At 55.7% G+C, this 69,722-nt stretch overlaps 2 protein-coding genes across 5 annotated transcripts in view; one reads left to right on the top strand and one right to left on the bottom strand.

The window, feature by feature from the left end:
* Positions 1-20,295: 20,295 nt before the first annotated feature.
* Positions 20,296-53,645, bottom strand: FAM120B (family with sequence similarity 120 member B). Of its 4 annotated transcripts, XM_080666081.1 has the most exons (13): positions 52,767-52,824; positions 52,274-52,362; positions 50,093-50,306; positions 43,760-45,120; positions 41,241-41,421; positions 36,533-36,631; positions 35,330-35,502; positions 33,071-33,163; positions 29,748-29,954; positions 28,440-28,548; positions 26,758-26,850; positions 23,945-23,993; positions 20,296-21,055 (listed from the first exon to the last, which is right to left on the bottom strand). In XM_080666081.1, exons 4-13 carry the CDS (start codon positions 45,098-45,100, stop codon positions 21,043-21,045), a joined length of 2,358 nt encoding a protein of 785 aa, XP_080522207.1. In that variant the 5' UTR covers positions 45,101-45,120; positions 50,093-50,306; positions 52,274-52,362; positions 52,767-52,824; the 3' UTR covers positions 20,296-21,042. The 4 variants fall into 4 exon arrangements, with proteins under 4 accessions (XP_080522207.1, XP_080522209.1, XP_080522208.1 ...); XM_080666083.1 differs by lacking the exons at positions 50,093-50,306; positions 52,274-52,362 and adding an exon at positions 53,560-53,630 and having other exon boundaries at positions 52,767-52,878; XM_080666082.1 differs by lacking the exon at positions 52,274-52,362 and having other exon boundaries at positions 52,767-53,010.
* A 13,867-nt stretch (positions 53,646-67,512) lies between these two features.
* Positions 67,513-69,722, top strand: part of DLL1 (delta like canonical Notch ligand 1) — a 7,645-nt gene continuing 5,435 nt past the window's right edge. The window contains exons 1-4 of the mRNA XM_080664114.1: positions 67,513-68,023; positions 68,136-68,429; positions 68,883-68,943; positions 69,124-69,381. Of these exons, the coding sequence (XP_080520240.1) occupies positions 67,970-68,023; positions 68,136-68,429; positions 68,883-68,943; positions 69,124-69,381 (667 nt within the window). The 5' untranslated portion in view covers positions 67,513-67,969. The remainder of the gene's footprint in view (positions 68,024-68,135; positions 68,430-68,882; positions 68,944-69,123; positions 69,382-69,722) is intronic.

Genomic DNA, 69,722 nt, shown 5'->3' with positions numbered 1-69,722 from the left:
TTGTTCATAGTTTTTTTTTAAACTATAGTCCGGCCCTCCAACGGTCTGAGGGACAGTGAACTGGCCCCCTGTTTAAAAAGTTTGAGGACCGCCGAAACCGGTTTGGCTCAGTGGATAGAGCGTCAGCCTGCGGACTGAAAGGTCCCAGGTTCGATTCCGGTCAAGGGCATGTACCTTGGTTGCAGGCAAATCCCCAGTGGGGGTTGTGCAGGAGGCGGCTGATCGATGTTTCTCTCTCATCGATGTTTCTAACTCTCTGTCCCTCTCCCTTCCTCTCTGTAAAATATCAATAAAAAATATATTAAAAAAAAAAAAAAGTTTGAGGTCCCTCGGTCTGGAGAAAACGAGAGAAAATTGTGCCACCCCCTCCTCCCAGCTTTAGTAAAACTAAAGGTTACTAGTGAACCTTTAGTAAAACATTGCAGAATTCTGATAAAGCAAATGATATTAAAGGGTCTAGATTTTCCCTCAAGAATACTGAGCTAATAAATGCCTAGAGGTCACCTGTCCTCCACACAACTATTAAGGAAAAATCCCAGGGAAATGGGCAATGCCTTTTCACTCCATTGGAAGCTTGGAGTAAGGTCAGGTGTCAATGCTTCAATCAACAACCAAAACACATGGTTTCTTAGTTCCACAAACTGCTGAGAACAGCTGCCTGTCAAAACTTATCAGGAAGTTTGGTATAGGTTCTGGGTTATTTTTATTTTCTTTTATCTCTTTAACTAGAGGCCCAGTGCATTAGGGGGGTGTCCCTCAGCCCAGCCTGCACCCTCTCCAATCTGGGACCCCTCGGGGGATGTCTGACTGCCGGTTTAGGCCCAATCCCTGTGGACATCCCTCTCACAATCTGGGACTGCTGGTTCCCAACTGCTCACCTGCCTGCCTGCCTGATCACCCCTAACCACTCCCCTGCCAGCCTGATCGATGCCTAACTGCTCCCCTGCCGGCCCAATTGGCCCTGACTGCCCTCCCCTGCCAGCCATCTTATGGCAGACATCTTTGACCACATGGGGGCATCCATCTTGTGAGAGGGTGTGAGGGTCAATTTGCATATTACCTCTTTATTATGTAGGATAGATTTTTAATATCCCATGTCCCACATAATTCGATGAGAAAAATAAGTTTAACATTTTATAGTGAGAAAATCTTGAACATAAAATTTCCATTTGCTCCAAATTCACAGCCAGTTTGGGGCTGGGCCCTCCTGAAACCTCAGCAGCTCTCATTCCAACCTTCCAGGTGCCGTGGGCGTGAGGCTGGTGTCTGCCTGGTCACGTGACTTCCTATGGAAGGTCTTGCTCTTACTATCTAAAGTGCCAGCAGGTTTTGGCTTATGAAGAGGTATAACTGCTTCTCCCTGAATTCTTCCAATGCTTCATTCATTCGTGTATGTTATTATGAAACATTTCAAATGCATCCAAAAGTTGAGAAGACCAGTCTAATGAAACCCTATGTACCCCTCACCCACGTCCCCCCCAACCCCCAGATTATTTTGAAGCAAGTCCCAGAAATCCTATCACTTCATCTGTAAATGTTTTCGCCTCTAACAGATAATGCCCATATTGCAAACTATCATCACAGCAGCATGACCACACCTTTACAGATGAACTGTGATTCCTGAGACTCCCAGCTATGTCCAGCTTTCCAACTGTCTCATAAAAGGGTACATCAGTCAGTCTCCCCGACCTGTGAGACTTAACTGGCAAGAAAGCCAGGTTGGTCCTGCAGGTCCTGCTTTTTAGATATTACTGACTCCATTCCTGCAGTTTCTGTAAATGTCTTTTCCTATAAATTGGTCATTCGATTTAGAGACTCGATCGGTTCCATGTTCATCAACAAGGCATCTCGCTTCTGTCTTACCATTGCAAATTAGACCTGTTTCCATTCGTTAAGCAATAGTCTACTGGGCCCAGCTGGCATGGCTCAGTGGTTGAGCGTCGACCTGTGAACCAGGAGGTCACGGTTCAATTCCCGGTCAGGGCACATACTTGGGTTGTAGGCTTGATCCCCAGTGGGTGACATGCAAGAGGCAGCCAGTCAATGATTCTCTCTCATCATTGATGTTTCTATCTCTCTCTCCCTTTCCGTTCCTTTCTGAAATCAATAAAAATATATTAAAAACAAACTAACAATAGTCTACAGAGATAGAAATCTTTCTGTGATATGACACATCTCAGAGTATCGTTGATGTTTTAGTTTATACCATTATAAGATAAAGTTTAGTTTCTCCAGAAGCCAAAGGCCTTTCGATCATAGGCCCCAAACTCGGACTAGGCAGCTCCACACTCAGCTCCTCCTTCAGGGGAGGCATTGTGTTCATCATATACATGGCACTTGTTGTCTCCATGGGGGACACACGTGATTTCTATGCTGTGTTGTGTGTCCCCGCCCCCAGGGAGAGCAGCGACACAAGTCCTGTCTCGCGTCACCGCTGCATCACCCTCCTGTTTCTGCGCAGGGACTATTTCCGGGAGGGGCCTCGGTGACGGCTGAGGCCACATTTAACCCTCCTGACATGCGGGCTCAGCCACAAAGAGCAAAGGGCGAGTGAGCCTCATGCCTCTTCAGGGCGGTTCAGGGTGTCCACATCCCTTTCAGACACTTTGAGTCAAGCTGTGCAGGGAGGTCACCTGCTGCCCCAGGCTTAGATGCCGGCACCTTAAAAGGAGAGGCTTGAGGAAGCTGCCAACTCAGCCAGACCCGGGCTGCGGGGCTGGCAGGGGACTGGCTGGGGACAGCGTGCCCTCCAGTAGCCTGCGACCTGAGTCACCCACAGTCCATCCGCGGGGAGCGGGGGCCTCAGAAACCTCTCGGTGCTGGGGAGAGTGTGGGTTCTCACTGTTATTCTTCAGAAACACTCCCCTCTAGCCCCTCGGCGTGGCTCAGGGGTTGAGTGTCGACCTGTGAATCAGGAGGTCACTGTTCGATTCCCCATCAGGGCATATGCCTATATTGCAGGCTCGATCCCTAGTTGGCGGGTGCAGGAGGCAGCCAATCCATGCTTCTCTCTCATCATCGATGTTTCTCTCTCTCTCTCTCCCTCTCCCTTCCTCTCTGACATCAATAAAAATATATTTTTAAAAAAGGAAAAGAAATACTGCTCTCTCTGGGGTTCCCGGGGTCAGGTGTGGCAGCCACACGGCCTGTGCAGGCGCCCAAGGTCTGCCCTTTGCCCAACCTCAGCTGGTGCCTGTGGGACCACACGTAGCCCAAGTCACGTCTGCTTCAGGGAGAAACCAAATGTGCTGCCTTTGGGAGTGGAGTGTTTGCCTCGAGGAATTGCCCAGGAAGGAGCTGGACTTCCACGCTTCCTCCACGACTCCCCCAGGCCAGGCCTCTCTGGCTCAGGTGCTCTGCAGAGTGACTCTGTTTAAGTCAACCTCCTGTCATTACCACGGTTCCTGCCTTTCCTTGCCCTTCCCTCAGTGGTTGATTCTTTCCCACAACTTTCTTTTCCTAGACTCTCCTTTTTTCTTTTTTTTTTAAATATGTTTTTATTGATTTCAGAGAGGAAGGCAGAGGGAGAAAGAGAGAAACATCAATGATAGAGAGAATCACTGATCGGCTGCCTCTGCATGTCCCACACGTGATGGAGCTCGCAACCCAGGCTCCGACCAGGAATCGAACCCTGACCTCCTGGTTCCTAGGCCGACGCTCAGCCTCTGAGCCACGCCGGCTGGGCTAGACTCTCCTTTTTTCAAAACAAACCAGCGTGTTATAGAGAAGGAATCATACATGTGGGATCAGCTTTTTCTGTCCGTGGAATTCTCTGGAGAGTCATTCGAGAGCTGTCCTGGCATGGGGTTCGGGCCCATGCGCGTAGTAGGATGGCCAGGCTCTCCCCTCCCTCTTTCTCCCCACCTCAGTGAGCGATGGAGGCCCAGCACTGACTGGTCCCGCCCAGCACAGCAGCTGGGCCCACCAGGCCATCGGGGAGGGCAGGGCCCTCTGTGGGGCACCACCCCTCCCCTGGCCCCCCAACCCTCTACCTCACTCTAGGGAGAGGATCAGGCTCCACCTGTGGGAGGAGGGACGCAGAGTCTGGACAGGCTGTGACATCACTGTGGTAGGTGTGTCCAAACTTGATCTATGAGACGCGGCCCACGAGCCACCTTACGTCCGTCCTCTGGTGCCTCCTGTCGGACGCTGTGGGTGGCGTGTGATGCAATGGGGCTCGGCCACCTGCGGCGGCGGGCTGTGGGCTTGTTACTGAGCAGCTCTGTGAAATGTCAAAAGGACACGCGTGGCCGCCACGGCCAACCCCAGGGACACCTGTGCCTCCTGCCCACACAGCTGGACACGCAGGATGTCCTCGCAGGGAGGAGCCAGGTGCCGCATCCAAGAGGCCACATGCCTCCCGAACTTCTGGGACAGAAGGTGTGGAAAGTGCGTCATGAACTGGCCGGTGCTTCCTCGGGGCTGGAGGTCTCACATGCACACCTACGTCTGTGGGAAGCGAGAGCTTCGTGCGCATGTGGTGGTTCTGATCCTGGCCACGTGGGTCTGCCGGGTGCCCCCCTGTGGTGTTCACCCCCCTGTGTTTGCTGCTGGAGTCTCCGGGAGGCACACCCTCCATGGAGGTCCCGCGTCTGAGACGGAGGCCTGGGGGCTGGATGACAACAACCTGACCCACTGTTCCTCCCCGTGGCCTGACAGGTGCTTGGCCTGGCACATGCACCCCGGGCCCCACTAGCGTGGCCTGCTGGCTCGCGGACCCCACTCTGCGTCCGTCACCATCACGGTCCCTGTGAGGCTTCTGGAGGGTGGACACGACCCCCAACCCCTTGGGCCTGTGCTGGGTTCCTGTGTCACTACCTGTTCCCTGTGAGCCTTTGGCTCCGGTTCTGTGCCAGCTGCTCAGCTCTGTCTGTCTGTCTCGTGTCCCAGCTCCTGCAGAGAAGCTGCTGGTCCAGCCCCTCTGTCTCCCTCAGAACCAGGGGCCTCTGCCTCTCAGCCAAGGGCTGATTCACAGGCTGTTGGCCCCTGAGTAGGAGCGACTGCAGAGAGGCCCTGGGCACTGCAGGGGCCCACGTGGTGCCCTGGTCGGCCCGGCATCCCCTGAAGAGGGGGTGGCTGGGCCATGCCTGTCTCTCTCTGCCTTCTACACAGAGACACAGAGCGGGAGACAGAGAGAGAGGGAGATAGAGAGAGAGAGGGAGATGGAGAGAGAGAGGGAGAGAGAGAGAAAGGGAGACAGAGAGAGAGAGGAAGACACAGAGAGAGAGGGCGACACAGAGAGGGAAACAGAGAGAGAGAGGGAGACAGAGAGAGACCCACCACAGAAGGAGGTGGAAGCAGAGGCCCAGGAAGGACAAGGCGGGAGCCTTTGCTGGAGGGAAACCCCCAGCCTCTGGGGCTCAGGCCACAAGCCGCCTGCGAGAGTGTGGCTCCCACATTCGTGCCGAGGAAACTAGCTCAGGGACATCCGGGACCTCGGCTGGGTTTGCTCAGCTCGTCTGACTCCCAACCTCCCTCAGCATCTCGGGGTTCCTGCTCCAGCTGTGGGAAATGTGAGAGGAAAGAGGGGGCTGCACACTCCACACGCTGGCCAAGGCCAGTTTTACCAGGACAGGGCCAGGCCCCCTCGCCTGTGGAAGCGGCTGTGCGCCTGAATCTATTAGAAGTCGACCCGCAAATGCGAACAGGGGATAGAGCCACCCTTTGGAGGAAGGGAGAAGGCAGCTCGCAGTGGGGCCAGCACCCGGCGTCTGTGCTGATTAAATCCCTCCGTGGGGCCTGGGGGAGGTGGCGCCGGTCACTGGGGTGGAAGACACTCCCTGAGGTCCACAGAGACTGGGCTGGGGCTCTGGCCTGAGCAGCTGGGCAACTAAACAAGGAAATACGTTTCATGACGGCGGCCAGCAGGGAGGAGGCAGAGAGGTGACTCAGAACGGCTTCGCAGGGGCTCAGTGCCTTCCTGGGGGAGCCCCCCAGGGCACCTCGTGCTTGGAGCCTGGGAGTCACGCATGTAAGGGCAGGAGAGGCAAGAGGCAGGGACTGCGGGCGCCCAGAGCAGGACTGTGTAACCAGACCCCTGCTGTCCCAGCGAACAGCCAAGCAGCCGATGGCAGAGCCGAGGAAGCATAAACACAGAACGTGTGTCAAGCCCCTCCTGTCCACTTTCTTCTTTTATTCTGAAAGCAGTCCTGGAGGTGTGAACCAGCTGTCGTGTGGCACGCTGCATAACAAACCACAGAGCTCGGGGACACAGAGCCGGGGTCCTCCCTCCTGGCGGGGCTGCTGGTGGGGCTCTGCTTCCGCTGTCACCTGGGGCCAGGCAGGTGCTGGCTCAGACGCTCTCACTGGCCAAGCCCAGCCCAGCCCCCCTGGTGGACATGAGCCCTTCCCAGAAGGGAGGGTGGGAGTGAGCAGTCGCTGAGCTAACACTGCGTCGTGGTCAGCAGGTCTCCTTTGACAGAAGAGAGACGAGGCCCCAGGTGCTTGTCCACCTCTGAGATGTCCCCTCCGGCAGGAGCCCAAGAACAGGCCCAACTGTGGGCAAACGCAGGGTGTTTGGGGTGTCCGAGTTCGAGTGCAGAAGGCCACACCTACTTGCACCAGTTTAAGCAGAAAAGGGTCTATTACGGGGATGAGCACGTGGCCAGAGGAGCTGCCTCTGGGCTGAGCTCCCAGAAACCACCGGCCCTCAGCCATCCGGAGGGTCCGAGAGTCGCCCCAGACTGTGGCTGCGGGACACACGGCCACTCCACAGACAGGGCGCCCCCACGGGGCAGTGGCAGGGGATCAGGGGGCATTGGCTCGTGTTTGCATTTAGTGACTAAATACAAACTTTTCAGAAGGACATTAGACAGTTCGGGGCATTTAGCACCCCACACGGGTGCCATCACTCCCCAAATCTCCTGACAACAGATAATTTTTTAAAAAATTGGATTTAGAGAGAGAGAGGAAGGGAGGGGGAGAGAAACATCAGCTTGTTGTTCCACTTACGTGTGCATTCATTGGCTGCTTCCTGTGCAGGCCCTGGCCGGGGACGAAACCGGTGACTTTTCGGTGCCCAGATAACACCCAACCACACCGGCCAGGGCCCAAGGACGTTGACATCCATTTTCACTGAAATTGTGACAAGCTTTGCAGAACCGACTTGACATTCTCTTCACTTTTTTCAATGAGGAGACTGTGGGGGTTGGGATGTCTCTTCAAGGGACTTCACGTCTCAGGGAACAGGGAGTCTCACCGGGTCAACACATGAGGAGAAAGGGGCCTCAGGAGGCGGCTGGGGGGAGAACTCCAGGTGAAGGCCAGGGTCGGCCACTGTTCACGGGCTCTGCTGGTCCTACCTCCACCGCTGTCACCCCCCAGGGAGGCACCCGTCTCGGTAGAAGGGGACACTGAGGGGGGGAGGAGCTTGTCCAAGACCACACAGCTCGTGCCTGCCTGGGCCCAGACTCCCTCCATGAAGGGCCCATGTGACGGGGTCAGAGGCCCAGCGCAGCCCAAGGCCGTCCAGTCAGAGCCCAGGGTCCTCTCTCATCCTGTTCTCCGGCTGGTGGCGTGGGGGTGTGTCCCCAAACTCCTGCCCACACCTGGGGCCTGAATGGTCGGGAGCACCCGGTGTTTGCTCAGAGCTGGGCAGACATCACTGTGGGCAGCTGGCCACCCATCCACCTCCTCGGCGCCTTCGGGGGCCCCGCACCCCAGGCGGGCTCCTCCGGGCTGGTCAGGGTCTCCCCGTGGGAGGAGCAGAGGTGAGGACAGGAAGGAGGAACGGCTCCCTGTTCACAGCACAGCCTCCCAGAAGGAGGGGGACCAGAGAGCCTGGGACGGGAAACGGGATCGGGGACTGTCACCTGCGGAGGCCACCTGCCAGAGTCTGGCTCGCTGGGCACAGGCACCAAAGGCCCGGCCGTCTGGCAGCTGCTGGGGAGGGTGTGAGGAGGGGCTCGCTCTAGAGGGAGGACAGCTGTGCGCTGCTCACGGCCATTGGCGGCCCCTCTGCTGACAGTCAGCCCTGCGACCGACCGGGGCCCAGGGCGGCATCTCCACGCTCATTAATCCTCCCTTCATCTCTGCACGAATGGGCCCTGAGCACCTACTGTGAGCCCAGCGACAGGGGCCAGTCTGCTGGACGGGTCGGTGCATCCAGGCTCAGGGCTGGGGCTGTGGGATGGGGCCACCGGAGGTCGGGCCTCCTCTGCACCCCATGCGCTCGGAGAAGATGGCCCACGGCCCCGAGGACCCTGAGCCGGGAGTCAGGCCTAGAAAGCCGGCCAGGAGCCAGCAAGCTTGTGTGTCTTTTTCATGGGGGCAGATTTTGAATAAAGTTGTCTGGTGTTGGAAGAATTTCCTGTTGACACCTCTCTCACTAGTTCGCGGCAAATGCCAGTGACCACTGGGCCTGTGTTCATAGAAGCCACGTTGTTCCCAAAACAACTTTCACGGGGTCTGAGCCCAGGGCCCAGGCAGACACTGCCACCTGCAACCCATGTGTCCTGGGGACCAACGAGAACCAGCTGCTCCGAGATCACTAACAGGTTAACTGAGGCTGCCCTGGCCGGTTGCACAGTGGTTAGAGCGCTGGCCTGCACACTAAAGGGTCAAAGGTTCGATTCCAGTCAAGGGCATCAATGTCTCTCTCACATTGATGCTCTCTCTCTCTCCTACCTCCATTCTACTCTCTCTAAAAATCAGTGGAAAAATATAACCTGGGGTGAGGATTGACCAAACAAACAAACACTGAGGTTAACAGACACCACTCATCAGACGTCGTCTGAATGGACGGAGCACCTGGCGTGGAGCCGTGGGGACAGAACCCCATCTACGGGCCAGGCACCCCACACGCTCCAGGGCCCCTCGAGACACATTTGAGGAAAAGCGCTCACTTCACAGACCCGGGGCCCAGCGCCAGGCGCCAGGGGGCACTTTCCAGTTAACACACAGCAGCTGAGCAGGAAAGTCCAGGGACACGGGTGGGCCCCTCCCCACGCCCTCCTGCTCCTCTTTATGCTTCAAGTTACAGCTCCTCCTGGAGAAGTGGAGCCCCGGCCTCTGAACTCCAGGACCCGCTGGCTCTGCTCTGCCTGGCTGGGGGCGTTTTCCCAGGAGGCGTGGGTCCTGGGCCTGCAGACCTGGCCACAGGGGGAGGACAGCAGGGTTAGAGGTCTCAAGCCAAAGACATTGAAGGACCCCCTGGAACGCAAACCCACAGCCTCTGAGTGCAGGAAGGCGTCACCTGGAGGTGGCTGGCGGCCTCCTTCTGAAAGTTCAAACTCACCCACCTTCACAGGTGGTGCCCCCCACTTAGCCGTCCACACCTGGGCCCCTTGCCCCCCAGCGTGTGAATTCCTGCCCTGGGGTGACGGAAGGCAGGCGGGATGGGAGGGCCTGGGCCCTTTGATCTCAGACTCTCTCGGGTCATTTGTGGCTGAGGGAAGAGGAAGGTGAGAAGCCCCATTTCTCAGCCAAGTGTTGATGGCTCAGCTCATTGAACCCCAGCTGCAGAGGGGCAGCTGGACCAGCCTGCAGGGCATCTGGGAGCAAGGGGAGGGCAGGACAGATGGCCTCTGGAGGCACCGCTGCCCAGCCCCAGCAGAGGGGAGGGGCCGGAAGGCCTCTATGGCCCTGTAGGTGAGTCGGCTGAACTAGGCCTGGGAGTCTGCTTGCCTCCTAGGATTGAAAACAAATTATTCACCATTGAAAAGGGGTCCCTTCCCCTCAGAGGTGGCCCTGGAGGGGCTTCCCTGGGCACTCTCCCAGCCAGAGGGGGACAAACGGGGGGCGGGGGGGGGGGGGGCGGGGGTGAGATGCGGTGTCTGTCCCTGTCCAGATGGTGGCCCGTCAAGGCCATTGGTCATCGGGGCTGTCTCCTTCAGCCTGAAGCTGTGAGGCAGGGAAAGCCACCCTGGTCCTGAGCAACCAGCTCCCCTGTAGCATCCTCGAAGGGCCTGGCGGCCAGCGTTCAGGCGCCTCAGTCGGCCCCGACCTGCTTCCTGGCCCGAGTCCCAGGTACTGACGGTCCTGCCTCAGGTCCCAGCAGTGAGGTGGCCCGTCCGCCAGCGCAGGGGGAAGAGAGCAGGTCCATGTCTGCCCCGCCCCCCTGCCCCCCCCCCCCCCACCGCCAGCCCAGCACCGGCACTCAGCAGGTGCTCAGTAAATGCCTACAGACGGGGCCAGGCCCACGAGCTTTTCGCACACGACTTATTTGACGCACAAACGCGTGTCCAGCAGGTCAAAACTTGTGAGTCTGGGTGGAGAGGGGCTGTGGGAGGCCGACCACGGGCCGGGCATCGAGGAAGCCGCTGAGGGGCTGGGAGAGGTCCGCCCTGGGCCTTGTTTACAAGCTGCATCTGCCCGTCTGTTCTCAGCTCCAATACCAACCTCCGGTCACTGCCCTGTCCCCCGGGGGAGGGGTGTGTGTGTGTGTGAGTGTGCTTGTGTCTGCATGTGTCCCTGCCACACCGGGTGGGGTGGGGACTTCCGGGGCCACACGCCCCAGAAATGGTGCTTGTGACTGAACTTTTGTGCTGAGCCCACCTCCCCACCCTCGTGGCACCCTCATGGCTGCCTGTGGACTTTGCGGGTGACACTGCACACGTGGGTCATTATTTAAAATCCCTTCTGGTTGGGAGAGGTGGTCTCTGCTCACTTCGATTTTTCTATTTTGTAAAAAACATGGCCAGCCTTCTGCGTGCTGCCTCAGAGACCAGGCACAGGCAAACACACAAGCAAACCCACAGAGCTGCGTGGATGCCGCACCACGTGAATGATGTTCTTAAAATGCAACGAGTGACCTGGACACCAAGGCAGGGCTCTGTGCGGCTGGAAAGTGCCCGGTTTCTAGTTCCTTTAAACCCAGAAGTCTCACTGCTGACAGTTTTAAAAGCTGCCACCAGTCCCTGTGATGTCTGAAAGTGCCTTAATTTGGGTTTATTTTCTCTGCAGGCTCTGGGAGACCCTCCTCTGCACCTTCCTGGAGACCCATCTTCAAGGCAGGACAGGGCGCTGTCAGCGGCGCTGCTGCCTGCGTCTGAGGCTGGGCTCTGAGTATGGGCACAGGCGTCCCTGCTGTCTGCACTTGGGGAAGTGGGGACGGGCTGAGGGCTTGGCCTGTGTCCGCAGGGAAGGACGCAGGATGGCAGTCCCCTGGGCGTCCGCTCCCCCAGGGCCACTGGTCCGTCCAGAACAAGCTCCTCAGGCCAGGAGCTCCCGGCGCCCCCTCAGGAGCATTTGGCTCGCATCTCCTGCAAGGGCAGCTTCACCACGGCTCCCCCACCGGAGAAGCGGCCCCCCTCTTCCTGTCCTCCCTCCACGAGCCCCTCTCCTGTCACCCCGTCCACCCGAGTCACCCTCAGGCCACCTCCCCGCCCTGCACCGTCACCGGCCAGGTCTCGGCCACACCTCGGAGCCTTGCTCCGTGCCTGGCACTGGAGGGTCTAGGCGGGGGGCTGGGCTCACTCAGGGAGTCCCGCTGTTTGGAGACTGAGCGAGGCCGTAATGTGCCGGGTCAGAGCTCCCAGCCCGAGCCTTCCGACCCCCACGCTGCCCCTGTGGCCGGTGCATTGGTGTCCTCGTCGCAGGAGTGGCCCTGGTGGCTCAGGGAGGACTTGGGCTCCGCGGCTCGGGCGTCGCCATGAGCTGCGGATTTCTGTGATGCAATGAGAGACGTTACACCGGGAGGCAGATGCCTGTCACTCACCCAGCCCTGTACACGTTCATGAAGTACAGACTGTGTGCCAGGTGTTATGCATGTTGTGCCATGCACGGGTTTCCTTAGAAAATAATTAGCATTTCTTTGGCTGTGGGGACGTCGTGGCTCTTGACGCCCCGGACGTCGGCCCCAGGTCCCGCACTGGCCAGACCCGGGCCTCAGCTCCAGCCCCTCCTGTCTGTGGCTCACAGAGTTGGGGGCAGCCCTCCTGTCTGATGAGCTCATGCACATTTCATAGATTAAATTGTGCAGCGACCTGTCAGCTTCTCATCACTGCTCACCATTTGGTGAGAGGATTTGTATGTATTTAACAGTTTTATATGTTTAATAGCTATTTGGCTAAGAAGCTTAGCATAATAAACACGCCAGCCACGGCCTGCGAGCTGGGGATAGTGGCAACTCCCCCCCCCCCCCCCCCGTAGTCTCTGGACACACCCTGGGCTGCCACCACCCCTGCCTCTGATTCCTGGCGGGGGGGAGGGGGAGGGGGGAGCGGGGGCGGGGGAGGATGACCAGAAGCCAGGCAATGGGACCCCTCAGGGTTTTTATGCCAACCTGTTCACTTTTGCAAAAGCATGAAAAAAAGGAGGCAGGTCCACACCAGACTCCCCAGTTTGTATGGGGCCCCACCAGCCGCCTGCAATGACCCCAGGTCCCAGGGCTGCTGAGCCCTGCCCTCTGCTCAGCAGGAGGTGGGATAGCAGGAGATGCCTGTCCAAGAGCTCCTGTCTGTCTGTCTTTTTCCTTTGCATCATGTGGGACAAGTGTTCTCTCTCCGTTTGCATCCAGAGGCCCTGTCACCCCCAAAGGACACACATCCGGGGCTGCTCTCAGGCCCAACCTCCCGCTATTTCTCCCCCTGCCTCCTGCATGGACACACGCCTCCATGTGGCCTGGACAGTCCCCACTCACAGGCCCAGCCTGAGGCCCAGAGGGAAATTCAGAGAGGCCTCCTCTCCACTCCCTGCAGAGGCTCCCACCAGCTGGGCATTTTCACACTCACGCCCCTCCTCTGGCCCTGGGGGCTTTGGGGGAGCACAGCTGGGGCTGCTGCAGCCGTGCTGTGACCCTGAGGAGAGAGCCCCCCCTCTCCTGGGGTCAGTGAGCTCAAAGGATTCCTGAGCTCCCTGCCTCAAGCGAGCGAGACTTCTTCTGTGAGTCCTCACCCAAGGATATTTCCCCCATTGATTTTTAAAGAGAGAGAGAGAGGAGCAGAGGGAGGGAGGGAGGGGGGGGGAGAGAGAGAGGGTACAACACGGCGGCTCTAAGATGGGCTGGTTTTCGCAGCCACGCAGCCAGGCTCAGTGCAGGTGATGAGGGTGAAGGCCACAGTGACCTGGACGCTGGGGACGCAGACCCTCTTGGGTTGGGGATCCTGCCCCCACTGCCTTCTAGTGATTGGCAGCGGCTTTGCTGAGATTCCCACAGCAACAGCCCCAAGTGGTGCCTGGAACCCCCAGTCTTTGTGTTGCTGGAGACAGTGTGGTCCCCACTCCTAGTGGCCACAGCTGACCTTTCTCAGCGGCCCAAGGCCAGCCGGGCTGCAGGACACCAGCTGTCCCAGGCAGCGGACCTCCTTCCTCTGTGTGTGCAGACCTGTGATCCCCTTCATCCCGGAGCAGGCACCCAGGGGTGCCCCAGCTCCACCCAACGTCCTGGGGCCACTTCAAAGCAGGAGGGTGACCTCCCAGGCGGGGAGTCCAGGTGTGGGTGGCTCCAGGGCCGCAGGAAAATGAAACAGACCTCCCCTCTCAATGGCTTTACACAGACTGAGGTCACTCGGCTTCCTGCTCCAGGGCGTCGGCAAGGCTGTGGGCCGTGACAAGGGGGCGGGGGCGGAAGGTGGGCATGGTCTCCGCAGCGGGAACTGATGTGTGAAAGTGCTGTGATGCTGCCCGGGCTCCCAGAACCAGAACCAGAACCAGAGCTGCTACCTGGGGGCGCGGGAGGCCGGCTGCTGGAGAACAGAATGGCGGGCCCTCATCTGCCAGTCAGTGGAAGGTCACGGGTGACGCATCCCAAAACAGGAACCTGCAGGACGGCTCACTTCCCTCACGTGACCACCTGCCTTCGAGGGCCGGGAGGGGCTCAGGTGCCGACAGGAAGACGCCCACACGCTGCCCCGGAGGGTGCCTACTCAGGAAGTGCCGTAGGGAGGGCAGGGAGCAAGGGCCCACCACCCTGCGTGGATGTGGGGGGGCCTCCTGGGTGGGGCGTTGGCCTCTGGGTATTTGAGGCTGGTGTGGGTTCGGAGCCTGTGCAGGGTTTAGGTCCTGGGGCCCTAAGGTGGCTGGGGCAGGAACAGGCTTGGACTGGGCCTCTCCTTCGCTTCTCAGCAGCAGGTGAGAACACAAGGGCAGAGACTGTGGAGCTGGGTTTGCCCGGAAGCCACCAGGCCAGGAACAGGCTCCCAGGGAGGGGGGGCCAGGGTCAGGGGTGGGGACCTGAGGACCACAGAGCAGCTGCTGACATTGGGCTGGGTTCCCAATGGAGGAGGAAAGTCGGGGAGTAGGCAGGGTTGGCAGGAGCAGACCTTCTGAATCAGGGCCCAGATGACCCCACACACATGTACACACGGGTACACATGCACAGTCTCATACACGCACACATGTGCACATGTACACACGTGTACATGCACACCCGAGTGCACATGTGTACACAGGTACATGCACACACTCACACATGCACACACAAAGGTCGGGCAGCTGGTAACGTGCACCTTCTGCTCTCTGGGCTGTCACTGGGCTGAGGTGCCCAGCACTGTCAATGAGCCCTTGAGATGGCAGCCGAGCGCCATCAGCGATGTGCCCTGGGTTCTCGGAACCTGGTCCCGGGCCCCAGCACCAGCAGCTTCTCAGAACCTGTTAACATGGAGGTTCTCGGGCCAAGATGGTCCTGAGGCTGGGTGGGCCCAGGTCTGTGGTTCTGTGCACAGTCTGAGACCCACAGACTTGGTGTTGAGGGTTTAAGTTCAATCCTAAAAAACTGCTCAAGGACATGAGGCCAAAGGGGGCTGAGCCAGCGGTCAGGGAGGCACTCGATCGACCCCACGCCTGCCCCGTCCCAGGCAAGAGACCCAGACATCTTGTTAGAGAGAAGCCATTGGCCATGGGATGGATCCCAGTCTCTGCCTCAGGCCAGTGGGTGAGACAAGCACCCTTCTCCCTGGAGGTTCAGGTACATCTCTGCTCCTCATTCACAAAGAAGGTGGAGGAGCCACCCTGGTCCCGTGACCCAAGACAGGCAGTGAGGACACTGAGGAAGGGCATCAGAACTTGCGGGGGGGGGGGGGGGGACCCCGGCTGAAGCAGAGGATCGGTGCCTGGCCTTGTGCCCTCCGTCCTCTGCTCGGGACAGAGCTGGTGGGTGACGGGCACCCCATGTCCCCTCTGCCATTGCCTCCCTCCAAATCGCAGGGAATCCTGCAGTAAGGGGGTGTCACGGTGGCCCCGAGGGCTTATGCTCTGCCTGAGCTGAGGGATGTAGGATGGGTGGTTGACCGAGCAGTGGCCCCCGTGCCTGCCTGGGGAAGGTCCAAACGGTTACTCCATAAACGTGTGCGAGTGGGCGAGCACGGGCTCCTGGGAGCGGGGGAGAGGGGGTCGTCATCGGCAGCGCTGGGGGAGGTAAAGTTAACAATTCAAACACGCGCACACACAGGCTCTGAGACCCAGACACCACGACACTGCAATGTCAGTGTCGACCATTTCCCAAACTAGTGCTAAATCCACTCAGTTTACTCGTCACACATTCGTACCATGTGAAGGTCGCCTCGGCCGACGGGACTCGCGTGTGCCTGTGGTCACCCTCGGGTACCACACGATGGACTCCCACCAAGTACAACTTGGGCGCGAATGCGGCCCTGCCAAGCCGACGGGGCTGCTGTGTGCCCAGCTGTGCCGGAGAAGCGGTGCCCGGCCCCACCTCCTCCCACCCGAGCTGCCCGGCTCTCCCTGTAGCTGCGTCCTGCAAGGCCCTGCCTGTGATGCCTGGTGGACAGCCTGCTCCCATCACTCAGCCTGAGGTCTGGTTCCCACAGGGCCCGCTGCTGAGCTCCACATTCTGCTTCCGTTTCTCGCGATCCTGCAGGTGCTGCTTGAGGCTGGTCTTCCCGACATACAAAACCATCCACAAGGATCCCTCCAGCTAATCCTTCCCGTTGGACGCTTTTCTTTCTCCAGACTCATCACATGGCCAGGGCCCCGGGGAGGTGAAGTTGTAGGCAGCTGAGACGCTGCCTGTGCCGAGCAGGGATGCCCGCGTGCTCCTGTGAGGCTAGCCGCCAGGAGCAGAGACGTTGGAGCAGCATGACCTACGTCACCAGGAGCATCTCAAAAGCAGAGCGTGGTGTCCCACGTCGCCCAGGGCTCGTCAGAATCTACAGGGACGAGCAGATGACTTTTCTCCTGGCTCCAGAAAGTGGTGATTTATAGCCACAGCCATGTTACCTTTGCTGGAAAAAATTAGTCACGGAACATAATCCTGTGCACACACCGCTGGGTGCTGCTTTAACAGTTTCTTTACATTTGCACGTGCTCTTTATGAGTCGGATTCATCGGAGGCTTTCTTTTCCCTGGTCTCCGCTGGCTTCCTGAGCAGCCTGGTGCTTTCTGTGGGAGCGGCTGGGATCCTGTGGGAAGGAAGTGAACTCACCTCCGCCTTTACCTGAGCTCACAGGCGGCTGGTGGGACGAGGAGCTACATGAGCTAAGAAGCTGAGCTACTAAGTCTAAAGGCAGGCATTCTGCTTCTGGTAAAAGTCCACGTTCGACTTGCTCATCAGTCCACTTGGTGCCCAGCACATGTTCGTGGGTCACTGTGGGGGCTGTTTGGAGGCCAGACTTTAATTTTACTGAAATAACAGCACTTCACGCTCATAACCCAGGAGGCCCTCTGCCTCCTCTGGGGACGGCTGGGGTGCCCGACCCTCTCCCTTCAGGTTTCCAGGGCCGGACACAGGGGCTCCTGGGGGCCTGGGAGGAAGGTGGACCCAGATCAGGGCCCAGGCCTGGCCATCATACCCAGCAGCTCCCCAAACTGCAGGGGGGAGGGGGGCAGAGATCTCCAGGCTGCAAGGCACGTTCTGGCCCGGTGGGGCTTTCCTAGGGCGGAGACTCAGCCCTCAGACACCAGCCTGGGATTCCGGAAGGTTCCCCTGGAGTCCCAGGGCCAGGCAGAAACAAGCCCCCACCCTGTGCTCTGATTTGACCCCAGAACCCCCAACTGTACCTGCTCAGGGGCTGCAGGGAGGTGAGCAGGGGAGGTGGAGGAAAACTCATCCCCACACCTGCCCCAGCCCCACCCCTTCCCCAAACCCATGCGCCCCCAGCCCCATGGCCCCCCCTTCCCAGCCCCTCCCCAGCCCCACGGTCCCCCTCCCCCAGCCCATTCCAGAGCACAGATAAAAGTGAAACCTGAGTAGGGAATGTTTGTGGTGCCACCGCCAATCAAGGGCTCTGTCGCCACGGTAACAGGGACACTTCATCAGCTCAGCAGCAGATGGTCAGTGAGCAACAGGCAGCATATGCTCCGTGAGCCCTGACACGGGCACAGATGGAGGGTGGGCAGCTTGCGGGGGACCTGCCGTTCCCTGGGCCTCCCAGCACTGCCCCGGCTGGAGGTTAGCGGCTGCTCAGCGCCCGCGATGGCCCAGGGCGCAGGGCTCGGCTGGACGAGCGACAAAGCCAGGCCTGGCTCTTAGGGCGTTTCCCCAGACCCCACCACCCGGGAGAAACAAACCACTCAGTGGGACCAGAGTCCCATCTCCTCAGGCGTCCGGGTGGGGGTGGGGCAGAGACCATCTCTGAGGCTGCAGCCTCATTTGTAACTATCCTCTGAATCCCAGGAGGCCCCTTGAAATGGCTCGAACATCCGCATCCCCCAGGCCGCCCTGGGCTTAGGGAGCAGGCGGGACCCGGGTCACCCCAGCGTCACAGCAGCTGCCTGTGCCGAGCACAGCCGCCAGGGCAGGGCTGAGTCCACCCCCCAGGCCTGGTGGGCAGCCTCCCCGAGGCCAAGCCTCCAGGTCACTTTCCCCTGGATAATCCAGCAAAAGGGCAGTGCCCTGTAGGGTGGCCCTGGGAGCCGCTCCAGGTGGGCTGGGCGGGCAGCACACCTGCCCGCAGCCCCTGTCCTCCTGGTCCCTGCCTCCTCTGTTCCCTGGGCCCCGTTCCCCAGGCTGTCCATGCTGCTGGGGCCTCAGACTCTGCCTCCAGGTTCCAGTAAATGAAGTCACGGACGGCCCGCCCGCCTGAGGTGCCCGTGAGCAGAGCGAGCAGCGCTCACAGCGAGACCCAAAGTCTCTCGTGAGCAATGCCGCCCCACACGCCTGGGACTTGCTCCCCACCAAACCGTCCCCGCAAGTCACTGCACCCGACTCAGCGGTGACGCGGCCCTGACCCCAGCGCAGGCCTTGGCTTTCCTGACGCGCCAGGCACACGGCAGTTGCTCAATGAATGTGGACGAGTGAGGGGTGAGGGCTGAGGGTGTCTGGGAAAACCAAGCCTCAGGAGGAGGTAGGAGACCAGGGAGATCTGTGTGGCCTCACGAATGCAAAACGACACGAACGTAAAGTCACCACCAAGAAAAGGTTTTGTGACTCGAGAGGCTGATGGAGCGGCGTGGGCTCGGGCGGGACTGCTCTGCCGCGATGCTCCCGGCCAGGTGCACGTGCCGTTCCCGTGGGAAGTCCTCGCCGTCCCCAGGCTGCGAGGGATGTGGATGAAGGACGTTTCTAAGCACCAGACCTCCCTGTGCACTTGGCTCGTGGGAGGAAAGGAGTGTTTGCCGAGTGCCGCTGGTCTCCATCGTGTCAGATCAGAGTGTGGCCAGCCTGCAGGGCCGCTCCTGTCCAGCTCTGCTCAGCGCTTCACAAGGGGAAGGAGCCGGGGAAGAGCTGGGTCAGCCTTCCCCACGGCAGTGGACGCAGCCGGCTGGTCGCGCTCAGGCCTGTGTTCAACTGGCACCAAACAAAATCACATGCAGCGAGGCCCAGGGGGCACCCGGCTTCCAGGGGGACGCAGCGGGGGCGCAGGCTGGCGCTCCCCAAGAGCTGCAGCTTACCAAGGGCAGTGCAGGGTCCTCCTTCCACAGAGGCCCCGCTTAGTGGTCAGCTCGGCCCAGGACACAGCGGGGGGGGGGCCCCCGACCCAGGCACACGGTACATGAAGGCCCTGCTCTTCCCACCAGCAAGCTGCGTGTCAGAGCTGACATTTCACCACACACGGCACACACACACGGTCACACACACACTCACATGGCACACACACGGCATTCACACATGACACACACAGCACACAGATACACACGGCACACACATGGCATTCACACGCTCAGACTCTCACATGGCAGAGATATACGCACACGGCACACACACGCACATGGCACACACACACACACACACACACACACACGGCACACACACTCTCACACAGCACAGGCTCTCTGCCTGCAGTCTCTTTTCCTCTGTGACAGTCGGGAAACGCCTTCCTTCCTGAGCCGTGGCAGGTGCTGAAAGAGCTCGAAACTTTAAACCCAAAGAGCTAAGATGAGAACCACGAGCGTGTAGCTCTCGGGCCTGAGCCGAGCCAAGTGAGGCTGTGAGAGGCGGTCAGCCTGACGCGGCACCTCCTCAGACACGAGCACTGGCCACCACGGTGCCTGCTCTTCATTCAAGGACGCCCTCTCCACCCCGCCGTTCTGGCTGCAGAGACTCAAGCAGCACAGACAAGGCAGCAGTCCCTCCGACCAGCCCCACAGGAGCCGCTCCAAGTAGGCAGGCACGGGCGCGGGCGCCGCATGGAGGATCTGCGGTTCAAGGGAGGGGCGCCCCTGGTGGGACTCCCTTCCCCATAGGGAGATGGGCAGGAGGGTCCCGAGAGGGGCTGTGGCCGTGCCACAGGCAGGGTCTCCCAGCCTCCGTGCCCGCACCCCGCTCTGCGGGCTCCCCTCTGGCCAGACACGCCCTCTGCGGTGGGGCTGCAGCCAGTCCTGTGCGACGGCCTGGACTTGACCCGGCCGCGGCCAGCCTGCTGGGAGCCCCTGGGGCTGCAACAGCAACACACCTGTGCTACGATCTGCCTTCACATCACTCACACGACGTCTGGAGGGAACGCCGTGCCGAGGAAGCTCCAGGCGTGAGAGTCTGATGCGTGTTTGACGTTTTTAAGTAACATTAGAACAGTAGCAAATCCACAGAAATCGCCACCACTTTCCTCTCAAGTGTGTACACATCTGAGAAACCCTACACAGAAGCAACCCCGCCAACTGGAGACGCCACCAGAGGCACAAAGTGGGGGGGAGGGGGTCCCGGCCCACAGGTGACCCTGCCGGACCTCACTGCTGTCCCCGTTCTTTTTGGGTCTAGAATGTGAGTGAATGGCCCAAACGAGAAACAGAAGCAATGAGGCCGGTCACTTTCTCACTGGTAACAGCGGTTTACATTTGGCAGAGCACCAGACCTTCCGCACAGCACAGCAGGGACGCCAGACCCAGTCGGCTGCTTGTGCCGGACAAAGCAGGGGACGCGTGGCCTCGTGGGCCTTGCCGCCACGAGTAAGGTCTGGGCAAAGCGGTGGCCACAAACCAGGCATCTCCCTCACCAGTGCAAACGCGAACCTCGTGACTAATGGCATTTCTTTTTACTTAAAAGTATGTTTTTATTGATTTCAGAGAGGGAGAGGGAGAAACATCAATGATGAGAGAGAATCATGGATCAGCTGCCTCCTGCATGTCCCACACTGGGGATCAAGCCTGCAACCCGGGCGTGTGCTCTTGACCAGCATCGAACCCGGGATTTTTCAGTCCGCAGGCTGATGCTCTATCCACTGAGCCCAACCAGCGAGGGCAACCAATGGCATTTCTGACAAACTTGAACAAGGAATCCAGCAGAGAGCTGTGTGCACCAATAAACCCGGACGAGAGCCCTTAGCCAGGGCCTGGGCCGCCTCTGGGGACGAGCTACTGTGGAGCCGCCGCTCGACGAGCCAGAGGCCGCTGGCGGGAGACACTCGTGTCTGTGGCCTGAGGCTGCAGGTTTCTCTCCACGCTTGTCAGACCAGCAGCTGTAATGACTGCCCCGCAACCACCCCCGTGGCATCTCACACGTACAACCACCCTCGTCAAAGGCAGGCTGTGGGGGTGAGGCCACAGGGATGCCACGTGCCAACAGGCCGTCCTCCCAAGTCCCCTCTGACCGCTGACAGTTGTCGGGGGAAGGAGCCGAAACAGCTTTGTCCCCGGTGCTAAGTGCTGGCGATGCAAGGACCTCGGTGCCTTATGTCCTGATGGTCCGTGAGCAGGATGTGTCCCCTCCCTGTCCCATGTCCCAGTCTGCAGGGACTGTCTCCAGCTGAGGGCCAGGGGTCCGGTGGAGCGTCAGTTGGACCACCTGCAACACAGGGATTGATGGTGTGAGCGCCTGCCCCTCAGGCAGCCTGGTACAGTGAGGCCACACCTCCCCACAGCCGGCCCCCGAGGGCCAAGTCCCCAATGGGGGGGGGGGCTGAGGAAGCGAGGGGACTGTCAGCTGCAGCTCTGACGTGGTCCAACCTAGGGGTGTGTGTAGGGGTCTTTGTGTGTAGGGTGTGTGTGTGTGTGTGTGTGTGTAGCTGTGTGTGTAGCTGTGTGTGTAGGGGCGGGTGTGCACACAGCAGCTGACCTGTGGATCTGAACCCGAGGCTGGAGAAGGTCTCCCGGGAGCACCCGCTGCCTGACTGGCAGGAGCTGCGTCTCACGCCTTCAGGTCCCCTCACTAAATGCCGTGCTGTGGCCGGCAGCACAGACCTACTTGCTGAACCGAAGGTCACATGTCCAGCCGTGTTCACCTGGCCTGGCCTCACTCACCAGGTGCTCTCAGGGCTGCAGCACATGGCCCAGTGCTCAGTGCCAGCCCTGCCCTGGGGATTCTCTGCCATTATTTCCTGGAATAGTCTCCCCTCCTCACTCTGTGACAGCGTGCGTGTCTGCGTGATGGCAGCACCCGCTCCTCTGCTCCTGTCTTTCACTCGCCACTTTGTTCCTCTGGTTCAATCACTGCCCCGTCTCTGAGTGGGTTCTTTCCCGCTGCTGAGACCGGCCTTTGAACCCGAGAGAGTTTTCATTCCAGCACCACCACCGCTTTTCGGTTCTGTTTCTGAGAAAAACGCCGTGGGATGTTGACAGGACTCTGACTCAAGCGGTGGGTTGCTCTGAGCACCATGGGCACTAACGATGCTAATTCTTCTGCCACGAGCATGACACACCTTCCCATCCACTGGTGTCGTCTTCTGTTCTTTAATCAGCGTTTCAGTTTTCAGCACACAGAGCCCTCACCTCCTTCTTCACGTTGACTTCTAAGCATCTTACTCGTTTTGATGCTATTGTAAACGGACTGCTTTCCTTCGTTTCTTTTTTAAGATAGACCTCTGTCAGTGCACAGAAATCCAATTGGTATTTGTGTGTTGGTTTTGTCCTGAAACTTTACAGAATTCATTTAGTAGTTCTGTTTTTGGGGGCGTCCCTGGGACTTTCTACATGTGGGTCAGCCTTGCACTGTGCATGCCTTTTTCTCATTTTTATTGCCTAGCTGCTCTGGCTAGAACTTCCAGAACCAGGGCGAACGGGACTGCTGAGAGTTGGCACCTTGTCTTCCTCCTTGGAGGAAGTTTCCCACCTTTCAAAGCTGCATCTGATGCTAGCTGGTGCCTCTGCACTGAGGCTGCTTTATTTACTTATCTTCAACCCTCACCTCCCAGAACAAAAGCACAGGACCAGACGGTTTCACTGGTGAACTACCCAAACACTGGAAAAAGAGTGGCAGAGATCCCGCGCCCCCCTGCCCCCCTGCCCCCTTGCCGGCAGCTACGCTTGCTGACAGCACACAGACAGCTCCCTGACCAGCGAGACCTGAGCTGTTAGGAAGGAAGAGGATCATCCTGGGGGCCGACCGACGTCTAGGGGATGAGAGCGTACTTCAAAGTTGTACAAATAAGCAGCAAAAAGACAAAACTTGTAGAGGCAGCAGCAGTCTCAACTTAGCAGAAACGAAAGGAACAAAACCTTAGGATTTAGAGAGAAAACACCCCTAAGAGGAACGAAAAGGGGATGTTTCCAAACCTGGGGAATCGGGCCGTAGGTCCTACCAGACACGCCTGAAGAGCAGCCAGATCTACGAACGTCCCACAGAGGAGCGCAGGAAGTGCGGCTACTTCACACGTCAGAAACACAAACGCACTGAAATCCCTGGAGACTGCCCACTTCCGAAAAACGCCAGATGGGGGTTTAGGACAAGACAGGGCCGGGGCTCTATGCCCTGAGCTGGCAGCAGGGCTCCTGCTTGGAGGAGGGCAGCCCGGGGGGAGTGTGGGAGCCCTTCTGGGAGCTGGGGGTCAGTCAGAGTGGGGGAGGGGTGGTCACCCCCTCCCCCCCCAACCCCGCCCTGGGCTTAGGCAACGGCTGCCTCGAGGCCTGGCTTTCACCTTCTGATAGTTACCAACACTCCAGGGTCTCAGGCTCAGCCAACTCTGGGGTTTCCTGGAAATCCTGTCCCGCAGAGGACTGCTTGGGACTTGATTCCTTTTAGTGTCTTTTAAGCTAAGAGCTCTCCGGTGCTCACAGACGAAGAGCAGGAGACACCCCTCATCAGTGGACCCCGATCAGGCTCCTGACACTCACTGCGCCCTCCTCTCTGAGAGGGAACCCCTGCTGGAGGCCTGCAGCCCGTCGGCACACGCCCGCAGCACACACTCCAAGCTGGAGCCAGTAAAGTCAAGTGAAGGGAGGGCGCACAGCTGACACCCGAGCCCACCCCAGAGGGAACCCTCCCGCCAAGAAGGGAGGAAGCGAAGACCCGAGCAGACAGTCGGGAATGTGACCTGTGAGAACTGTGGTCAGAATCTGAAAGAGGACACGGGTCCAGGGTGCTGAGACGGGAGGGACACCAGCCCACAGGCTCCCCACGGGCCTGAGGGAGGAGCGGGAAGGATGCCCTCCTTCCCTGCGGAAAGCCAGATCTGGACCCCAAGCCCTTCTCCTCCAGGCAGAACCGCCACGGCTCTGACGACTGAAGGAAGGTGCCACTGGGGTTTCAAGTCCAGACTCGCCATCTGTTCTCGCCACCCCTTTTTCTAGAGAAAAAAGACTTTTCTGGAAACCAAGTTAGCTTAGGGGCCTGTCCTCAGGACCTAACAAATGGATTCCTTTCACGTTCGGCCCTCGGTGTGAGGTCTGTGTTGTAGAGAGGTGTCTCACGTCAACGTCTGGTGAACTGGCTCACTCGGAGGATGGAAGGGCGACTTACCCAGACGAGGAGCCCCTTCTCCACGGGTCCGGCTCCTGCTGTCTGCTTCCTGCACAGACAGGAAACCCTAAGTGAGAATAAAGTCCACACGGGAGGAACCACCATCTCTAAGCAGGTGCCAGACCACGCGTGGGCATCTGCGGGCTCGGCTCATTCTCCCCCGGGCGGGCCCGCTTGGCAATGCACTTTCGCTCACACAGACTCCATGACAGTGATGGAGGCAGCCTCAAAGTGGAAAATGAGTGTCAGTGCCACTCCCAACTCCAGGCACCCCCTTGCCCCCCTCCCCCCCGACTTTGGAGCTTCCCAGGCAGACGCTCACGGGAACATCCTGCCAAGCCCAGGGAAGGCAGCACGGAGCTCTGTCTACAGCGGGGCAGGGTGCCCGTGCGGTGCGGCTGCCCCCCCCCCCCGCCCCCCGCCCCCCACCGCACAGGGCAGCCACAGGTGACCGGTCCCACACTCAACAGGTCATGCTTTTCCCACACAATCTGCCGGGCTCCTGAGGTCATGACGCCCGAGGAGGGCGGGGAGGGGTCTTTGTTGCTCACACCTCTCCCAAGTGTGAGGCTCCAGGGCCTGCCCCGCCCTCCTGGGGCGTCATAACCCCCCTTGTTACCCAGGGGATCAGAGGCAGTTTTACAGCAGCCGCTCCCTCAGAAGCACCCAGAGAATGACCACCTGAAGAAATCATGAGCCAATTGGTAGCTGCTGACTGTGGAATTTCACACCTCAGCCCTCACACCAGCAAGGAGGTTAAAAGGTCCTGGAGCTTTCATGCCCACCCCTCCTTGCCCTCCCTGCCCTCAGAGCTTCCCAGGCAGGAGCAGCCCTGGGTCTTCCCAACCATGTGGCCAAAGGGAGACAAAACCCAGCAAAACCGTGCTGGCCGAGTAAAGACGTAATTCAATCACGGTGATTAAAACTGGAAAACTGGATTCCCTGACCTGAAAAAACATGTTCCGGTCACAATATGAGACCGTGTGTGCACGCAAAACACGTTTCACATAGAAACACCTGAAGTTAAAAGACATATGGACACTGCCACATGCAGTGAGCAATGCAACCTCCTGCGTACGTGTCACCTGGGGTGTCTACTTGCACCCCGCGAGCTGTCTGCAGCCACGGTCTCCCCAGGCCAGCGTCCAGCCTCACACTTGGCCAGGGAAGGACACGGGACAGTGCTGGCCCAGCTTCGCTGGAGTTGGACTCCTCGTGCCCAGCAGCAGGTACCCAGGTCCTATGACACGCACACGGCACCCGCAGGGGGTTGGCACTGAACATAGCGGGGGCTAAGAGTGGGGCTGAAGGAGTGTCGCAAGGGCAGACGGCTTTCCCCAGGTGACGGTGCCAGGCAGGCTGGGTCCTCATGCATGGCCTCTACGAGCGGGCAGTGATGGCTAGGGTGACCAGGCCAGCACCACGATCAAGGTCTGGTTGTTTGCTTTATTGATTTTTTAAAACCTAGCTTCATTCTGGCTATTTCGGTACAACTGACATTGTTTGCTTTTTAATAGAAAAAACTCTGAGCCCTCGCTGGTTTGGCTCAATGGACAGAGCGTCGGCCTGCAGACTGAAGGGTCTCAGGTTCAATTCCTGGTCAAGGGTATATGCCCGGTTGCAGGCTCGATCCCCAGTAGGGGGCGTGCAGGAGGCAGCCGATCCATGATTCTCTCTCATCACTGATGTTTCTCTGTCTCTCTCCTCTCTCTCCCTTCTCTGAAATCAATAAAAAAAACATTTAAATAAACAGAAAAAACCTCTATTCAAACAGTTCAGCTTCTAACTATGAAGGGAAAAGCCAGGAAACTAACGGTGAAAACACTCGGCAAAGACCCGGAGGACATGGTCACGGCGCTGGCGGCACTCCAGCGGCACTCGGGGCTCAGGATGCCGCCCGCGCAGCGCAGGCTGAGCTCGTGTCTCTGTGGGAACCCCTGGCTGCCTGGGGAGGGGGTGGAATGCCTCCTATTCGGAGAGGCTGCAAACGCAGGGGCCTAGAGGCACCTCAACCTGGCCTGGGCCACATGCAAGCTGTTCACACTCTTTCTTTCAAGTTTTATTTTTCAATCACAGCTGCCGTTCAATGGGCTGTTTTCATTCCTGTTTCTTTTCCATCGTGAAAGAGCAGAACCAGAGAACCAGTGTGCCCCAGGCTGGACACCGAGGGAAGCTGGGCAAACGCAAGGGGGCACGGATGCTGCCTGAGTACTCGTGGGAACCCCGTGCCCAGAGGTGGTGTCCACGCAGAACACATGGCCTGTCCTCACCCAAAGCCCTCTCCACCCGGACTTGGCATGATCTCGTCTTCCCTGACTTCCTAAGACCCAGGGGGAGGGAGACGACAAGCCCAGGCCAGGGTCCTTGTGGCCGCCACCCCTGGCCACGTGTGGGGACACGGAGCGGGAGACGGAAGCAGAGGTGGGTTCTGGAGGACACATGTGGCCCGTGGCTCCAGGCTGTCCCCAGGTCGGCCTGGGTCTCCCGTTGGGCGCTCGGGCTCTGCTGTCCTGGGCAAGCAGGTGCACTGAGCCTCAGCCAGAGGCCCAGGGCCTGGGCTGCCCGACCCCCTGCCCTGCAAGGTGATGAGGTCCACAGGGTCTGGGGCCCTGACCAGGTGAATGACAGGTGGAAAACAGTGACCAGGAGCAACAGACCAGCTCATGCAGGTGAGGACCTGCCCCTGCCTCACTGCGCAGTGAACAGGGCTCTCGTGTGCCCACCTGCCTGCTCCCTGGCAAGCACACCTGTCTCTGACGCAGGCACTGACACTGGGCGGCGCCAACCGAGCTGTGTGGGCAGTGCCCTCTTACCTGGACCCTGCTCTCTCCAGTGCTGTCCTTGGTCCGAACGGCTGTTTCCGAAGCTCGTCCTATGGGCACCAGATCCCGGTCTTCCCCGCCTCCCTGTGGGGACACTGCCAGCACGTGAGCAGGCACCAATGCCCGACCCCGTGACACGCCACGTGCAGGCCTGGAGCAGGAGCAGCAGCATCCAGCTTCTGTGTCTTTACAATCGAAGGGAGAGCCCGTGAAAACGCAGACGGGGGCCTGTGCCAGTGCTGGGGGGACGGAGGCCTGTGGTTGGACATGTGCCCTGGGGCCTGTACTGGTGACGGGAGCAGATGGAGGGTCCACGCAGGTGAGGACCCGCGTCTGTGAGGACCAGTGCAGGGCCTCGGTCACCAGACCCAATGCTCCAGACGTCCTTCACACGCGTCCTTCACACACGTCCTCACTGTACACTCCCTCCCCTCAGCTCCTCGACCATCTGTCCTGACCAGACTTTAACACAGGAGGTCTGACTAGGTCCAACGTACATGTGTGTTAAAAACGTGTGGTGGACCCACAGAAGGAAGGTGCCTGCTAGCATGACCAGGCTCTGCACACGCAGAGGCTTCCCTAGTGGCTACCCCAGTGGGCAGAGCCCTGCAGTCCCGCACGGGACAACCTGCCTGTGCTGGTAGGAGAAGGCTCACCCGGGAGAGGAGGGGGAGGTCAGAGCCTGCCCCCTGCCCCCACCGTCCTCACTGCCCTCAGTCCCTTTACTCCCCAGGCTCTGCCCTGTGTCAGATCCCACACGGCACCTGGTAGGAGCTGGACGTGCCCCCGGGTGCTGTCCTGACCTCATAACACAAAGGCTCCCGGAAGGATGTGTGCAAGGCGACGCCAAGCAGGACGAGGACAGCCCACTGGGGAGGAAGCTGGGTGGCCTCTTACCCACCGAGAAAGAAAAAGGAGCTGCTCTAGCCACAGGCGTGGATGCTGACCAAAGGAGGCCATGAAATCACTGAAACGCGCTGAGGAACAAAAGGCCCATGCCACGGGCAGACCCTGAGCAGCCAGCGGATGGATGCTCTGCCTCCTTCACCTGTTGGTCAGTGAGGGCGCACGAGCTGGAGCTCTCCATCGCTGCTGGCGGAGGTGGAAGTGACAGGTTAGTGACATTTACCCCAATTCCGATTACGTGTTGATCTATAATTCTGTAAAAACTATCGTCCTCCATTCTAAGGAAATGACCAGGTAACAGTCCTATGTATAATGAGAACTGAAAACAACCTCAGAGCTAAGGGGAGGAGCTAAGTGGGTGGGAGCCAGGTGTTCTGCTGGCGATAGGCGCCCACACTGCTGGCGGTGCTGCTGGGACACCAGACGCAGAGCTGCAGAGAAGAGCGGAGATGGGAGCGCAGACTCCGCATGATGCACAACCGTCCACAGCCGACAGCTACGTGATTCAAGTTACTATGTTCCCTGTTTAACTGTCTTCTCTGCATCTGCTTTTGTCGCGTGCACGCTTCGTGTAAGGAAATATAAACCCATGTCAAGCACACGCCACCGGCAGGGCCTGTGCCCCAGACCCCAGAAGGGCTCCCACCCAAAGCAGCTCTGAATCACGAATTCACCCAGGAACCCTCCGACGTGCTCTTTCCTAAGGAACCAAAGTTGAAGCCATGTCGTCAGCCCGGCCTTCCTCCCGAGACCCTGCAGCGACCCACCTGAGTGGAGTGGCTGCCAGAGCTGCCGGCTGGCGATGCGCCGGTCCTCCCGCAGGCAGGCCTTGCACACCACAGACTTCAGCTGGTGGAACTGGGTGAGCCGCGCCCTCTGCAAACAGACCAGCGTCAGACATACAGCTGGGGACACTGCGGGGCGTCCCTCAGGCTCTGACCTGGCCGCTCTCCCGAGTGCCAATAGTAACTAGCAGCGATGTCTTCTCTTCTGAAGGTCAGACACGCTCTAAACACCTTCACGTCCCATTGTGATACTGGGTCACCACCAGAACCTGACCTAAAAGTCTGCCCGCCGATGCGGTATGACTGCACGTGTGCGAGCAGCCGACGGAGGAAATGAACCCCGGCCTCCCAGCCCACTTCACGAACATCCGGTCCTGCCGCCTGTTCTACCCAGAGGCTGTGTGCACTCAGCCACTCTGCATGGGGTCGAGACGCTGGAGGGAGCAGACCCATGGTCCAGACTCACAGCTCCGCCCCTCGTCCCTGCTGTGGTAACCAGCCCCGTGGGAGCAACCGCTCCCTCGTGATCCGGCTCCTGTCGCCTGCACCTGACGCCCTGGCGGCTTCTAAATTCTGAACTTATGTTCCCGAGATGCCCTGCTGTGCGTGAGCCACGACCACGGGAGCTCCGAGTCGCCTCCTTGCCAGGTGCACGCGCCTCTGCATGCGCCATGGGCAGCACAGCGAGCCTGGCTGAGCCTCATGGGAGACCTTCCAGGAATCACGTGCTTTGTACTCACGACGCCAGACCACAGCCTGCGCCCCAGCCCACCCTCCAGCCTCGGCATCTTTCCAGTCAGTAAGTGGCCACGACTCCTGCCTGGAGTCCGCAGAGGCACCTCTGCAGGAAACATCTGTTCTCACTCAAAAGGGGGTGGAGGGACGTGCCTGAGAGTCAAACACATGGCCCAGCTCTGCCCCCTCAGGACGGGAGGGGCAGCCAGCACCTCAGGGCGCTTTTAATTCTGTTTCCCAGGGCGGCTTTCTTTCGCCACTGTATACGAGGGGGGATCCAGCAGGAGCTGTGGGCACACTGGGGTGCGCTGCTACCTCCCCGCCCCAAGACGTCTGGGGTCCTAGGCCAGGGACGTGCGTGACAGAAGCTGGATGCTCTGGCTCCTGAGCGACAGGCAGCGTGTCTGCGGCTCAGGGCCTGAGGCGGGGTCTCTGTGCCCGCCATCCACATGAGGGGCATGAGGACACAGCATTGACCTCCCTGCGCCAGGCCTCGGACTTGGGACTTTCACAAGCCGCTGGCCTAGCCTGTGGGACAACCAGGAAGGAACTCACGTTCTGCTCCACGAGGGCCTCCACTGCGTATCCCTTCTCAGTCTGCAGGTACTTCTCGTGAAACAGCTTCCCGTCAAAGACGTTCCAAGGCATGAGGTCGCTCGTGCTCCAGGGAAAGCCGCACGCGCTGTTGACCAGCAGCAGCATGGTCAGGCCGCGGACCAGGAGGGAGCCCAGCTGCACAGCTCTGGGGTCCACGTGATCGAGCTGTGGAGACCAGACCACAGAGGAGGTGAGATGCAGCCCACATGGGGACAGACAAAAGCCTGTGCTCACAACACAACCGTGCCACTCAGGACGGAGGCACAGAGGTAGGGGCCTGCGAGAGCTGACGCACCCACGTCACACGCCTGCCCGCCCGCCTGCCCACCCACCCAGATGCCCTGTGAGTGGCCCCTTCCCCCGCAAAGCTGAGCCCTCGGGCAGGCTCTGGGGTGCACTCTGCGATGGGCTCCCTGTGATGGAAAAGTGACACTCGGTTGTTCTAACCATGAGTGTGGTCACTAAAAGGATCATTTTAAATAAATACTTATCATTGAGGACACAATGGCTTACAGGGTTGATGGGCTGATAATTTTTACGAATTAAGACGACCTTCCCAACACAAAGTACTTCTTTGTTGCTGTCGAGTCTCCCTGATGGGCAACATCCTGACTGCCCTGAGATGGGGCTAACCTGCCACAGGGGGGGCCTGCTGGGTGACAGCCTTCACCTCCCAGCAGCGTGAGCGGGACTCTGGCCGGTGTGGCACACAGGTCACCGCCACCAGCAGGCGTCCATGGTTCTGGCCGTGTGCACACTCTGCTGGCTCTGCTGAGGCTACACGTCCGCTCAGCCGGCCCGAGGGGCTCAAGTTCCGCAGCCGCCACTTGGATGTCGCTGCCTATCTAATTTAGTCACAAAACCAGAAAAAGCCAGGAAACATGACACTTTATCCCCTTCGTAAGTAAGGTTTCACTTCACCGACTGACATAAAAAATACTTGATCATCTTGGGAAATTCACCATAAGCTGGGATTACCGGGCGATCTAAGGTTGAGTAAACGCGTCTGCTATCCGGGACTGCTTTCCTAAAACCATGGCCTGCTGACGTCCTCTAAAGTCTGTCCAAGGTCAAGCTCCCTCCCTGCTGGAAGAGAGATAGGCCCCGCAAGCCGGGTAACCCAGGGGCAGGGCGGGGCCCCCTCTGCTCAGGTAAGCTCTCCACAGGCAGGCACCAATGAAGGGGGAGACGTCACTGGTTTTCAAACTGGAAAGTTTGCTCTTGAGACACAACGAACCTAAGTGACAGGCAGTGCTTGCTCTTCGCGATCTTCAGGGAACACCCCGCCTCGGCGAGTCCACAGCAAGCTTTCAGCACCGACCTGGCCGGACGGCACCCGGCAGCTCTGGGACAGGCAGCGCCCTCCTCCCCGCGGCAGAGCCACAGCCCCCGCCAGTGTTCCCACTGCACGCTCCGCGCTGCCCCAGGAGCCCCGAGTGGGGAAGGGATGCATGACCTGGTCTCAGGCAGCTGTCAGGGCTGCAGGGGACGTGGGCCCAGCTCTGCCACCTCGGGACGGGAGGGGCAGCACCAGCACCTCAGGGACGCTTTTAATTCCGATTCCTAGGACGGCTTTCTTTCGCTAGTGTACGTGACGGGGGACCTAACAGGAGCGGCGGGCACACTGCACGTGGCAGACAGGCGGGCGCCAGGCCTGACCCTCGGCTGTCCTCCGGCTCCACACCGGCCGCGCCACAGCAGCAGCCATGTGTTCACCCCAGAACCACCGCATGTCCAGGGTGCTCTCCTGAGCTTCCCGGTGTCTACAGGCGGAAGATCCTGTTTAGAACCGGTGTGGTTATATACTTTCATTTCCCAGAATACGTTTTTCCCAGAAAAGTGTTTCTCAGCCACGTTTGCCTCGTTTTGTTTTTCTAATTACGACATCAGGTTTTGGGAAATAAGCTCACTTTCCTCCTCGACAAGCCGCTCAGGAAGCGAGCCACACCCAATGGCTGACGACGACTGAAACCGTAGAGAAGCAGGGCTGGTGGAAAGCTGAGCAGGCCCCAGCTCCAGATGCCTGTCAGACGGAAAACTCCTCAGCTGAGCCAAGTGCGGACTTTCACAGGCCACAGTGTTCAAGTCGGAGGCTCTGAGGTCACCTTTCTGGTCTGATGTTGCAGGTCCAACACGGAAGCTCCTGCGGCAGGGTCTCCGGGTAGCAGCGGGCACAGCCGTCTAAGACAGCGCTCAGGGAGACTATCCGAGCCTCGCTGGGTGGGCGCCGAGGACGGCGATCGCTGAGGACAGCAGGCCCCAAGGTCAGCGGGTGTGCGTCTGGCCCTTGTGTCCTGGGGCTGCTCCTCAGCTTCCGGGTCTGGCTGAGTTGTCTACAGTGAGCTTGTCAGGAGCGTGTGTGAGGGCAGAGGCTGCCCACCTGCTTAGATGCGTCCGTCTGTCCTCTTGATTCTTTCATTCTGAAAGGAGAACTTCCGTCTGGAAGGAGGCTGGAGTCAAAGCCAGTGTGGGGGGTGAAGGGAGCGGGATGGTCTTGCTGCTTAAAAGGGGACCTTGGAAGCTATGTGTGCTCTCTAGTTAAGGTGCTTAGATGACTTTCCCTCCTACCTCGGCAGATTCTACCCTAAACCCCATCTCCCTCCGCGTGTCTCCACACAGGGCTGCATGAGGCATGGGAGCCCTTGCAGAACAAGGAACATGCTCCGTGCTCTGGAGCTGTCGGCTGAGCACCACGGACAGCTGCAGCTGGGCAGGAACAGCCACGTCCGGAGCACTCAGCACCCCTGCAGAGGAGCCTGGGACCTGCCATACGCTCAGTTCCTCCCGTGCTGTGTCAGTGAGACCAGCGCCTCCTCACCTGTGTGGCTGCCCTTTCTGCATCGCCAGAGAGCTGCCTTTTCTTTCTTTAAATTAGAGCACCTTCCCTCACTCACAGCTTCCCTCAGCCTGCTGTCCAGGGCACTCCTCCGAACCTCCTTCCTCCTGGGCAACAGGGTCTTTCTCATGGAAAGGGAAGAGGCAAGAAGCTGACGGGACACAAAGGCCCTGAATCCACTTCAACCCTGCCAACAGCAGGGTGGTAGGAGGCGACCAGTGTCAACAGACAAGGAAAGGCCCACTTGGCACCTCTTGTGTCAACGTCCCCTCCATTTTATGAAAAGTTATGTTCAGCCTCCGCTCCACCTCAGCTCCCCCCTGTGCACAGAGCAGGAGCGGGCATGGTGCCTGAGCTCCTTCCACTCTGCTTGGCTGTTTAACGTTGCTGGGTCCCAAGCACAGCCAGGTGTCCTCAGCACCGAGACAGTCACCTGGGCCAGTACCTGTAAGTCTGCGAGGTGCCCAGCTGACTTCCCTGGGAGGCACAGGGCCTGAGCGATGAAAGCATGCAGGTCCTCCAGGCACAGCGTGTCCACCTGCGAGAGAAGGAGAGCCAGCGTTAGCTCTTTCAGACACGGTGGCTACAGGCACACGGCATTCAGATCTCAAGCAGCAGAGGAGACGCAGGTGGAAGTGACAGGGCCTCTCCCCCCAGGCCAAGCTGGACAGAGAGCCTGCAGCCAGCACAGCATCACATGGAGGATACGGCCTCACTGGGCGGCTAGGGCTGGGATGAGAACGCACCCTCAGCAGCCCCAGGGGAAGCTTGTGCCTTCGAATCCCAATTTAAAGGAAATCAGGACCCTCAAAATATGAGTCCCCGCCAATCCTTCATGGAATGAAAGGTCTAGGAAGAGTGTGAGGGAGAAACAAGGAGGCAGAAATGTGGAGGCAGGGAGGGGAGTCAAGAGCCATGATGGACGCAGACTCCACGGGCCTCCTCAAGGGAGGGGAGGGGCCGGGACCAGCTTAATGACCCCCTCAGAAAGACCTGGGAGCTCCTCCAAAAAGGATGTGCGCCCTGTGGAAGACCCAGCATGGGGAGACTGACGTTGCTAGCTCTGAACATTCCGCCTGCCTCCCCCGACCCCGTCACCTGCCTATTCCATTTTTACTCCGGAGCAGTTGTTGCCTTTGTGTAAATAACAACTTGCTCATCTCAGGGGAAACACCGTCTAAAGAGAAGTGGTACTCGTGAGCAAGAAAGAAGACCCCCCCCCCCACCCTCTGCAAATGCGGGTCCCAGCAGAGGAAGTCGTTTTAATCCACAACCCACCTCTGCATTAACCTGGGTTTGGGGCATGTGCTGCCACCTCTTGCCCTGAGCCACGTTTGAAGAAGGTGGTTTAAAAAGGGCCCTTGGGGCACTGTGCCTGCCCTGCTTTTTCACCGCCCACATCCAGCCGCCAGTTACAGCGGACAAGTCTACACTGCAGACTCTTAGTGACACGACACTGTAGTGTCACAGGGAGAGCACGGCTCTGCTAGCGGTTAAGCGCCCTTTCTGGGATGCACGTGCCCTCACGGAGACTCTTCCCAGACTAGTTTCTGTGCAGTTCGTACACTGAACAGAACATACTTTTATCCTAAATCACACCCAAAAGCATCTAATTTAAGCACAGCTATATGGACATGTGAGAATTCTACAAGTGCACCTTCTTAGCAGACTGACCTAGGGCAATAATTACCCGTGAGTGACAGTCTGGACCTCGCTATTCCAGGGACACCATGGCAGGCACTGAGGCCGGGAAGCGGGGAGGTCCCTGAAATGCAACTCAGCTATTCATGAAGTGAATTCAGATTGAAAACAGAATCACACGACTTCCCACTCCAGGCAAGTAAAACGCATGGTTATGCCCAATAGTCCCAAGATCAGAGCCAAAGACAGATGGCCTGGAGGGGGAGGTTATGAGACAGTTCTGCGGCTAAAGACACAGACCCTCTGCTCTTGTGGTTGGGACAACGGAGACAGAAGTGAATGTAAAGTAGGACAGTGGGGGCAGGGAGGTGGGGATGGACACTGCTGTGTGTGTGTGGAAAACTACCAATATGGCAAATCATTTTACTGGCTTTTGTGATTTTCATATGTAAACTAAGTATAAAATGAATGAGGAAGGAGCTGTCCAGCCCGCTGAAGGGTCTGACAGGGACCCCCGCAGCGGGCCGAGGACTGATGGCGATGGGGACGGCGAGCGCAGCCTTCTCACAGGCGCTCCTACAAAGCACTCCCCACGCCTTCTACCCCGGGATTGTCCCAGGCTGCAGGAGGAAGCTGTTATCTCCTTCTCAGCCGAGAACGTGAAGGGACATGCTCGACTTTTAGAGGAACGGCTGGCTGTGACTTAGGAAAGCTGAAGTCACTCTCCCAGCAGCGCAGACCTGCTGAGGGACAGCTGGGCCAGTTCAGAGCTGGGCCCTCCCCTGCACCCCGTGCCCAGGAAAGGAAGGACCACCCAGCAGTCACACAACAGAAGGACCTCCGTGTCCTGAAGCTTTGGAAGCAGAACCAAAGGGCAGCAGGGCTCCCAAGCCCGTTACTTGCATGCTCCTCTAGTCGGAAGGCAGGCCCGGCAGAGCCGGCGCTCAAGGACCAGCACTGGACGGTGATGCAGCCACCGCCTGGCTGCACCGAGTGCTGCCTCTCACGTGAGACGGAGGCCAAAAGTAAGAGCATTTGAGCGGCCACAAGGAGCCCAGGTTACCTGCACAAACAGGTAGGTGAGGAGGCAGCACAGCGCTTGGAAGGGGCTCTCCACGGCCTGCAGCTCTTCGCTCGAGGAGGAGAGGTCGAAGCAGGCGAGGAGCACCTCCACGCGCCGTGCTTGGGTTCCGGGCTCGTGGTTCAGCCACAGCAGTTTCAAACTAGGCGTTCCCCCTGCATAAAAAGTCCACGGAGTCCATGACATCAGCCTCCGCACCAGCGAGGTTCTCTAGGAAGACAGTGCGAGAGCAAAGGACACAAGCCTCCTCTCCTGACACCGGGGCTCTAAAGCTTAGGGACCAGAGGCGAATGTCAGCAGAGTCCTGGGTTGAAGGCCAGCGCACATGCATCTCCCGGACAGCACTGCGCTTCCGTGTTCTGAGGGCACGGCTCTCTCCTCCCTGCGCGGTGCCCGCAGGGTTAAGAATGCTTTCTGGAGGACGTTCCCAGGCGCTGCCCTCAGGAGTGCTGGGCTGAGACACCAGCTCACCTCGTCCCTCTCTCCACCCTGCCCAGCAGCCTCCAAACTCCAGGGAGCAACAGGACCAGCTGCCGAGCCTGACACTGCCCGGCTGTCCTGCTGGCTACGGAGCCACAACGTGCACCGGCTCCCATGGGCCCCATGCTTTGGGAAATAAATCCCTAACGTGTAACTTTCAGTGCTTCATTTTTGTCTGTTATACATGCATTTACATTATTAAAGTCAAAGAAAAGAAAAGCTTGCTCATTAACTTGGATCACAACAACACAAGAGCGCCGAGGAAGACAGCAGACAGAGGTGCTGCAACTTGTAGGGAGCAAGGATTCGCTTCAGCTCGTTGTGGGTGAACGTGCTTTTCCTTCCCTCTCATTACATGTTTGCAGATGCCTCTCGTAAAAAAGGAAACGTATTCTTTCAGTTAAAATAACTTTCCATGAATTAAAATATGCTCTCAGTAGTGGGAAGAAGAGCTGACCCTCAGAGGGTCAGGCTGGGGTCCAGCGGTGATGGGCTCTGTCTGAAACCGAGCGGAGCCCAGCAGCAGGCTGGCACGCAGGTCCGCGAGCCGCCCTCCCTCTGCTGTGAGGAACAGAGGCCCTCGTCCGGGCCCACTGAACTGGCCACTAGTGCGTGTGCAGTTCTGGAAAATGTGTCTCCAGGGGAATCCTGCACTCTACCGCTCGGGGAACAATCAGGGACCTGCTTGACCGAGGCCGTCTGTACCTGGGAGGCTCATCTGCAGAGGCCTGACGAGGTCCGGGTGTGTCAGCGGGTTCCCAGAGTACACAAACCACTCCTGGACGGGCGGGCAGCTGGCGCCATCTGAGGAAAGACGGCTGATCAGTAGATGCGTGAGGGCCAAGCGTCCCCAAACCCAGCTCTGCCAGGGACCCTTCCAAGCGGAGGTAGTGCTTCCTCCTGTCTGGAGCCTGTTGCCTCCCGCGCTTCCCAGCATCAGACACTCCCCTCTACTGTCCTCAGGTGGAGGCAGGGAAAGAGCACCAGGCCCCTCGGCATGTTCTTCTGTGTCACAGGCAACAGGTCAGGTGGCTACACAGACCCTGTGTGCCTCCTGCTACAAGAGGTGAGGGCAGAGGCTGCACTCACCAGGATCGTCTGGCAGTGGGCAGACTGTCCTCATCTACGCTGAACATCCAGATGGCACCATTTCCACTTTTAACTGGATCACCCCTCCTTCAGACAGCCCCAGCTCCACGCCTTCCAAAACCCCCAAGCCAGATGCAAAGTGTTATCTGAGATCTTCAAGGAACAATAAACCCATTTTCCTGGAAAACCCTAGAGTTTGGCCATTCTCTGTGGCACCACTTTATTTCAGAGGTTTTGATCTGTCATCACTTTGAAATTATAGCAGACATGTTTGCTAACTTGGTTTGTCTGAATTAAGAGGAAATACTCCTGATGCCTATATATAAAGAGAGAGCAAAGAGGAAACAGCCTGGCAGTCCTAAAGAAAAGGCTGCCTCTCCCTGGAGCTCGACTGGCTGGGCTCTGAGGTCAATGAGCGAAGGCAGGCCTCTCAGAAAAGCTCTTTGCTGTTTTCCTCTCCCTCCCGCTGGGACATCGCATGGAGATGGAAGGAGGCCCAATCCTGCTCCTGTCATCCCGACACACGCCGCTCTGTCAAATCCAAGTGCAGCCAAGACATGTCTCCCCGGGAGCAGCATGGGTGACTGTGCACCCTCCACCTCCCCCTCAGAAACCTGCCAGGTCACGTGTTCCCCGCCCAACTCTCTCCCGATCTGGGTCTGGGGGCACATTTGGGGTGTATGGGGCAAAAGAGAGCAAGAAGCAACGTGGACTGCCCTAACCGGTTTGGCTCAGTGGATAGAGCGTTGGCCTGCGGACTGAAGCGTCCCAGGTTCGATTCTGGTCAAGGGCATGTACCTTGGTTGTGGGCACATCCCCGGTGGCGGGCGGGGGGCGGGGGGGGGGTGTGTGTGCAGGAGGCAGCTGATCATTGTTTCTAACTCTCTGTCCCCCTACCTTCCTCTCTGTAAAAAAATCAATAAAATGTATTAAGAAAAAAAAAAAAGCAGCAGCAATGTGGACTTCAACCTCTCAATTACTGGTATTGTCAAGTTTGTAACAATCTTCTAGAATTTTTAAAAATATATTTGTGAGCAGAAAGGCAGGGGAGGTTGGGGGGGGCTGTAAGAGAGCAACCGAAGGACTTGTACGCATGCATATAAGCATAACCAATGGATACAAGACACTGCGGGGGCGGGGGGGCAGGTAAAGGCATGTACTGGGGGGTAGGGGAGGCCGGGGGAAGGTCAATGGAAAAAAAGAAAGGAGACATATGTACTATTTGTAATACTTCAAACAATAAAAAAATTTTTTTTTTTAAATATTTGTCCTATGAAGTATCACCGCACACCTGTCAGAATGGCTACCATCAATAAACCAACAAACAAATGCTGTGAGAAAAGGGAGCCCTCGTGCACTGCTGGAGGGAAGACAGACTGGTGCAGCTACTGTGGAAAACAGTACGGAGTTACCTCAAAATTAAAAAATGGATCTTCTGGCCCTAACTGGTATGGCTCAGTGGAAAGAGCATCAGCCTGCGGACTGAAGGGTCCCAGGTTCGATTCCGGTCAAGGGCATGTACCTTGGCTGCGGGCACGTCCCCATTAGGGGGTGTGCAGGTGGCAACTGATCGATGTTTCTCTCCCATCGATGTTTCTAACTCTCTATCCTTCTCCCTTTCTCTGTAAAAAAATCAATAAAATCTTCTGTTTGACCAAGTGATCCCACTTCTGGAACTATATCCTAAGAGACCTGAAACACCAATAAGAAAGAATGCATGCACCCCTGTGTTCATAGCAGCATTATTTACAGTAGCCAAGATCTGGAAACAGCCCAAGTGCCCATCAGTAGATGAGTGGATAAAAAAGCTGTGGTACCTTCACACCATGGAATACTATGCAGCTGTAAAAAAGAATCTCTTACCCTTTGTGACAGCATGGAGGGACCTGGAGAGTATTATGCTAAGCCAGTGGCCGGCAAACTGTAGCTTGCGAGCCGCGGTTTGCCGCTCTGTTGACTAATGAGTTTGCCGACCACTGTGCTAAGCGAAACAAGCCAGTCAGAGAAAGACAAGTATCACATGATCTCACTTATAAGTGTATTCTAAAGGGAAAAAAAAAAACTCAAACCTGACAAAATAGGTCCAGAGGTATGGATGCATGGAGCAGAATAACAGACCTCGGAGGGAGGGTTAGAAGGGAGGGGACAGGAAGAGATTAACCAAAGAACATATCTGTATAACCCATGGACACAGACAATAGCATGGGAAAGGCCTGGGCTGGGTGGGGAGGGGCAAAAAGGGAGAAAATGGGAGACATCTGTAATACTGTCAACAATAAAATAAAATTAAAAACATATGCATATGTATGTCCTTATAGTTCTGTAATATTTTTATACTGCTGTTTAATCTACAATTGTGTGTGCTCATGGTCTTTAAAAAACAGTAACTTTCCATTCTTTTTTGCGTATTTTTTTTATTACCTTTTAGGTCAGTATCTAGGATTTCAATGAGTGGATGGCCTGCAGGCACTTTGCAAAGGTGCCAGGCCTGCTGGACACTGACTATGTACCACAGGGCTGAGTGCCCATCGGACTAGCAGCCCTGCCCAGCCCACTGGGCAAAGTGAGGAGGATGCCCAGCAACAGGACAGCGAACCCTGTCAGAGGCACGGCTCCCCTGGGCTCTGCGCCAACACCAGGAGCCACTGGGACGTGGAGGAGCAGCTTCTCCTATGATCGGTGGGGAGACTAAGACTCAGAGACAGAATTAGAATCTGGAAACACCGGCAGAAGGCCAGGGAGGGCTAAGGGGTGAGTGATTGCAGGGTTCTTCCCAAATTTGGCACAGCGCTGTCTAGCCATCCAAATACCATGTATTCAACTAGAACATACATGTAGGTGTGATACCAACCAGCCACACCAACACCATCAGATGTGGAGTGTCCAGCAGGTCGTTACCCACATCGTCCCCACAACAAGGGACTCGAAATGTCAAGGTATCGATTCGGTGCCTGTGACTCTCGGCTCAGCGCACCGTGCAGAGCCTGTGCCTTGTGTTCAGTCTGTGCCCTGGAGGTAAAGGCACCTGGACTCTAAACCTCTATATTTTATTTTATCTTAATATTTTTATTGATTTCAGAGAGAAGGGTGAGGAACATCAATGATGAGAAAGAACCACTGACTGGCTGCTTCCTGCACACCCCACAATGGGGATTGAGCCTGCAACTCAGGCGTGTGCCCTGACAGGGAATCGAACCGTGACCTCCTGGTTCATGGGTCAACGCTCAGCCCCTGAGCCCCGCTGGCCGGGCGTGTATTTTAACTTCATTTAACAGAATACAGTTGACCCCTGAACAGTGAGTTTGAGCGGCAGAGGTCCACTTATATGCACATTTCAGTAAGTGGACCCAGGTCGTTCAAACCCCCATTTTTTCAAGGAATCTGAGGATGCAGGCCAACTCTAGCTGTAGGTGAATTTCTGACTCAGTGTGGGGTTGACACCCCTGACTGACTCCTGCATTGTTTTGGTCAAGGGCCAACTGTACTCTGAAAATAATTTGAGGCAAATATTATTCTATAATGTAAATTCTTTTCATGATGAAAATATCTTTTCAAATCATCAATGTGCAATCATTCATGTTCAGAAAGAGCCATATAAGAAAAAAATTAAATATCTGTCCCCAAAGCTTATTACATAGGTTTGTTTCTGTTTTTAAAGCAGCTTCTTCCTCATCACCTCATGTCAGATATGACGGTACAGTCGGCCCCTCTCAGGTGAGTGAGGTGACAGACACTACCTGCATGCTCTTCTCCTCCCCTCACTCCCCGAAACCATTCCTCAGAGAGGGTTTGGGGCCTGATGGACTGCTCGGTGCTGAAGGTATCCCAGGTTACTGCCCTGGCCACTGATGTCCTCTCCCTATACTCGCTGCTACTGCACAATGGACAGAAAGATGGGGAGACACGTAAACTTATGACAAATACCCTAAAGGAAAAATTTGTTTGTATTTTAAAATACGATATACTAGATTTTATATGATATTTTATGAATATCTCATTTTGAGGAACAGTAAGTAGACACTGTCTCCTAATGATAAACACAGCTCCTCTCTGCAGAGGAAAGGGCTTTCACATTCAAAAAAGCACAGTCCTTTAAGGCATAACCACCAACACTTCATAGAAACAAGGCTCTTTTTTAATGACTGCGGGCCAACTGCTGGCTGAGTAGACTCAGAGGCCTGGGGCCTTCACCTCACTTTATGCGGATGTCGGGGGTATCCCACCACAGCCTTCACTGAGGAACAAACCCTGTTTTAATTGCATCTGTGTCTTCAGCGGCCAGCGTCAGAAACCGCCTGTGCCCTGCACTGTCACAAGGACTCACCTTGGCCATCCGCCAGCAGGAGGGAGTAGACACGCTGCCGCACGGGGCGGTAGACGAAGGCCTGGCTGGGCAGGGCCTGGTCCAGGGCATCCTCCAAGGTGTTGCTGCACTCAATCTCCCCACTGGCCATGATGTTGTACACCAGGTAGCTCTCCGCCTGGACGTGATGGGCTCTAGCAACCTGCTCAAAGTTGAGACACAATGGAATTCTCCTTGCAAACAAAAGGACATTCAAACAGAAAGAGTCAGCACCTTTAAGTCACCCACCAGTGTTTTAAGGCACACAGCAAGGAATAACTGTCCCCCAAACTCAAACTGGCGTCTGTGTTTCCTGTCTTCTGGGCTTCTGGCTGAGAGCTTTCTTGCTCCCCGTTCTCCAGCCCCAAGCACCTGCCAGACTTGCTGACTCGGCAGCATGGTCCTCTGTCCACCTGAGAGTAAGGATGCTGGGAAAGGCTCTGCCCGACCTATCTCAGCCAGTCTCGCTCTTCCCCACCATCTGCAAGCAGGTCCAACCACTGCCCTCCTCCAAGCAAGTTCTTCACACTAATCGTCAAGGCCCCTTTACAGTAAAGGCCCCAATCCCTTCCCCCCACAAAGTATTTTGGCCTCAGAGAACCTGCCATCCCCAGCCCCAGTGCACACCCTCAGTGCTCCCAGGAATGCTCAACCCTCTCCCACCTGCACCTGAGCTACCAGCCCCTCTCCCTTGAGGGCTCACCTCAGTGTCGCCCCCTCCTCATGGGACTCGGCTCACACTGACCCTGCAGAGGTGACCGTGTCTGATCTCCCCACTGAACTATAAACTATAAACTCCTTGGGAGGAGATGCTGGTCACATTCATTCCTTTGCTCAATAATCTGATGGCAGGTGAAGAGATGGATGATTTAAATGATTCCACTTTCTTATCAAATAAGAACTAAACTCAGAAAGGCTATAAACCTACATGCAGGTTTTATTCTCCTGTGAAGAACATTTTTATTACTGCAGGAAAAAATTCATCTACATTACTACCCAAAATTTAAGTCTAAATGGTCTACAGCTAACGGCACTTAAAACGTGGCATCAGGATAACTTGGAATATAAAAAACTCGGTGAATCAGATTGTCTCGCTGTTCATACACACTAGTAATGTTGATTCATTATTGCAGACTTGAGTCTTAATCTCTTTACTCCTCACTTTCTTCATATATAAAATACATTGAATCAAAGTGGCAGCCTCACAACACTACTGAGGGTTGAGAGAGGTAACAGGAAACGCACCTGGCTGGCACATCCTATGTGCTCAGGGAGTGTCACTGTTACTATACTAGAGGCCCGGTGCACCAAATCCATGTCCCTCAGCCCAGCCTGCACCCTCTCCAATCTGGGACCCCGCAGGGGATGTCCAACTGCCGGTTTAGGGGATCCCGGTTTAGGGGATGTCGGACTTCCCTCTCACAATCCAGGACCACTGGCTCTAACTGCTCACCTGCCAGCCTGCCTGCCTGATTGCCCCAACTTCCCCCCCACACCGGCCTGCTCGCCCACAACTGGCCCCCCCCAGCCAGCCTGCTCGCCCCCAACTACCCCCGGCACTGGCCTGATCGCCCCCAACTGCCCTCCCCTCCTGGCCTGATCGCCCCTAACCACCTCTGCCTCGGCCCCATCACCATGGCTTTGTTCGGAAGGACGTCCGGAAGGTCTTCCTATCTAATTAGCATATTACCCTTTTATTAGTATAGATAAGGCTAGACAGACTACTAAGATGTCCATTTCACTGCTAAAATGTCTTTTTAAAATTTTTATCTCTATTGTTCAAAGTATTACACATGTCCTCCTTTCCTCCACTTTAATCCCCTTCACCTTGCGCCCGCCCTCACTAAAATGTCTTTAAATCACGACAGAGTGACAAGCTAGCAGCTTTAAGGTAAGATTAAAAAAAAAAAAAGTATGTTAAAGAGCTACTACTTGATACTCTACCCAACTGAAGATCATCAGAAGTGACCCATTTCCCTATGTGCCCCTTCTGACATAGAATCTATCAGAAATGTTATTTATTTCATGACCCTGTTAAAGCAATAGCTCCCAATTGCCCCCCTTATTCCCTCTTCCACCATTTATGATTCCTTTTATTTCAAACAAATTGGTATTCTGACCAATTAATCTAGGAAGTTATAGTGACCCTACCGAGAAATCTTAAATTTTGGTAACTATACAGTCTTTCCTGCTTGAAGCACATCAGCCCCATTGAGGTCTGGCTCCACTCTACGTCTCTGGGAGCTTCTCTCTATCCCTTAACCCACAGGGATCTCTCTCCTTCAGAGCCCTCTTCTGGAACAGTCATGTGACAATGTCAAATATGGTTTACAATGTGAGTTTTCAGGGCTTACGTCATACTTCCTAACTGAACTCCTGGGTCCTATTCTGCATCCCCACAGCACCTTAACTACTGCAGGCTGTCACTATTCACTGACCAGTGCCTCGATGGATGCATTTCCATCAGGCCGTCTTACATTAGGGTGGGCGTATCTACCTACCTTTAAGATTTCAGTGTCTGAAACCATGGTTACTTGTCGCTTGATTTCAGGCTCCATATTCATGGGGTCTTCCTCCTTGAATTCAGGGTCTGTACACATGGGAACTTCCTGCTTGGACTCAGGGTCTGTACACATGGGAACTTCCTGCTTGGATTCTAGGTCTGTACACATGGGAACTTCCTGCTTGGACTCAGGGTCTGTACACATGGGACTTTCTTGCTTGGATTCAGGGTCTGTACACACAGGACTTTCTTGCTTGGATCCAGAATCTGAACTCCCAGGACTTTCTTGCTTGGATTCAGGGTCTGAACTCTCAGGACTTTCTTGCTTGGATTCAGGGTCCGAACTCACGGATTCTACCTGCTTGTCCAAAGTTGTTATAGCTTTGGCTTTTGGGGGAATCCATGGAGATTTCTGTCCTGGTAAAAGATATGATGCCATCCCCTTATAAAAAAGAGCTTTGTTTGGTCCCAAAGGTAACATCTCTTCCAGCTTTTTCTCACCTTGATATACGCGAAGGACTTTAGCTATGTGGTCTGCTACAGCTAAGATGACGTTGCCTCTCCTGTCACAGTTCTCTTTCACAGAGGTATAGAAGGACAAGCACTTGTACCGAAAGGTTTCAAACATGCCTTCCGGGACGACATCGTTGCCCAGCAGGCAGGCCAGAAGGGGAAGGTCTGCCAGGCAGAGGCCAAGACTTGCACAGAGCTTCTCCCTGCAGAGCATGACGGTGCTGAGGCTGTCCAGGCAGAGCTCACTGATTGAAAAGTAGGGGCAGGAATCATAAATTAAGTAGTCGGTGTCTTCTCCGAGGATCCCTAGACAGTTATTCTGGAGGCCATAAGAAGCCACCTCATAGTCAGCCTCCTGTAAGGAGCACAGTGTTTCCTGACCCAGCGTCTTCAGAGCAAACCGCGTGAATATGGCCAGCCCCGAGGGGATGAAGAACATGCTCCTGCTGGGCTGCTCCCTGTGCGTCTTGATATAATGGAAAATCCTGGCAATCTCCCTGTTGTTCTTGAGTCTCCGTTTCACCCAAACATCTCTCTTCTCCTTCTCCACCATACCATCAAAGAAGAACACCAACTTGATGCCAACGTCTGTAAAAGTTCTCACAAAATCTCGCAAGACAGAAAAGTATTCCTTCCACTGGCCGCCGCAAACCCATGATTCAGGGGTATACCAGTACCTGAGACAGCACATGGCGTCCACCACGATGGTGGGAGTGCATCCGGGATGCTTGCTTTGGTGCTGCTCGGCCAGCTCTTTGAAATTCACTGCTGTACATACATGTGGGCAGCTGCTTGCCACAAACCCCTGCAAGCCTCTCACACCCATGACTGACCTCCCAGAAGGATCTGGAAAGGAAAGGAAACCAGTTATTATGGCACCTTACCAAGCCCACACAGACAATGGTGAATAGCCATTCTCTATCAGGAGCCTAAAGTTTTCCACAAAAACACGTGAGGAACTTTAGCTAAGTGTAAATTACTTGAGTTGGACTTTTCAAAGACAACGCAGTGTAGCTTCTTTTTAAGATTTTAGCTAAGACTATTATTCAAGAGATTTCTCAATTGGATTCAAAACAGGCTAACAGTTTTCAAAAAAGGATTATTTTCCATCTAGGAACCCAAATAGAAGTTAACTCTGAAAACCTAAAAACAAAAATGAATATTTCTCAAAATAATTTTGCTGAGTGAAAGAAGCCAGATCAAAAAAAAAAAAAAAAAAAAGTACACATTATGATTCCATTTGAATATAATTTTTGGTTCTTTGAGAGCTGAGCTCATTTGTAGTGGCAGAGAGCATCTGGGTGGGGGCAGGTGAGAGGGCAGGATTTATAAAGGGGACTTTTGGGGTGATGGTTCCATTCATTACCTTGACTGTGGTGATGATATCATGGGTGAACACGTGTTACCTATAAACTCTAAGCCTGTGCAGTTTCCTGTATGTCAACTACACCTCGATATAGGGGTTGAAAAGAGAACTAGCTGACCCTGAACAACACTGGTGTCAAGGGCATTGCCCACCTGCACAGTCTAGAAATCCACATATATGTTAAGTCAGCCTTCTCCAACCTCAGGTAAAAAAAAAACACAGTAAATAAAAGTTCACTATGGCCCAGCCGGTGTGGCTCAGTGGTTGAGCATTGGCCCATGAACCAAGAGGTCACAGTTCAATTCCTGGTCAAGACACATGCCTGGGTTGTGGGCTCAGTCCCCTGTAGGGGGCGTGCAGGAGGCAGCCGATCTATGTTTCTCTCTCATCAATGTTTCTATCCCTCTCCCTTCCTCTCTCTAAAATCAATAAAAAACATACATTTTTTAAAAAGTTTACTAAGGCAAATGTGTATAACATCTGAGATGGTGAATAACACTGAATGGGAAATTGCCCTTTCTAAAATGTGAAAACATACAATGTAGTTAGTTCAGAGAGTTAGAATTCAAAATCTAAAAAACAAAACAAAACCAAACCCAAGCAGAGCATTGTGTCCTAAGTTGCCCTTCTATAATAAAAGACGTAATATAAGGCATGACTTGAGGAGGTCAGAAAAACTCCATGATGACGTCTTTATCTTAATGGCCTGCCTGTTCTTTTCACTTTGGTTTTCTTTACTTCATCAGGGCTTAGTGTCCTTTGATAAAACAAACAAAAATCCTCATTATGCAAAAGCAACACAAGGACAAGCGGGCCTCTCCAGGGCTTAGGCCTGAGCGCAGTGGCCACCAGTGGCTGCAACCCGTCCGCCAGCGAAGACTCCTCACAGGGAGCGCGCTCCCACCATACCACTGCGCGTGCCACACAAACCTCCATCTCCACAACAACCTGACAGGTGCGCATCTGACTCCACGTCACAGATAAAGAAGCTGTAAGCAGACTCTCAGGGAAAAGGCACGGGCACTGGTGATCATTTAAGAACTGCCTGTGGATGGGCAGTGGCCCCATTAGAATCTGAAGTTACCTGTTTAATGGCCATCAAGGGAGAAATACATAAAAACTGAATGGATATAATACACATTTATGTTGAAATGTAGAGAAGTCTTTCTTACTCATTACGTTATTAAACATAATGGAACACATGCATGCCCACACCAAGACCACCTAGAGCTCTTACTAGACTAACAGGCGTTGATCTTGGGACATTATCAAGTTATGCGACTTCTGATTATCATCTCAACGAGAAGGTGGTTGCAGTTTGGACCTCCAGGCATGGATCCCACATCTAGGAAGGATACACCCTATTTCTGAAGCAGAGGGGTTTTTCTTATGACACTCCAGCGGCAGCTAGGTACCAGTCTGGAAAGGGTGTTGAAGGGCTTGTCTGATTCCAGGCGGTTATTCTATGCCTAGCTTTGAAAAGAGCAGGCTTGTCAGATTTGTTGACAATGAGGAAGCAAAAGTAAATTACAAGCTTTGTGACTAGGCTTCCATACTTTCATCAGGCTCCCGGCTGGGTGCTGCCGACCGCCCCCCCTGCCCCCCGCCCCCAGACCCGCAGGCAGCCAGGAGCACAGAAGACCCTTCCCTCACCCCCAGCTCCCACAGGCGGGGCCCCCATCTGTGCAGCCGCCCACCATGTTTGGGCTGGCTGCCTTCCCTCAACAACAAAAAGGATTTTTGTTTCAAGCATTTTTCTACTAAAACTGCAAGTGACAACATTGAGTTTCCAAAAACACTCTCCTCTTTATTTTACAGAGTCGGGCTCAGCTCTGCTTTGATTTCATTCAAATGTTTTTCCTCCTTTCTCACCCCAGCAATGAAAAGCTCACTATTTTAATTAAACACGCACTGTTTTTTCCTGTTTTTCACACTGCCAATCTCTCCCATTTTGAATCACAAACTACCTCAGGAATGTTACCTTACAATGTGCTCTTGTGTGGCATTTGCAAAGAAAAATTCGGATACACAAAGATATGGGAACCTGGGACAGCAGAGTGGCCTTCCATTTTCAGCTCAGTATGTTACACACCACACCACCACCTCTCAACACAGGCAGAGTGGTGGGAAATGAAATGCTTCAAGAGATAATTTTGTGGCCCTGGCCGCCAGGTGGCTTGAGCAGTTGGAGCATAGCCCCATACATCAAAAGGTTGCAGGTTTGATTCCTGGACAGGGCACACACCCAGGTTATGGGTTCAATCCCTGGTTGGGGTGTATAGGAGGTAACCCAAGGATATTTCTTTCTCTCTCCCTTCTTCTCTTTCTAAAATCAATAAAAAACATATCCTCTGGTGAGAATTAAAAAATATTTTTTAAAAAGATAATTTTGCCCTAACTGGTTTGGCTCAGTGGATAGAGCGTCAGCCTGTGGACTGAAGGGTCCCGGGTTCGATTCCGGTCAAGGGCATGTACCTTGGTTGCGGGCACATCCCCAGTGGGGGGTGTTTAGGAGGCAGCTGATGGATGTCTCTCTCTCATCGATGTTTCTAACTCTATATCCCTCTCCCTTCCTCTCTTTAAAAATCAGTAAAATATATTTAAAATAAATAAATTAATTAAAAAATAAAAAGATAATTTTGTTTGTGGCCATTACCTTTTTAAACAATTTTTTTTTATTTTTAAGCCTTTTATTGGTAAGAGTAATACTGAAGTTTTTTCATTCTCTACTATTGAAGATTATTTAAATATATATGTGTATATATAATTTACTCTGCCTGTAAACTCTAAGGAAATTTTCATTGCTGAGAAAGAAAACAGAAGTTATGTCTCCTTTGGTAGGAGTCTTATTGCCCAGAACACAGCCTGGGAAACAGTTCTCTCAATGTGGGCCCCTCCAGGGCAGACGACACTGTCACACCGACACCAGCAGTGTCTGCCATGCGAGGGCCAGTATTTGTGAATGAGTAAATGAAGGCATCAAAGGGCAGGTGTATAAAGAGAGGTCAGCAATCACCAAGTGTACAGACTCCAAGTGTGGGCAGAGGGAGAGTAACAAGTAGGCCCGTGTCCTCAAGTAGCACCAGTGCCAGACATTTCACGGAAGAGCAGCTGGCAGGCACACAAGGAGCCATCCCAGAGGCAGCCTCACTGCCAGGAACGGCCTCCTTGTCCTGAGAGCCAGACCAACCCCAGGTACTGGGTTGCAGTAAATGAAGAAGTGGACAGAAGACAAGTCCAGAAGCTCCTTTATTCACAACCTTTCAATGGACAGAGAAATGGAGAGTGGCATGCCTCAGCAAAAACATATCCGCCCGACCTGTACCAACAGGTCCGGAGCCAATCCAGACATAGGGACAAATGGACTCACAGCCAGCCACTGGACACATCCCATGTGCAGAGCAGCATCTACAGGACACCCAGTCCCAGTGGTTGCAGCTCCTTAAGACATGGCCAGTGCCTCCCCCTCCCGCCTCCGTACCCCCCCTCCCCCCCGCCGTTGCCAGAGCCCCACTGTGCAGACGGCATTGAAAGAGCTGGAGTTGATTAAATCAAGTCTTTCAATTTGGAGACAAAGCAGGTTCATGTCCTACAGAGCAATAAAACCATAACCTTGGACTTATCTTTATCAAATCATTTGTCTCCACAAGCCAAAAACCTACAAACACACACCACCAGTGTCTGGCCTCTCATCAGGAGTGAAGAGGAAAGCCAGAGGTACACCCTGGGAGTCCAACAGTGCCTGGTGGATGTTAATCAGGGCCCTGGATATCCGATAGGGGCTTAATCACAGGAACAACAGCAGCCTGTAATTACTGGAATCGAGAGTCTAGGACTAGCATGAACCAGTCCTTTTCATTCCATGCTTCGTTTCTGAGCCTTCAATGGCCACATGCTGGCTGGGCCTTGGTCCACCTAGGCAGGCCCCTCATGGCTGACGTGGGGTATCTAAAGTCTGCTTTCTTCTCTCCTTTCCTCCCCTCTCGCCCCGCCAAAATAAAAGCAAGTTATGGGGAATCCGTACACAGAAGGGTATGAACAGGGATTGAGGGTTCCAAGATGTTTGTCCCAGGACAGCTTGTGGGACAGTGTTGGCTCGAAGTCTCCTGAGTATTTATGGATCCACAGACAACCAGGCCAGCAAGCGAAGGGCAGCTGCCACTCAGGTGGTCCCCACCCATCCGAGGGCTGCCCACAGGCTCCCTGGGCCCTCTGCTCCAAAGGCACGACCTTACGCTTCCTGCTGGCCCTGCCTAGTCCAGTTTTAGCAAGAATCCTGCTGAGTCAGTGCAGAGAGAGAATCCCCTGCCTGATTCTTGCTGATCCTTCACTCTGCCTGTTGGCAGATGCCTCTGCCCTATTTGAAGTTGAGCCCCACCTCTACCTCCTATGGCAAGTCTGGAATAAAGTCTTCCTTACTTTTTCACTTGTCAGAATAAGAAGCTTACTCACACAAGAAATGGGAAGCCTGACGTTATCACAATGTACTTTTCTGTGCCCAGGTACACGTGTCCAGACTCGGGATGCCCTGGAAGACCCCCCACAAGCTGCCATGACCACTGGTGCCAAGAGTCAGACTGGTGCAAAGCGGATGCAGACGCTCAGGAGCGGGTGGCAGACCCCTGCGTGCTGTATCCTGGGAAGACGGGGCAGACGCTGGGCAGCACTGAAGACAGAAGGAAAAGCTCTGGAATAAAACCACACTGAGTCTAATCTCCACTTTCTTGCAATGAAACTCTTGAGCAAGTTACCTTATTCTATAAGCTTCATTTTTCTTATCTACAGAGTGAGCGCTAAAGACCAACTTCATAAATTGGTGTGATGTGATTTCATTTAGATTATAAATTTATTCATTAAACACTTCTCATTAGTTGCCTCAGGTTTAGTAAAATCTGCCCAGCCCCAAATTCTTAAATTATCTTAAAATTTAAAACAAAGCCATATAAATATTAGTGAGGGTTTATTATACTTATGATTTTTATAAGATAGATTACTTTTTAACATTGGAAATAAATTTTTTTCTGAAAAAGTAGCCATGAGAAATAAAGTAGCCATATTCTTTGCAGAAACTCATAGAACAAAGAAAAAAATACTCATCTTCCAAAAATAGGGACAATAAACATATATTTCTAGCTGTTTTTAAAAATTGGGATCATACTTCTCTGTAACCTATTTTGTGTCTTAATTTATTAGGTGATACATGTTGCCAAGTCAGAAGGTTGACCTGTTACGGTGTAATTTTAATGGGTGCACGGAGTGGTGTGAAGTGAGTTCTCAACCCTACTACTGAACATTATGCCATCTCCTGTATTGCATGCCATAAATAAGAATGCCAATCACATCCATGCATAAAAATCTTGGAGCACATCCTGGATCATTTCCTTGGGATGAATCTTAGATGTGAAACTGCTGAGGCGAAGTAAAAGCACATCCTGGTAATTCTTCTCGAACAGGCTGTCAGCCTGTAGTTGTAACTCGTTAGCACTCAGCTCTCCTCACCACCACCAGGGCAGTTATCTGAACATAAATCTGGTTTACTCAGTCAGCGAGCAGCTTTTCAGCAAAAATGACAGCAGACATGGAACAAGGAGCAAGACAGACAGCCCTGCCCTCCAGCAGGAAAATGTCCCATAGGCAACAAGCACTTGGGTTAACTGTAGGGCAGACAAGGGCAAAGCATGTGAATGGGGGAACACGCAGCAGGAAGACCCAGCCCAGGTCCGGGACCCACAATGGCCGTCGGAGTGTCCAGATGGAGACAGGAGAGCAGGTGAGGCCAGAAGAAATAGTAAGGGATAAATTCTTTGAAGTCCATAAGGTGTCTTTTTTATTATTAAATGGATGTTTCTATGGTGCTTAAAATGATCTGTTGTATTAAATAGTTTAACCTGCAACTTTGTGTTTTCCTCAAACATGGAAAATGGGGGGAAAAAATAACCCCAAAAGCTAAGTGTGGCTAGAAGCTCTGTTTAAGGGAACAGGAGCAAGCTGAGCTCAGTGGGCAGGGCCAGACAGCAAAGGGGCGCAGACCACACAGGCGCTCATACTTCATCTGAGGGGAAAGCAGATGCCAGTCAAGGCTCTTAGAAGCACTGCCTGCCTATGTTGTAGAGAAGGGATGGAGGCAGGCAGGACTGGAGATAAGTGAGGGGCTATTGTGGACACTGGTGGTACTGGCTGCCCAATATCCCACACCCTCCCTATTTTGGAAGAACCCCAAGACTAGAGGGATACAGAATCCCATTTCCTACTGCAAAAGACTAGGGAGGGTAGAGAGACCGTATCTGGTCCTCCAGATGAACCACTGGCATGGGACCCACACTCCCACACGTGCTCAGTGTACATTCAGCTCGGGTTTACTGTGCTCTGGGCCATGTGCTAGCAGCTGCGGACAAGGCAGTGAACCAGACAGAGTCCCTGCCTCAGATCTGGATCTTTAAACAGGGAAGCAAAGGCTCAGAGTCATTCAAGAAAGAAGAAACATGGGTGTGTGTGTGTACATATGTCAAGATGCATAAAACCATACACTTAAAACATTTCTTTGTTCCATGATTTTTCTGCCAAGAACATGGCTACTTTTTACAATCAGAAAGCCCCATAGCAAACAGCCCCTTCAGTCCCTCTGGCACTTACCAGTATTGTGCACACACTTGGAAAAGGCACTTCTGCCAGCAAAGGCAGGAAGAGCAGGGCAGGCCGCAGTGTGTGCTGCAGTCACCTGCCTGAGTCACAGACAGCAACGGTAAAGCTGGACTGGAACCCACCTGCCTCCAAAGTCTGTACTCCTTTCACTAGGGCTCTAACACCTAACACTTTGCATGTCAGTCCAGCGATCTGCCCTTCCAGAAGGTTCTCCCAGTCCCTGGGGCCCTGACAGAATGATCACGAGGGCGTGGCAACCCAGATTTGGGCCCCTGGGGAGACCCCCCCACACACAGTTCCCCAATCCCCCTCAAGGGCCAATGAACCACAACCACTGTCACAGAAGAGGAAAATGTGCAGACCTGTAAACATGGATGCCTCGTTTATCCAGATTTCAGGATAAGAATCCAACATAAACTTTTAAATTCATGACTTAAAGCTAAAATAATTTATTCATCAGAGACTTCCTCAGGCTCTGACTTACCATCTAAGGATGAGTTTTCAGTTCTAACAACTCGCTCCTAAGCCCACAGGAAAAAGTATGGGAAGGGCACGCGAGGCAGGCACACCCGGCCGAAGGAATGGGGAACGCTGACCTGGGAGAAGCAAAAGGGAAAAAAAAAAAAAAAAAGGAAGCTGACAGACATAAAATCTCCCAACTGCTAGGGAAACAGCGGAGCGAGCGTCTAGAGCTCTGCAGTCCCGCCTCTCCCGGGGGAGGGGGGACCTCGCCTCCTGGTTTTTCCAGGTTCTACCCCCGCGACCACCACGTCTTCCTGAAAGGGTCCTCGGCCTCAACCTGGCACCCACACACTCTCCTCCGCAGGGTGGGATGGTTTTCCCCTTCCCCTCCCCCTCTCCACACCGACTATCCCAACTCGGCCTAAAGCCCCCTCCCGGACGACGGAGACGCCGCCCTCGTGCAAGCTCCTGGGCGGCGAGCCCGCGTCACCCTTCGGGACCCGAGGGTCCAGGGCTGGAGGGCGGAGGCCCGGGCCCGGGCAGCGCAGGTGACGGGGCAGGTGCACCCAGCGGCGGCGCAGAGGGTGACGCGACAGCCGGACCGCGAGGACACAGGCACCGGTCGCCCGAGGGGCGGGAGCACGGCGGCGGGGGTACAGGCGACGGACAGACGGGCTCAGGAGGGGAACGGCGGGGCCGAGGGCGGGCGGGGCCGCGGGAACTTGGACCCGGCCTGGGCCGGCCACTGGGCTCACGGCAGGGACAGCCGCGACCGCGCAGAACCGCGGACGCCGCACGGCGAGGGCCTCCCCTACCTAGAGATGCGCCAGCTCAGCCGGAGACTGGCCAGCAAAGCCCTGGGTCCCGCCGCGGCCGCTCGCGCACTTCCGCTTCCGCTCGGAGGCTTCCGCTCCAGGGACCGTCCGGGCGTGGGGCGGGGCCGAGACGCGGGGGTAGCGAGGTGCGCAGGCGCCGCGCCCGTTGCCTGGGAAACCGCGCGGTGTGGCCGAGAGCGGCGTCTGTGGTCCCGGCTTTCCGCGGGCGCTGCTGGGGCGCCGCGCCTCCCGCTCAGTCCGCAGTCAGGGCCGCCTGCGTGGGCCGCGCTGTGACAGCTCCCGGCGGGGATTGAGGGCTCAGTGGGGCGGGCACCGAGGTGAGCGGGACCCCTCGTCCTGCAGCGCGTTGTCTCGAGGGACGGAGTGTGGACTCCAGGCCACGTCTTGGCCTCATTTCACCTTCGGCTGAGCTCCCTGGGGCTCCGAGGCCAGGCAGCCTTTGCATTGTGCACAGTTCCCCCTCCTGCGCCTGAAACGCCACCCATTTCTCTACAGCCAAGAGAACATCCTGGTAGCCAAGCGTGATGGCAGAAAAATAGCCTTGAAACCAATCTCATTTATTTTGACAAACCAGCTATCAATAACACCCAGTTAGGGTGCATCCCAAACCCACGTTCATGCACAGTGTCAGGAGCGCGAGCCCCAGGGAGCAGGAAACCGTGGAATGTTGCTCCTGCGGAGTCCAAAGCACAGATCCAGCACTCAGGGAACTAGCGAATGGACATGACACCACATGCAGGCATTAAACAGTTTGGGAGGGGACGCTCCATTTGGCATACAGGCTTTCCTTTCCTGTTGATATATTTTTTCTAAGTAAAATCAACAAATCGTGCTCCACAGTTATTACTGGTTGGGTGCCTAGGGTTACACCAAGTGTGTGAGATGGTCTCTAGTCCTAGGGAGCTCACAGGGCGGTTGGGGAGACAAATGTTTAGAAAACAAGCGAAGCCTAGAATAAGGCCTATAATGTGTGATAAAGAAGGTGGCAAGGAAATAATGTGTGAACTGAGCCAGGAGGAGGGATGGGATCTGAGACGGGATGAGAAGAGGACTTCTAGACAGACAGAGCAAACCTAGGAAAGAAATGGAAGTAGGGATTCTGGTGGTGTGAGGGAGGACCCATGGATACCGGACTTCAGGAGCAGGAGGTTTGAACTCATAGTGGAGGCAAGGGAGGCAGGTGCCCAAAGCCCCTCATTGCTAAGTGAGTCCTGCCATGGGGCAGTCCTCATCTACCTTGCAGAGCTTCCAAAAAACCTTTCTGCCTCCCTCCTAAATATACACAGATGACCAAGGATCAACAGACATTCAAGGAAGACAGTGGGGAAAATTGAAAGAAAAAAAAAAACCTGGAAGAAAAAATGTTATAGAAAACTTAATTATCTACAGTCTCTGAAGATAATATTACATCAATAAGTAAAGATATATACAGGCATTCAGAAAATAAGAGCTCTTGAAAATTCAGGAAGTAATAACTTAAATGCAAAAGTTGATAAGATAAAATTGATATCTCTTAGATAATAAAACAAAAAGAAAAGGACATGGGAAAAGAGAAAACATAAGAAAATTAGAAGATTAAGAATTTCAACATCTGAAAATAGCAATTACAGGAAAGAGAACAGAGAAAATGAGGAAACTACTCATGAAATAATTCAAGAAAACTTGCCAGATGTAAAGACATGTTCTTATGTGGAAAGCAAACCAAATGCCCAGCACAACAGACCTGAAAAGGTCCACCCCAGGGGACATCATCACAAAATGTCGGTGATAAAGGCCTAGAAAGTTCCCACAGGGAGAAATAGAAGGGCCGTACTTAAGGTATGGAAATCAGAAAGGCATGGAAATTCTCAACAGACTCTCAGGAAGCTGAAATTCAATGAAACATTTTCTTCAAAATTCTGAAGAAATTAATTTCAACATGGAATTCTACTCTCAATGAGACTATTAGTTAAGTGGGAGAGTAGAATAACGATGTTTTCAGACATGCAGCTCAAAAATATTATCCACCAAATACTCCATTCCAGAAACATGCTGGAGAATATTCTCCAAAATTAAGAAGTCAAGAAAGAGGACTCTCTGGGGCCTGGAGAGCAGGAACCCGATGGAGAAGGAGCAGGAACCCAGGATGCAGGCTGAGGACCATCTGGATGGGAGCAGGAGGCCCTGGAGACAAAACTCCAGGAAAAGTGTGACCCAGCAAATACTTGATGTGTTTGGATATTTCAAAAGATCTGTAGAGTTTGGTGACAATAAGTAGTAGACACATAAATAGCATAGGTCTCAGTTATCAATAATGATTACACAATTTAATAAGGTAAATAGCGAATGGTAAGTTAATCAAAAGGATGCTATAACTATTTTTGAGAAATGGGAGGTGATTTTATCTATATTCATAAACGTGTGTTGAGGGAGACCAAAGTTTTGCCACCCCAAAATATGCTTTCTGGGATGTTGATTTTAAGCTGTTTATTAAGAAACAGAAGACTCAGAAAGAACCTCTGGCCCTCCCCTTAGCTGCCTGGAGGAATCCAGGTAGAAAAACCTGCTCAGAGCAGGAGAGCATCCCCTCAGCATCCTAATAAAGAATGTGTTTACCACATGTTTGCTTGTTCTCCACTACCTGTGAATTACCTGCTTTCCCTTTGAAATCCCACACCCCTGCCTCCTCCTTTGTTCAAAATGGCAAATAAACCTCAACTACCCAATGCACCTGTGGGTCTCCTATTCTTATGGCACCCCCCACGTCATCCATAGCAAATTCTGGACATGTTCTCTGTGCATTAATCTGCCTCATGCTAATTTGACTATTAGCTCAGCCAGAAGAACTTAGAAGGTGGAGAAAGTGATTTTCCTTTGACCTGACAGTGTCTAGGAAAAGGGGTGGGGGTTAAACCCTCATCTGCAAGTTTAGGATGTCCACAGACAATCCCCACAACTGGAAAAGAAAGACATCACATCAGAAACTTCAGAGTTAAATGTAGAGAAAGGAATTTGGGTTGGGAATGTGTGGTGTGGGAAGTTGCTATTTTTTCTTAGAAATCTGGAAATACTATTTGAATTTTGAAATTTGTAAGTATGTTATCTGATAAAAGGAAAACGCTTTAAATGTTAGTTTAAAGAACTGGTTAACTACGGTAGTACAAGTGGTTGTAAGTGGAACAATTGTTACTTTCTAAAGGCTTTTTAATTTGTTTTAATGCTATATAATACACTACAGTGAAGGAAAGGAAAACCCAAAAATTGTTTGCAGATTTCTTTCCTGGGAGACTAAAAGAAAAGATGCACATAGAAATCAGCGTAACAGGAGAAAAAAAATTTATGTGTGATTATTCATATATTTTACGACATACACAGACACTTCCGTGTGCCCTATTGTACACATAGCTTTGCCAGTGGGGAGAAAACCTAAAACAGAGAATTAAGAATTTATGTAAAAGAGGAAAATAGGGGAGACAAGAAAGGAAAGGAAAACTGTAGGTTGAAAGTAGGGAGAAGTTGGAACATGCAGAGATGAGGTGACCTGGGGAAAGGGTGGATGCAGGACAGCTTTCTCTAGGTAACAAATTGACCCTCTAAATAGCCTTCAAGGTTTATTTGGAATTAGCTTTAAATTTATTTGAATCCTGAACTGAAGTTCTTTGAATGCAGCAACCACATAGGCCCTAGATTTTATTTAAATACTAGCTCACCATCTGAAAATTGGGCCAGGAAAAAAGGCACATAAAAACATACTGACTTCTACATGGTTGATTCATGTCAAATATGACAAGTGTTTTACTGCTGATAAAAAGTGTCATACAGAGCACTAGCCGGTTTGGCTCAGTGGATAGAGCATTGGCCTGCGGACTGAAGGGTCCCAGGTTCGATTCCAGTCAAGGGCATGTACCTTGGTTGCAAGCACATCCCCAGTAGGGGGCGTGCAGGAGGGAGCTCATGGATGTTTCTCTCATCAATGTTCCTAACTCTCTATCCCTCTCCCCCTCTGTAAAAAATCAATTTTATGTATATACTAGTGACCCAGTGCATGAAATTCGTGCACATTAAAAGGGGATTAATTAGAGGAAATAATTTAATATTGCTATTTGCCCTTTCTCTATAATAAAAGTGTCAGAGATGAAAGAAAATTAGTAAAATGTATATGAAAACCTTCCTCCTGTCAGAGTCTGGGGCTTACCACGGGACCCAGAGTCAAGTCCCCGCCCACCCACATGCACCTCAAAATCGCGTGAGACCCAGACCCGGCCAGTCCCCCCACATTGGGCTAGGTCCAGACCCGGCCAGTCCCACCCTTGTCAAGCCCTGCCAGGCAGGGGGCGTAGCCTCAGGTCCCCTGGCCTGGTGCCAGGATGGGGGGTGTGGCCTGAGGTCCCCCAGCCCAGATCGGGCCAGGGGGTGTGCCTTGAGGTCCTCTGTCAAGCCCTGCCAGGTGGGGGACATGGCCTGAGATCCCCTGGCAAGCCCTGCTGGGTGGGGGGCATGGCCTGAGTTCCCCGTCAAGCCCCACCAGGCGGGGGGAGGGGATGTGCAGCTTCAGGTCCCCCGGCCCAGCACCGGGAGGGGGGCGCAGCCTCAGGTCTCCCGTCAAGGCTCAGCACCGGGAGGGGGGCGCAGTCTCAGGTCTCCCGTCAAGCCCTGCCGGGCGGGGGGCGTGGCCTCAGGTCCTCTGCCCTGGTGCCAGGGCAGGGGGCACGGCCTGAGGTCCCTTATCAAGCCCTGCCGGGTAGGGGGCATGGCCTGAGGTCCCCCATCAAGCCCGGCCAGGTGGGGGATTTGGCCTGAGTTCCCCTGTCAAGCCCCACCGGGGCAGGGGAGGGCATAGCCTCAGGTCCCTGCTGATTGCTCATTTAGGCTCCTTATGGGAACATGGCCTCAGCTGTGGGTGCAGCCATCTATGTGATGGAGTGATGGTCAATTAGCATATTCCCTCTTTATTAGATGGAATATAAAAAAAAGTGTCATATAGAGAGAACATGTCCTCTTCCTCTGAGAGCCATCCTATGTCTGGCTGTGGCTTCTAGGCCCCGCAGGCATGGTGGGCTGGAGTGGGCAAACCTGAACCCACAAGCCACAAGTGTAGAGCAGAGAGAGTGCACCTCCTGTGCCCTGATGATGAAGTGGAACTGACATTTACTAAGACCATGCCACCCCTAATGCTATACGTTCTAGGAGACAATGTCTTTTCATTACTTGAATGCCAAACTTAACTGCTCTAATAGCTAAGAGGACTGAGTTAGGGTGTTCTGTTCCTTGCAGCTGAAAGTCTGTTTCGGTTCTGTCCGTGAAGGAATAATTCCTACAGAACTGGTTCTTCCATTCTAAACCACTAGAAAACTAGACAAAGTATATGAGTTTACTGTTTTCAGACAGGAGACAACAGGGAGTGAAGGAAGAAGCAGATTCTTGAAAGGAAGGAAACCTTGGGACGAGCCCACGGACTGCCCCGACGTTCTGCCCAGGTCAGCAGCAAACATGCAGGACACAGAAGGCTGGCCCTTTGATACGAGTAAGAGCAGTGAAACGGATAAACCTGCCCCGTACTGATCGTGATCAAAGCCTAGATGACAGACTACCCAGGCTGACCTTGGAAGAGGGTGTCGGCTTTCCTGTCCTGAGGGTAAGGAGGAGACCATTTGAGCACTGAAGTTGAGAGGAGAAAGTCCTTGAACCTTACCAATGACCAAACCTGACCAAAGAAGAAATAAAAAATCCAAGTAACCTCCATTTCTTCATGCTATCCTTATTTATTCTATGAAATTTGCAAGTAAAAACTTTCCACAGAGAGCACTCCAGACACAGGTGGACTCACCAGTGAATTCTCTCAAGCATGGAAGGAAGACACAATCCTACGGACACTCTTTCTGAGAATAAAAGAGCAGGCAGACGTCTCTACTCACTCACAATTTGGATAACGATGGAAAGGGTTACCCAGCAAGGCTTGCTTGCTGCTCTGTTCGGGAGGAAACAGGGGGCGAGGCTCAAATCTGTTTCCTGGATGCAGGGCTCGAGGCAAGACTTAAGCGGTCCAGCCCTGCGTCTTCCTTGACAGTGGACCTTGGCTCTGAGAGGGTTCTGGTGTTCAGAACCCAGGCCTTGGGTTCTTCACGGGTGTTCCTTGTGAGGGGTACACTTTGTTTCTGGGCTTGGCTAGACACAGGATAGGACCAGCAGCTCTCATTTCTGTTTGGACCTCCAGCCCCATGATGGTGACTGGAGGAGTAACAAGGAGAACATGAAGTGGCCTTCTTGCTGCCAAGCGCAGGGTGCGGTGGGGTCTGACTCCAGCCCCAGCTTGGAAGGGTGACTGCCATTAGGGGCCTGGTTCTCCATTTGCTAGACTGTGGGCTTAGTTCCAGCCACGGAGAAACACTACTGCTGGGCCCTTAGGAGCCTGAAAACAGCCACATTTCTTGCCTTAATTAACCTGCGACTGTCCACAGGAACAGTTCCAAGAGCCACTAAAGCAAATGATAGTTTGTGATTGTTTCTAAAAGTCCCGACTCTCCAGCCATGCCCCTGCTTCCCTAGCGACAGCCAGATGCGCACATGTTGAAAGCACTTCACAGTCAGTTATGAATGGTGGTGACTGAGAAACAGCCCCTGCCCCGTCCCCATTTTCCTAAAGAAAATAGCATTTTGAAAACAAATCTTGACGGTGAGCCAGTGCTGTCTGCATTCTGTGTCCCCTGCGAGGAGGCGGAGGGGAGGGAAGACCTAAAATGCGGAGGAGGAAGGAAACCGTGGAACTTACGCAGCGCTAGTGTAGGTCCTGCTTTGGAGATGAAGAAAATGTGTGGATCGGAAGGTGGAAAACATTTGCCTACGTGTGCGCCCTCCTTTTCCTCCAATACTTGAGCTGTTTATTGGGGTCCCTTTCTCTCCAGCCCATTGACTGGAGCAGGGCTTTGCAAAGCCGGTCTCCTAGCAGCGAATGCAGAAGGCCCATTCATATTACAATGGCGGAGAGGAAAGAAAGAGCGTGGTTTGTTTAAACTGCCTCTGTCTTCATTCACAGCCTGATGTCCGTCGGCTTTGTGACACCCACAATGGCACTAAAGGACTCATTGTGGCTGAAAACAAATCAAAACAGAAGAAGGGATGCTCAGATAAGAGAGTCATGCAGCAAAATTGCTGAAAAAGTCCCAGTCTTACATCTGAGATTTATGTTACCTCTCGGCTGTGTGGCCTAGTGACCGGGGTTTATAAAAACCTCTAGAGTTTAATAAGCAAAAAGATAAATGGGAACTTGTGCATTTTTAAAGGCACCCACACAGAAGGGATGGGTCTGCGGGGTTGCTGTGGGAGCTGTTTAATAATTATCGTGTTTTTTGTTTTTTTTTTTTTTTGCGCAACATTTGGGAAGCCACGCTCAGCACTTGGTGTGTACTTTCCCGACAAACATACCCAGGCTCTGCCTATGTGGCCCAACAGCGTCCCCCGCCCAGTGGCCCCCAACCCCCACCGCGGCCCCACCATCAGATGTTGCAGGAACCCACGCCCAGTTCAGCGGCAACAGGTGGAAGGTTGAATAGCTTCACACGTTTTTCGGGAGAGGGGGTGGGGAGAGAGAGGAAGAGGGGGGCGGAGGGCGGGCTTTTGGGAGCCGATTTAAGGATTAGATCAGATGTTATTGCTGGTGAAAAATTAAACAGCCCGGTGCTCTGGGAGCGCAGATTAATATATTTAGTGACCGCGCACAAAGGCCGCCCATTGTGGCCGCGTCTGAATGCCTGTGAATGGGACGGAGCATATGCAGCCTGTCACCGCAGGTGCCCACATCTGTTCTCCCTGGGCAGATGCTCGCAGGAAGGGGGTGGGGAGGCCAGGGAAGGACGGCGCTGCCGAAGCCCCGCCTCCCCCAGGCTCCCGGGTCCGGCGGGGACACTCCATGGGGAGGGCGGTCCGAGCGCCGCGCGCCGGGTTAGCGCTGGGGGCGCGCGTCTCCCTGGCGACTGCGCTTCAGAGCCCGGGGCGCCGGCGGGTGATTGACGGGCCGCCCGGGGACCGGCGACAGGTGCCCGCGACCTCCCGGGTGGGCGCGTCCCGGAGAGCGAGGCCTGGGGCAGGCCGGCCGCGGCGCCCTTCCTCTCCCTCCTCTATTGTCTTGGTCACAGGCCTTCTGTGTCCAGGTCCAAGCCTGATGCAGGTGACCCGGCGGTGCCTCCCGGAGTCGGGGTCCGGGGGCGCACGGAGGTTCGGCCGCGCACTAGCGGACCCCAAGAGCAGTGCGCACAGCAGCCCCTCGGGTCGCCGTGGGCCGCCCGTAAAGCCCGCCCCCCCGCCGCAGGGGTGCGCGGCGTGACACCCGCACAAGGCCGACAGGGTCCGGGGGGAGGCCCCCGCAGGTCCCAGCCAACCTGGCCCCTCCCCCGCCCAGCAGAGAAGCCCTTGCGAGCGGGCGCCCGGTCAGGTGCGCCACCACCTCCAGGAAGCCCTCCGGCGCGCTGCAGTGCAGGGTCGGGGGTACAGCAGCTCCCCCCGCCGGCCCGGCACGTTCTGTCTCGGGAGGGACCGAGGGCCGCGGGGGAGGGTGGGGTGGGGAGCGCGGCCGAGCAGCTGCGCGGTCATCTGATCCCGGACAAAGGCGCGCCGCGGGGCCCGGGCCAGGTAAACACGCGCTTTGTCATGGAGATGGGCGCGCGGCCCCGAGCAGATGATCCGCGGTTTCGGGGAGTGACGGCCGCGGCCGAGGGGTAGGGGACGGGGTTGTGGGGGCAGTGGAGACGCGAGGAGACAGGGGACCCGGGAGGGGAGGGGGCCGCGGGGAGGGAGGGGGCGCGGGAGGAGGGGCCGAGCGGTCCTGCCCCGGCCGCGCGGAGCCACGCGACCGGCCCTTTCTCATGCAAATGCGCACATGCCTTTGCTGTGCTCCGCAGCCCCGCGGCCTCCACGCCCGGCTCCGCGCACCCGCTCAGGTGGCGGCGCCCCAAACGCACCGCACCCCAAACAACAAAACAAACCACGTGGGGCTGAGGCCTTCTTTCCTCCCTCGCCTCCGCCGCTGCCCCTTGAGGAAAGGAGAGGTTATGAAACACGCCGGGACCCACTCCACGGGGCAGTCGGGGCCACGGCCCCACTCGCCGGTCTCCGCGGCCCGGCCTGCGGTTATGAGAAAGGAAAGGCTTGGAGGAGCTGTCAGGGGATTGTTTTCCCTGGGATTCTGTCCTCCCCACCCCCCGCCCACACTAACCTGCGGGCAGGGGTCGCGGTTCTGGGTGTGGGTGTGGGGGGGGGGCGCCCCTCCCTGGAGGGCGTGCAGCCCGCGGGGCAGAAGGGTCGGCCCGGGTGCGCTGTGTTGTTCACCCCCAGCCAGAGGGAAGCCTGGTGTCTAATATACGCTAGATGCGCCCCTTCTCTTTCCGGCTGTGGCTGGCTGGCTGGCTGAGGTCAGTGATTTCAACCATTTTCATGTCATGGCACTTAAACTAATTACTCAAATGCTGCAGCACACCAAAAAATATATTCTTTGCCGACCTGACCAAAAAAGATATAATTTGGATTCATTCACACCAGACAGCTATTGTGTTACCTGCTGTCATTTTTATTTTATTTTATTTGACAATCGAAACGAAAAGAGAGGTCAGTGCCCCTGACTGAAGAGGGAGGTATTGCATGCTTGACCAATTCCTGGTTGAAATCGCTGGCGTAGGTTAGAAGGCATCCTCAGCCAGGGCGGTCCAGACATGAACCACGTGTAACATGTCTCCGCTACACTCGGGCCCGTGTGCCCCGTAGCAGCGCCTGTGCTTCGGGACTTGGTCCTGGAGAAGAAGGGAGGAAGCGCCCGTGACATGTACAGGCGCAAACAGGGGCTTTCAGCGCGCTCCCTCCTCTGCTGCTGGAACCGCCTGACTGTGGCTGGAGAAGAGGCAGGGGTGTGTGGTGGAGATGTGATGCTCATACTAATTAGTACACATGCTGTGGGCTCCTTCCTTTCCTCCTTCCTTTTCAAGTAAGCTGGCATGTTTGACCAACACCAGATTTGCTTCCTGGAAGTTTTGTATTTTGTTGTTCTGAACAAGGACCCTAATTCTTCTTCGGAATAAGGGAACCTCTCTGTTGGGTATACAGCGTTCGGATGGCCTATGAAAACACAAACCCCACTCCAGTCTCCAGACCTGTTTACACAGAACACTGAACCGGTGGCTGGCCCAGAGTGGGAAGCCCAGTCCGGGCATTGTTTACTGCAACCTGCCTGGCCTCCCACGCCCACGGCCAGCACCACACACACCTGAGAAGAGAACCTTCCTTTGGGTGGACCGGGTTTGACCCGAGACTGGGTGGCCACAGGTGCAGGTCACACTCACTGCTGAGGGTGGGCATGTGTCGTGTGATCACGTGGCCTAATAGCACAGTTGGCAAAATAACCAGGGTGTCCAGCAAGCAGAGAACACGGCTGTGGTGGTTGTGCCGGGTCCTGCCCTAGCCACTGGGCCATCCGGGCTCTGAGCTACGTGTGCCTGGTGGGAATAAACCACCCAGTGGGAAGCCCCTCTCCTCTCCTGTGTCTGATGTATTGGTGCCTTCTTAGCCCTAATGAGCCTCACTTTGTACAGTGAATTTGCTGAGACATCAAAAAGTATTTAAAAGAAAGTTTCCTGCTTTTTCCTAATGAGCAAGGTGAGGATTTATGGTGTGTGGGGAGGGAGACTGGGTGTGAGGGCCGACACAGAGTGAATCTATTTAACATACGGTAGCCTAAGCTCCTGGCTACATTTGGGGGGTTCGGAGCGCTGGGTTGTGGGAGTATAGAGACATGCAGTTAGGGAGTGAAAAAACGCCATTTGGTTCGGAGCAGATGGCTGGCTAGGGGGCTGATGGCGTCTAAAGGCGTGTCATCCCCTTCAGCCCGAGTCCCCAAGGGCTCCCCTTGTCTTCCCAATCAATGAAAATTAAAGTGCAAAGAAAGGGTGAATAGTTGGACCTCGAGTTTCTCCTTTGTTCATCTCAGCTACTGGTGTGCAGGAGTTAAACTACAACAGGCTCCCATAGAAACACGAAGTTAAACAGTCTCCTCAGCTCAGCTTCTGAAGGGAGGGGGAGCCCACGTGGAGTGGGAGGAGGAGGAGGAGGAGGAGAGAGAAGGGGAAGAAGAAAGGAAAGAAGAGCAGGCGAGGAGGAAGGAGAAAGACCCGTTCTGCTTGATTTCCCCGATACAGAACCGCATGGCATAAATTAAGTGGGAAAAGAATGAACGCTTTGGGCAGGATTCTGATGGATTTTACGATGCCTTTCAGTTCCGCTTTGCTGCTGTAATCGAGAAATCTGTGCCGTGTCAATTTAACAAATACTTGGTGCTGAGGGGGGTTTGTTAAAGATTTGGGGCAAGTCTCCCCCCCCCCCAAGGTTTAAGCCCTTGCGCGTGGAACTTATTTCCAGTTTTCTAAACTGCATTCAAACGGGCCTGTTTCCTATTCCATTTTCTAATTAAAAGGTTCCTGATATTTCATTTTTGACGGAGTCTACTCCCAGCCTCTGAGACACAGAGCATTCAGAGTCCACACTCCACTCTTCCTCTTGTCTCTCCTGCTCCTGTGAGCCTCCACTTCCCCACCCACCACACACACACGCACCCCCACACCCCCACCCCCACACACCACACACATGCATACCCCCCCACACCCACACCTCCCCCTCCCCCTCCCCCCACATGCACAGGCGCACACACACACCCACACCTGCACCACACTCACATGCACCATGCACCCCCCCCCAGTACACCAGTTCCCATGCTGTGGGGAGCAGAGTTGCAGAGGGAACATGGATGTCATGAAAAAAGGATGCTGACACTAGGTGGCAAGATTAAATTAGGATTGGCCAGCGCGCCAGGGTGGTGAGTCCTTGCAAAGTCCCCCAAGGCTGCTGGGCTGGGAGTGCCCTCTGTCCGCCTCTGGCACTTTTGAAGCTTCCATTTGTTCGGAACCAAACAGTAGGGGGTTCTGGTGGGGTCCTAGCCTGCCTTTCTCACCTCAGCTTTAAACGTGACTTCCGATGAACGCTGCTCCTCTAACAGGCAGCAGTGGGGAACCCGAGTGGACAACGTCACAAGAGATCTCAGATTGCTGTGCACAGCGGTCTGACTTAGGACCCACGAAACTTTGTGCTGCAGTGAAAGCCCATTTGGCCAGGACGTGCGTGCGGTTCCCACCAATAAGGCGGCTGGAGCGAGGCCACCGCGGCCGCTCCTGGCTATGCTGAGGTCCAAGGGACACCTCCAGGGCTCACTCCTTGTGGCCGGAGGAAGCTGCTGTGTGTGTGCGTGTGCGCGTGTGTGTGTGCGTGTGCGCGTGTGTGTGTGTGTGTTGGGATGTGAAGGCGGAGCAGCGGTGGGAAGGGACCTCGGAGTGCGCCCCGCACAAAGCTGGGTGCCAGGGCAGGAGTGTGCGCCCCACCTTCCTTCTAGCTGGAGAGCAATTTAGAGAATTCATTGTGTGATACGTGTGCTCTCGGCCCTCCTAATAAACTCATTTCCCTTTTAAAAAATGAAAACAAAAGTTCCAGTGTTTGATGGACGTGTAAAAACCTCTTAAGGTGATGGTTGCGCAGAGGTTGCGGGTGGGGGCCGGGCGAGGTCCCCGGAGCATGTGCCGGACATTGTTGCGGCGGCCGGGCGCGCGGAGGGAGCTCTCCCGCATTGTGCGGAGCAGGTGCGGCCGCATTACCATACAGCTGAGCGCACAAAGAGCCACTGATTCGGCTGCACAATAACAGGCTGCCCTAATGACAGCCACGCGAGCGACACACACCGAACTCACTTTTTACTAGGCGGAGGGAGGCCGAGGGGGAGACACCGGGAGAGAGGTCCGGAGACCCCGGAAAGGCGGTGGCGGCGGCCGGGAAGCGCGCGGGGAGGGTGTGCGTGAGCACAGGGGCGGAGGGGCTGTCGTTGACGGCGTCGGTATCTCTGGGCGGGGGGACGCGCTACCGGACCCCGCCCCTCCAGCGGCCGCGGGGATCCCGGGTCCCCGGGCCACCGCGCTCGCCCCCGGGCCCCCTTCGCGCGGGCCCTGCGTCCCCGGACGCAAAGTCGCCGTCGGCCGGGAGGTGGATGAGGTCAGACCTTCCCAAACTTCTCGAAACTGCCCTGTGCTCCCGCCACCCTCTGCCGCGGTGCCTGCTCCTGTCCTGCGGTGCCCCTGGCCCCCTCCCCCGGAGACTCCGCCTTCGGAAGAGGCCGCCCCGGGAAGGCGGCCCGCGGGGAGCGGGGCCTCTAACTTCGCCCCCCCTGTCTTCCCCGGAGCTCCGGACGCGGCCGCGCGGGGAGACGGGGGCGAGCGCTGCGGCAGGGACTGTCTCTCCGGCTGCGTCCAGCGCACAAGGCCGGTTGCGCTCGGCGGGCGGGAGGCGCGCGCCCCGCTGTCCCCGGGGCCTCCGCGCGCCCGTGGCCGGGAGGCAGCCACGGAGGCCGGGCCGCGGCACCGGCGCCGGATCCGAGGGGATCCTCGCGGCAAGCGTTTCGCCGGAATGTAAATGAGCGCCCTGCGCGGAGGGCGGGGGCGGACTCGGGAGGCCGGGAGGGCGGAGGGAGTTGCACATTTTACAGCTCACTGACCATTTGGCGAGCCATTGAGAGGAGGGTTTGGAAAAGTGGCTCCTTTGTGACAGCTCTCGCCAGATTGGGGGGCCGCTCATTTGCATCTCATTAGCCATGCGGACGGACGGCGAGATATAAGGGCGCGGCGCCGGCGGAGCCAGACCCTCGGCGCGCACCCGCGGGACCGGCGGCCGGCGGCTCGGGTCGCTGCGAGGACGGGTTGCGGCGCGGAGCCTCCTCACACGGCCTCCCCGCCCCACGCGTGTTTACTCGGATGGCACCGGCTGGGCTCCTCGGAGCGACGCGACTCTCCGCGGCGGCCCAGGCGGCACTGGGGGCCCGGGCTGCTTCCCGAGCGCCCGCCGCAGCCAAGTGACCGGCTCGGCCCGGATCACCGACGCGCCGTGGATTCCCGGACCGCGCCTCCCACCGGGCTCGGAGCAGCCCCCGCCGTTCCCCGGGAGCTGAACCGACCGACTGGACTCGTTCTCCCTCCCTCCCTCCCTCTCTCTCGCCTTTTTCCTGCGAAGACGCCTGAGACAAAACCAGGAAGCGGGCGACCCTCGCCCACTCGTGGATTGAAAGCACGAGGAGGAAACCGAAAGTTGCCGCTGCAGGAGCGATCTCCCCCCGAGCGAGCCCTGTCCTCGCGCGTCGCTCAGGGCCGCAGCCGCAGGGCGACCCGGGAGCCGCGGCCTGGACCCAGCCGGGCCAGACCCGGGAGAGTCCGGGTCTCCGGCAGGCAAGGCGGCCTCCCTGCCACGCCGCTTGGCGCGCACTCGGCCTCGCACCCCCGCCGCTGCTCGGAGGGGAGAACCGGCGGGACGCCAGGGGGGCCGGCGAGTCGGGCGGTGCGCCATGGGCCGCCGGGGCGCCCTGGCCCTCGCCGTGGTCGCGGCCCTGCTGTGCCAGGTGAGTGTCCGGGGGCCAGGGGGCAGGACGCGCGGCGCGGGCTGGAGCGAAGGCGAACCCGGAGGGACGCCCCGCGCCCCGGTGCGCCGCGCTCACGCCGCTCCCCCCGCAGGTCTGGAGCTCGGGGGTGTTCGAGCTGAAGCTGCAGGAGTTCATCAACCGGAAGGGGCTGCCGGGCGACCGCAGCTGCTGCCGCGGGGCCGCGGGCCCGCCGTGCGCCTGCAGGACCTTCTTCCGCGTGTGCCTCAAGCACTACCAGGCCAGCGTGTCGCCCGAGCCGCCCTGCACCTACGGCAGCGCCGTCACGCCCGTGCTTGGCGTCGGCTCCTTCAGCCTCCCCGACGGCACGGGCGCCCACCCCGCCTTCAGCAACCCCATCCGCTTCCCGCTGGGCTTCACCTGGCCGGTGAGCGCACCTGCGCGGGCGGGTGACAGCGGGGGCGGGTGAGGCCAAGAGGGGGGCGGACCCTCCCTTGTCCGGACTCTGTGCCCAGCCCCGGTCCAACGAGCCCTTCCGTGGAAAGGCCCGAGGACCCTGCGGAGTTGGGCTGGTCGCGCGGCCTGCCTTGCGCGTGGCACCCCAGCCCCGCCGTGTGGGTCCATCCCTGCAGACCGAGGACAGCCCCGCCTGCTCCGCGCAGTCTTTTCCTTTCCTTTCCTTTTTTTTTTTTTTACGTGATATCCTGTACTAACAGGCTGTAAAAACACGCCAGGAAATCACTCTTTAAAAAGTTCTTCCATTTCCTTGAGGAAAGTGAAAACACCGCCCAGGTCGCTAGCAGCCACAGGCCTCCTATGCGTACCCACAGCTCAGAGTTTAAGAGAAGGTTCTAGTTTCCCTGTCTCCCCCTTCTCCCAGGGCACCTTCTCTCTGATCATCGAAGCTCTGCACACAGATTCTCCCGACGACCTCGCCACAGGTAAACACAACCCCCCAAACCCCAGAACTCTGCGAACCCCTGTGCCTGTGGCTGAGTCCTGTACCCTTACTCTGCAGAGCCACAGGGCAGAGGGTCTGGTCCCCCCTGCAGGGTGGTCCTCCCTGCCGGGTCCCAGCCTCCAGGTGCAGAGTCAGCACTCACAGGGCGCCTCTCCCACAGAAAACCCCGAGCGGCTCATCAGCCGGCTGGCCACACAGAGGCACCTGACGGTGGGTGAGGAGTGGTCCCAGGACCTGCACAGCAGCGGCCGTGCTGACCTCAAGTACTCCTATCGCTTCGTGTGTGACGAGCACTACTACGGGGAGGGCTGTTCAGTCTTCTGCCGGCCCCGGGATGATGCCTTCGGCCACTTCACCTGCGGGGAGCGGGGGGAGAAGGTGTGCAACCCCGGCTGGAGGGGCCAGTACTGCACCGAAGGTGGGTCCGGGGTCCGAGGCTGCTCCGCTCAGCGTACTCCCTTCCCAGGGAGCGGAGGGGCGTTCTGCGAGCCCGGATCCAGGCTGTTAGCACTAGAGAGGGGTTCCGTGGGGAAACCGAGTCTGGGGAGCCCTGGAGACTGGCCAAAACTTCAGTCAGCTGGTGGTGGGGTTGGGTCAACTCAGACATTTTAACTTCCGCTATGGGAAGCTGCCCTTCTTAATCAGGGAGGATTTTGGAGACGGGCCAGGGGTCAGGAAGTCAGTGAGGGAGAGGGGGGAGGAAGGAAGGGAGGAACGGAGGGCAGCATGGGGTGTTGGCGTTGGTGTGTTGGCCGCTGT

This window comes from Plecotus auritus (assembly GCF_963455305.1).
Source record: "Plecotus auritus genome assembly, chromosome: 4".
Classification (NCBI taxonomy): domain Eukaryota; kingdom Metazoa; phylum Chordata; class Mammalia; order Chiroptera; family Vespertilionidae; genus Plecotus; species Plecotus auritus.
The sequence above is the reverse complement of the archived record's forward strand: the minus strand, read 5'-3'. Positions and strand labels throughout refer to the sequence as shown.

Coding starts and splice junctions, on each gene's coding strand:
- FAM120B (XM_080666080.1), bottom strand. CDS start 45,100: ATGGGTGTGAGAGGCTTGCAGGGGTTTGTGGCAAGCAGCTGCCCACAT. Junction 36,632..41,240: donor CCTGCTGGCGGATGGCCAAG/GTGAGTCCTTGT, acceptor GTCTTTCCTCAG/ATGGCGCCAGCTGCCCGCCC. Junction 35,503..36,532: donor TCTGCAGATGAGCCTCCCAG/GTACAGACGGCC, acceptor CTTTTTATGCAG/GGGGAACGCCTAGTTTGAAA.